The sequence below is a fragment of the Anabrus simplex genome, chromosome 2 (assembly GCF_040414725.1).
Source record: "Anabrus simplex isolate iqAnaSimp1 chromosome 2, ASM4041472v1, whole genome shotgun sequence".
NCBI lineage: Eukaryota > Metazoa > Arthropoda > Insecta > Orthoptera > Tettigoniidae > Anabrus > Anabrus simplex.
Genome location: NC_090266.1, coordinates 373,959,888 through 374,020,835, shown reverse-complemented (window position 1 = coordinate 374,020,835; position 60,948 = coordinate 373,959,888). Strand labels below are relative to the sequence as shown.

Here is a 60,948-nt window from a genome sequence, read left to right as displayed (position 1 = left end):
AAAACAAACATGAAGCAATTCAGATCATTTTTACCATTGATGCTTTCATGGCCCGTAACTGTAGACATGCGCGAGGAAACAAAAAATCGCACTGCCCCACCAGCAGGCAAACTTCGCAGACAACAAGTCTTACTACTATCTGCGCACTTTTTAGCGATAGATTTGTGTAAAGGTTTGAGGAGTAAGGAGGGAGCACTTCCGGTTCCGTTAGTACTGCCAACTGAATGGAAATGAAATGTGGAATGAATCGATAATATGATCGATTGATATGAATTTTCTAAATCTTTGTTATTTTAAGCCAACAACTGTGTCACACACACATTATATAAAAAATTTTCGATGCGAATCTTATTCCTAGAGTTAATTCTATAGTTTGGCTTTGCTGTGTGAATAACAACAGTACTAGTACGTAAAGTGTACGCCAGACGTCGCACAGCGATGCATAAGCGATTCATAGTTTGTGTTTCAAAGATTGCCAGTACGAATCTCGAAGATTACCGAGGTCGACCGCTTCAGCACTAGGGTGTAAATCTATCGCTAAAAAGTGCGCAGATAGTATGCAATATTTCGTTCTCATGTTGGCGCATACACTGTCAGTACGTCCTTGTCGGTTGAGCTCACTCGAGGGTTTGACATATATCTGGCAACCTTGCTGGATAGGGTAGGAACAGGTGGCTACGGAACTGTAGCATCGTGAAGCACCATTACTAATTCCAGCACACTGTTCGTAAATTACGTTAACGCTGTTAAACTGAACGATGATGTGACGAGCTTTTCTCCAGCACCTACCCCCACCCCCCATTCAGGGTAATTTTTCCCCTTTCTGGTCATCCGTGCTCTAGGCTTTGGCCTAAATTTATTCGGTGTAATAATAATAATAATAATAAATCCGAACAAGTGAAGTGCAAAAATCAAATTGGAAAGGGCGATAAATCATTCAATCTTCTTGTACTACTACTACTACTACTACTACTACTACTACTACACTTCACTTCATTGCAATTCCCAGTTCCAAGTTTTCTCCCACTTTTTAATGGGGTTTCTAACAGTCTCTCTGCCCCATGGTGTATAACTTCTTAATACAGTCATGTTCATTAAAACCAGAACGCCTTGAAATACTAGAGATAGGAAGTTCATATTCGCAGGACACGTGCATTAGTATGTTCTAAAGAAATTACTAGCATCTGAATCATGTCGGCCCTCAGGTTCAAGGTCCACATCGATATCTCGTCTCACCACCACCGACTGGTAAAATGTGCCTGCGGCTTTCGTTGTCGCTATAAACCTTGACTTGAGCAGACGTGCAGCATGCCTCGCAGACTTGTGCGAGAACAGTACCGTCAAATGAGGGCGCATTATTGGCATGAGATAACGTGATGCATCCATCCGGAAAATACTGCTCGTGTGGGACGAGGTGTGTCGGCAGTGCAACGGGTATGTACAAGATGGTTCACAGAAGGTCGTACAACACGACGAGATGAGTCTGGTCGCACCAACCAGACCACCCCCGGAGAAGATCGACACCTCCTCCGAAAGGCATTGCAGGAGAGATCTGCGTTCTCTTCGGCTCTGGCGCAACAGTGGAACAGCGTAACACATCGTACATTATCAAGAGTGACAGTACGTCACCGTTTATTACGGCCGGGGTTACCGGCGCGTCGTCCACTTCTCCGCCTACCTTTGACTAATAAGCATGAACATGCTAGACTGCAATGGTGTATGGAACGACGTCACTGGGGACAGGAATGACAGCAGATAGTGTTTTCGGACGAATCCAGGTTCTGTTTGTTTGAAAATGATGGCCACATTATGGTTCGCCGCAGACAGGGGGGGGGGGGGGTGGGAGGCATCACATTGACTGCATTTGCACAAGACATACAGCGCCAACTCAAGGTCTTATGGTGTGGGGTGCTATTGGGTACAACCACAAATTACAGCTGGTGCGTGTCCAGGGCACTCTGACCAGTTTGACCTACGTGAATGACATCCTGCGATCCGTAGCAATACCCTTTCTGTACGACACCATATTTCAGCAGGACAATGCGCGACCACATGTTGCTGCACGAACACGTGCCTTCTTGTTGTCATAGGATGTCAGACTGTTGCCCTGGCCCGCCCGATCACCGGACTTGTCGCCAATCGAAAATGTGTGCGATATGGTGAAACGACGGCTGCGGCGCTGTGACCCAGTGCCAACTACCAAAGATGAAGTGTGGAACCAGGTGCATGCAGCATGGATGGCTATACTCCAGGACGCCATTCGCACCTTATACGCGTCGATGCCATCATGCATGGAACAAGTTATCAGTGCCCATGGAGGACCCAGTGCCTACTAGGCAACAGGACACATGCTGAACCTAGGTGACTGAAATGCTAATCATTTCTGCAGGAGATACTAATGAACATATCCTCTGAACATGAACTTCCTATATCTAGCCTTTCATGATGTTCTGTTTTTTATGAATATGAGTGTATTTACTTCAGTAAAAGCTCCTTCCACGTCTGCACTCATTTACCCTCTCCTCCGTACTCTTAATGTTCAGTCCTGTTCTTACATCTTCATTTCGTATTCTGTCCACTCTAGTGTAGAGCACCCATTCTGTTCCGATACACTCAGTCCTATGCAAGCAAAACAGCCGTCGGTCAGTAGGCGTATGGTTTAATTAAGTGTAGTATTGAAGGATCGTTGTACAACAGGCTTAACTATACAACAGTGGTTTGGGCTTGTAGTTAATCTATAACACCGGTAATGGTAATGTTATTGTTTTTCCGTTCCGCTAACTACTGTTGACGGTTCCCGGAAACGTCGAGGTGCCGGAATGTAGTTTCACAGGATTTCTTATACCTGCCAAAAAATCTTCCGACAGAGCAAGTCGAATATAAGAAGAATAAGAGCAAGTCAAGAGGAGAAAGAACATCGTGGCGAAGAAGGAGAATGCTGTCAGAGATAAAAACGATGTAAGTCTGAGCAAAGCATTCAGTTCACACTTTAAGTTTAATGAGAGAAATTTTAAAATTTACGCAGGTTTCTTCCTTACGTATATTTCGTAGTTTAACTTCTTATCTTTACCTGTGAATGGGCTTATCATTGAGAAAGGCAAGTCGACGCTTTTTCCTGAGTCAATGATAGCATCCATATCTTCATCGTCGCGATGAGTTGTAGCGGTGAAAGTGACGGTTTTATTATTATCTGGTGACTTGAACAACAGCTGGTACTGAAATTCCTTTGCCTTCTCCACGGGACCCACATACTGTATAACCCACGATAATTTCGAATTCACTGGGTCCCTTTTCAAAAGACGCCAAAATAGTTCACCATGTGCCTCAATAAAGCGGTAGGAAGCGTATGCTTCTCCTTCTGTTGGTTTACCAAACTGCCGTGATCCTTGTTTGAATAGGAGGTTGCTGTGTTCCTTCTTCATATGCTCAGGTAATAGATGTACGTGTGATTTCCATGCACACCCAGCAGCAAGACAAGAATACATCCGAAAAGCACAGGAGCGTTGATGAGACCGAATAGCATCATTACCAAGCATCACTTGGCAACCTGCATCACGATTCTCACAGGGGAACTTCAGGATGTGTGCAATATCTTCCATAGCACGGTTTCTTATATTTGGCTCATCAAAAGCCTGATTACACGAAGGGCATACCTGCAGATTCTTCCGGCATTCCGCGCAGATGTTGTGCCCATTCCTACACATAATGATTGGAGGTGTCAGAAAGTGTGTGCATACTAGACATTCTAGCAACCTCAACACTTGTTCATTGAAGATAGCTTCAGCGGCAGCCATCGCTGGATCTGAAACACATTAATATTGAAGAGAAATTAACAAGAATGGATTTCCCGACAGATTTTTACATTCCCCTAACCAGTCTTACGTTATACGTTTCTCCTTTTTTATAGCCATCGGAGGAATGCGTACTTCGCGAGCGGTTTGACGCTGGGCGGTAATATGTAGACTGTGTGAATTAGAGGAACTCTGCCTACTTTCATTGTAAATACGTGCGCCTCTAGTGCAGTGCAGGTAATTATTATGTACCTACAGCTAAAAAACATCTCTTGCGCGGTTAGCTTGAATTCGGGAGATTGTTGGGTTCGAACCCCGCTGTCGGTAGGCCTGAAGATGGTTTTCCATGGTTTCCCATTTTCACACCAGCCTGTACCTTAATGAAGGCCATGGTCGCTTCCTTCCCACTCCTAGCTCTTTCTTATCCCATCGTCGTCATAAGACCTATCTGTGACGGTGCGACGTAAAACAAATTAAAAACATCTCTTCCTGTCAGGAGATAAAATACAAAAACTTTGAAAGTGCATTGTAAGTACTGTATTTAATTTGCAGTAGGATGTGAATTTATTTTTATAAATTCTGTGCAATTAGAAATGAAAGTATTGAATTTGAGGCAAGTCGTCGTTGTGCCTGCGAAAATCGCTATATCACGTTACTGTCGAGGAAATACTGACTCACAGCACATTGCCGAACCTTTCCAGGCCAATGTTCCAAGCCGAAATATATCAGGTAGCGGTTTTCGCGGGCGCAACGACGAAGTGGCATTCCTAAATGGCTTACCGGTACTTCTTTTCTAAAATGTCGACAAAATATGTTCCTGTTATTCACGAATCGGTTGGATTCTGCGCTCAGCCTATTTTGAGGATGATTATGATTAGAGCCCGGAAATTAGGCAAAATGCTTTTTTTTTATCTGACTGGATATATTCAAGAGTCAGATAGAGATAAATATGTTTTCGTGCATTTAGGAAGTGTAGAGACAATTTTCATTTTGCCTTTTTTGCCTATTTTGCCTATTTTGGCTTCCATTGCCTATTTTAAGATTTAAAGCCTTTTTTGCCTCTTTTCATCGTTATGCATTTTTTTCTGCGATTTACAGATTTTGAAAAGCACATAATGAATTTCCGTACATCGAAGATAAAAAAGGTTGCACAAATTAAATTACATATTGCCGTCACAAATATCTATTTAGAATATTGTTCCCTGTAAATCGTTTATTTGTTTTTCAGGCATTTCACCTCTGTAAATAGCAGAACTTTCATTAGTGAAAGGAATGCACAAGCATAATGAATACCAGGAAAGAGAGAGGATGAGGGAAGTACGTCTCTTCTCCTTCTTCACACTCCTTTTGCTGTGACAGTGCGTAACTACCTGGTATTCCCGATTTCAAAATGATAAGATAATGCAGAGGAAGGGAGGAAATCACTTCTAACAGGTCGAACATAAAAGAAGCTGTTAGTCTACTGTTGAACTTGTTAAAGGCAACTCGGGTGTCCGCGCTGACTTATTTATCATGCCGAAATTTTCATCGTTGCATGGTAAATTACATGGCTATGTTCGCGAATTCGGTTCGGATATACTTTCTACTGATGGAGCTATACTATTTTGCAAAATCTGTGAAAAATCTATTAATCACGAAAAAAAGTACTTCATAACTCAACATTTCGCAACAACGAAACATATGTCTAGGTTAAATATTCTTGGCCCTAAGATCAACAGCAGTTACAACAACCAGCAGACATTCTCAGTTTTCCCTGGATCTATGTTGAGCTTTCTATGGACTCCGGAATTCCGTTCTGGAAACTGGAAAATCAATCCTTCAGGACGTTTCTGCAGAAGTACACTAAAGAAGAAGTTCCGTCAGAATCCACATTAAGAAAAACGTATTTGAATATCTCCTTTGAAGAGACCCTGCAGAGGATTCGAAGCAGAGTTGCAGAAAAGATGTGGATCTCCATTGATGAAACGACGGATGCAATGGGACGTTACATGGCCAACGTCATAATTGGAACTATGGAAGAAAAGCAAACTGACCTATCATCAGTATTTCTTTTGACGACAGAAGAGATGGAGAGAGCAAATGGTTCCACAGTGGCACATTTGTTCACAAATTCATTAATGTTACTCTGGCCGGATGTAATACGGCATGATGATGTCCTACTTTTTGTCACAGATGCGGCACCTTACATGAAAAAAGCAGCTACAGCCTTCAAAGTTCTCTTTCCTAAAATGCTCCACCTCACATGACTAGCATGACTGCACAGAATTATTGAAGAGATAAGAAGTTTGTATCCTCACGTGAATAAGTTAGTTTCGAGTACCAAGAAAATCTTCCTATAATCACCCTCCCGAATCCGGGTTTTCAAGGACGTGGCACCAGGGCTCCCTTTACCTCCACAGCCAGTTCTCACCAGATGGGGAACCTGGATCTCAGCAGTCATATATTACAGCAACAATTTGGACAAGGTACGTGAGGTGCTTCATGCCGTCAGTAGACAAAGTTGCTTCAGTTCGCGAGGTGAAAAAGTTTGTTGGACCATGAAGAGCTCAGCAATGATCTGGCATTTATAACAGCACATTATCGTGATACCGGAAGCAATCTTGAAGTTGGTGAAAAGAGATGATTCGCTGGTATCTTCTATGGTGATCTTCGAAGATGCAATAAATCAACTGCTACAATCACCAGGAGAAAAAAGGAACCAGTGTTAGTGAAAAAGACGTGTTCTGAGCGGTAATGTGGACATTGAAAAAATGAAGAACATTCATGATGTTCTGAAAGGAGAAAATTCTGTTTTAACTGGCATGTGTCCTTCCGAGCTTGTTTAAAATTTGCGCTAAGCACTTCAGTGGAAGCCAACGGCCGTAGCCGTTTTGAAACACCGGATCCCGTGAGATCTCCGAAGTTAAGCAACATTGGGCGTGGTCAGGAGATGGATGGGTTGCCACGCGCTGTTGGTGAGGGGTAAGGGAATGGAGGAGCGGAAAGGAACTGGCCACCCTACCGCACGTAAACTCCGGCTCAGGAACACGTCTGCGGAGGTTCGGACCTACCTTCGGGCAGAATAACCCTTACCTTACTTCAGTGGAAGTAGAACGTTCCTTTTCCATGATGAAAAACATTCTTTCTGACAAGCGTCTGTCTATGACAGTTGATACTTTGAAAAAGCACATTGTTGTTGCTTGTAACCAAGGAAAGTAAGAGTAAGTACGCTAATTATGTGATCTGTTGATAATAAAGAAATGAATGAGTATTTAAAATACATATTTTTATTAATAATGAGTGAGATTCCTCTTTGCTTTCACTCCTAATAAATGCCTATTTTAATTACAGTACTGCCTATTTTCAGTATTTCAAGTGCCTTTTGCCTGCCTATTTTAGCCAAAAATAAATGCCTAACTTCCGGGCTCTAATTACGATAAATGCACGCTATTCATAAAATGATATTATGAAACACACACATCACTAAATGCTCTCAGTATTGTTAACACACACTTTACATGCTTAAAAACAAAATACTCACAAGCTCAAGTTTTGTTGAGTGTCGACAACTTTCTCCGCTTATTTTCTTTTTATCTTCGCTGCTGGCATATAGTTTAACATGAAGTTAGTATTATAAAATTTGTGAAATTAGAAATTTAAGAAAATGAAATGGCTTTTAGTGCCGGGAGTGTCCGAGGGCAAGTTCGGCTCGCCAGGTGCAGGTCTTTCGATTTGACGCCCGTAGGCGACCTGCATGTCGTGCTGATGGTGAAATGATGATGAAGACGACACATACACCCAGTCCCCGTGCCAGCGAAATTAACCAATTATGGTTAAAATTCCCGACCCTGCCGGGAATCGAACCCGGGACCCCTGTGACCAAAGGCCAGCACGCTAACCATTTAGCCATGGAGCCGGACAAATTAGAAACGAAAGAGTGTTGTAGAGACACTTGGTTCCTAGAATTCATAAAATGCATACTCGTACATTCTGTAATGATGTTCTACCTTATCTGATCAATAGGAAACTCTGTGATTTTCTGTCAAGAGTCTGAAGGAGCGGCAGTCCATTCTTATTGAACAACCGTAGTCAGAGCAATTCGTGATGCGCGTCGCTAGTGTCTGGAGCGTACTCAGTATTTTTTTCACTCCAGATGTGTTCTATAGGATTCAGATCAGGGCTCTGGGCTGACCATTTCACTTCCTGTACCATGCCGTCCACAATCCATCCCCGCACTGACTTCATTTTGTGCCAGTGAAGTGTCATGCTGATTCAGTGATCGTCACACTGCTGTTCTGGTTCTTTTAATGTAAATAGTGTACGGCTCCATGGCTAAATTGTTAGCGTGCTGGCCTTTGATCACATGGGTCCCGGGTTCGATTCCCGGCAGGGTCGGAGTTTTAACCTTAATTGGTTAATTTTGCTGACACAGGGGCTGGGTATTTGTGTTGTCTTCATCATCATTTCATCCTAGGGAGCGGTGATAAGGGAACAGGGAACTGGAAATCAAGTAGGGATGACATAAAATTGTTAGTGTTGAACTGTAGAAGTATTGTAAGGAAAGGAATAGAATTAAGTAATTTAATAGATATATATTTACCAGATATTGTAATAGGAGTTGAATCATGGCTGAGAAATGATATAATGGATGCAGAAATTTTCTCCCGGCATTGGAGTGTGTATCGTAGAGATAGGATAGGAAGGGTGGAAGGGGGAGTGTTCTTTCTGGTGAAAGAAGAATTTTTAAGCTACGAAAAAGTTAAAGATGAGACACATGAAATTCTAGGTGTAAGGCTCATTTCTAAAGATAATAGGCAACTTGATATATTTGGAGTGTACAGATCGGGAAAGGGTAGCACTGACGCGGATTCGGAATTATTTGATAGGATAGTCAGCTATGTGGGAAACGACATGGGAAGAAATGTGATTGTAGCGGGAGATCTGAATTTGCCAGATGTCAATTGGGAAGGAAATGCGAACGACAGGAAGCATGACCAACAAATGGCAAATAAGTTAATATGGAAAGGACAGCTAATTCAGAAAGTGATGGAACCAACCAGAGGGAAAAATATCCTGGATGTCGTGCTGATAAAACCAGATGATCTCTATAGGGAAACTGAAGTAATAGATGGTATTAGTGATCATGAAGCTGTTTTTGTGGTAGTTAAAAATAAATGCAATAGAAAGGAAGGTCTTAAAAGTAGGACTGTTAGGCAGTACCATATGGCTGATAAAGCGGGCATGAGGCAGTTTCTAAAAAGTAACTATGATCGGTGGAAAACGGTAAATAAAAATGTAAACAGACTCTGGGATGGGTTTAAAGAAATTGTTGAGGAATGCGAAAACAGGTTTGTACCATTAAGGGTGGTAAGGAATGGTTAAGACCCACCTTATTATAATAGAGAAATAAAGAGACTAAGAAGGAGCTGCAGACTGGAAAGAAATAGAGTTAGAAACGGCTGTGGAAGTAAGGAGAAATTGAAGGAACTTCCTAGAAAATTGAATCTAGCAAAGAAGGCAGCTAAGGATAACATGATGGCAAGCATAATTGGCAGTCATACGAATTTTAGTGAAAAATGGAAGGGTATGTATAGGTATTTTAAGGCAGAAACAGGTTCCAAGAAGGACATTCCAGGAATAATTAATGAACAAGGGGAGTGTGTATGTGAGGATCTTCAAAAGGCAGAAGTATTCAGTCAGCAGTATGTAAAGATTGTTGGTTACAAGGAAAATGTCGAGATAGAGGAGGAGACTAAGGCCAAAGAAGTATTAAAATTTACATATGATAACAATGACATTTACAATAAGATACAAAAGTTGAAAACTAGAAAAGCGGCTGGAATTGATAAGGTTTCGGGGGATATACTAAAGACAATGGGTTGGGATATAGTACCATATCTGAAGTACTTATTTGATTATTGTTTGGTCGGAGAAGCTATACCAGATGAATGGAGAGTTGCTATAGTAGCCCCTGTGTATAAAGGAAAGGGTGATAGACATAAAAGCTGAAAATTATAGGCCAGTAAGTTCGACATGCATTGTATGTAAGCTTTGGGAAGGCACTCTTTCCGATTATATTAGACATGTTTGTGAAATTAATAACTGGTTCGATAGAAGGCAATTCGGTTTTAGGAAAGGTTATTCCACTGAAGCTCAACTTGTAGGATTCCAGCAAGATATAGCAGATATCTTGGATTCTGGAGGTCAAATGGACTGTATCGCGATTGACCTGTCTAAAGCATTTGATAGGGTGGATCTGGGAGACTACTGGCAAAAATGAGTGCAATTGGAATAGACAAAAGAGTGACTGAATAGGTTGCTATATTTCTAGAAAATAGATCTCAGAGAATTAGAGTAGGTGAAGCTTTATCTGACCCTGTAATAATTAGGAGGGGAATTCCTCAAGGCAGTATTATCGGACCTTTATGTTTTCTTATATATATAAATGATATGAGTAAAGGAGTGGAATCGGAGGTAAGGCTTTTTGCGGATGATGTTATTCTCTATAGAGTGATAAATAAGTTACAAGATTGTGAGCAACTGCAACATGACCTCGAAAATGTTGTGAGATGGACAGCAGGCAATGGTATGTTGATAAACGGGGTTAAAAGTCAGGTTGTGAGTTTCACAAATAGGAAAAGTCCTCTCAGTTTTAATTACTGTGTTGATGGGGTGAAAGTTCCCTTTGGGGATCATTGTAAGTATCTAGGTGTTAATATAAGGAAAGATCTTCATTGGGGTAATCACATAAATGGGATTGTAAATAAAGGGTACAGATCTCTGCACATGGTTATGAGGGTGTTTAGGGGTTGTAGTAAGGATGTAATCACTTTGGGAGTGGGGACCCCATCGTAAAAATAGCCCATATATATAATTCATTCATTACACCCCTGACCCATTCAATGACTGGAAAACAGGTTGTAGGTTTTCATTTTCAGTAAGGATGTAAAGGAGATTGCATATAAGTCTCTGGTAAGACCCCAACTAGAGTATGGTTCCAGTGTATGGGACCCTCACCAGGATTACCTGATTCAAGAACTGGAAAAAATCCAAAGAAAAGCAGCTCGATTTGTTCTGGGTGATTTCCGACAAAAGAGTAGCGTTACAAAAATGTTGCAAAGTTTGGGTTGGGAAGAATTGAGAGAAAGAAGAAGAGCTGCTCGACTAAGTGGTATGTTCCGAGCTGTCAGCGGAGAGATGGCGTGGAATGACATTAGTAGACGAATAAGTTTGAATGGCGTTTATAAAAGTAGGAAAGATCACAATATGAAGATAAAGTTGGAATTCAAGAGGACAAACTGGGGCAAATATTCATTTATAGGCAGGGGAGTTAGGGATTGGAATAACTTACCGAGGGAGATGTTCAATAAATTTCCAATTTCTTTGAAATCATTTAGGAAAAGGCTAGGAAAACAACAGATAGGGAATCTGCCACCTGGGCGACTGCCCTAAATGCAGATCAGTATTGATTGATTGATTGATTGATTGATTGATTGATTGATTGATTGATTGATTGATTGATTGATTGAAACTCATCACGACGCGCGGGTCGTCTACATGCGTCAAATCAAAAGACCTGCATCTGGTGAGCCGAACATGTCCTCGGACACTCCCGGCACTAAAAGCCATACGCCATTTCATTTTTGTCATTTTTACTGTAAATAGTTCACAACACATCAAAATGTCCGTGTACTTAATCACATTTCGATCCGTGGAGAGGAAGAAATCCATTGCCTGAGAAGCACCCTCACACTGCCTCTTGTCCTCACACCAGATCTCTGGCTGGCTGGTATTTACCTGGAACGGACTTAATCTTTCACTTGGCTTCGTACGCACCAGTCACTTCACTCAACTGCTCCATGCCGACAGGTTCGAACACACGTCTGTTAACTATCACAACGCACGACTGCTGTGCACTTGGCTCGACTTCAGATAAGGCCGATAACTCGCACAATCAGCTGACGTGACTACTCCACACACTGACTTACTCAACACGTATCACTCGAGAGACAACACCACAACACTAAAACCAACACTCGACCAAATCTAATGTCTGCTGTCTCGTATATACGTGGTGATCAGTGGCGTAGTGCTGGTTCCTACGCTCCCCACCCTCGCGAAAAAACATACGGGAACCCCCTAGACTCCGATGTAGCTTATGCAAAATAGAACTGCTACCAGCCAGAAACACATCAATTCACGAAATCATTAATAACAGAAGGCATGCACTCCAAATACATGAAAGTAAATGATAATGATTTTAATAGCATTACTACCTTCATTCATAACAACAACAATAATAATAATAATAATAATAATAATAATAATAATGAAATGAAATGAAAACCTACAACCTGTTTTCCAGTCAATGACGGGGTCGAGTATGGAATGAATGAAGCCCCAAACTTGCGGCGAGGATAGGAATTGTGCCGGCTGGGGAAGCCTGTACCACTCCTCTGGGCAATGATTAATGTCTGACAGGTGAAATGAAATAGTAAAAATGAAATGTCGTATGGCTTTTAGTGCCGGGATATCCCAGAACGGGTTCGGCTCGCCAGGTGCAGGTCTGTCTATTTGACTCCCGTAGGCGACCTGCGCGTCGTGATGAGGATGAAATGATGATGAAGACAACACATACACCCAGCCCCGTGCCATTGGAATTGACCAATTAAGGTTAAAATCCCCGACCCGGCTGGGAATCGAACCCGGGACCCTCTGAACCGAAGGCCAGTACGCTGACCGTTCAGCCAACGAGTCGGACAATGAAATGGTAGTGGAGAGTGTTGCTGGAATGAAAGATGACAGGGAAAACCGGAGTACCCGGAGAAAAACCTGCCCCACCTCCGCTTTGTCCAGCACAAATCACACATGGAGTGACCGGCATTTGAACCGCGGACGCAGTGCCGTCTGAGCCACGGAGGCTTAAATAATAATAATAATAATAATAATAATAATAATAATAATAATAATAATAATAATAATAATAATAATAATAATAATAATAATTGTTACGAGGTATTTGTGGATTTGCAGAGGTGAAAAGAAGGTGCGGGCTTGAATGGGTCTAACTACGAAATTAAAGTTACTTAAAAACTTTCATTAAGGTTATATTTTTGAACTTAACAATTAATAACCAACAGAGTAACAACAACTGAGTAACAGGTACCAAGTAGCAGGAAAACAAGTTAAGAGATTACATTTGCTGGGCTTCAAGCCCTGGGTGAATAATTCATGAGCTCCAAGCTCCACTTTACCAATCTGACCTGTTATAATGAAGAGGGGAATTCTTCAAGGCAGTATTATCGGACCTTTATGTTTTCTTATATATATAAATGATATGAGTAAAGGAGTATAATCGGAGGTAAGGCTTTTTGCGGATGATGTTATTCTCTATAGAGTGATAAATAAGTTACAAGATTGTGAGCAACTGCAACGTGACCTCGAATATTTTGTGAGATGGACAGCAGGCAATGGTATGTTGATAAACGGGGTTAAAAGTCAGGTTGTGAGTTTCACAAGTAGGAAAAGTCCTCTCAGTTTTAATTACTGCGTTGATGGGGTGAAAGTTCCTTTTGGGGATCATTGTAGGTATCTAGGTGTTAATATAAGGAAAGATCTTCACTGGGGTAATCACATAAATGGGATTGTAAATAAAGGGTACAGATCTCTGCACATGGTTATGAGGGTGTTTAGGGGTTGTAGTAAGGATGTAAAGGAGAGGGCATATAAGTCTCAGGTAATACCCCAACTAGAGTATGGTTCCAGTGTATGGGACCCTCACCAGGATTACCTGATTCAAGAACTGGAAAAAATCCAAAGAAAAGCAGCTCGATTTGTTCTGGGCGATTTCCGACAAAAGAGTAGCGTTACAAAAATGTTGCAATGTTTGGGTTGGGAAGAATTGAGAGAAAGAAGAAGAGCTGCTCGACTAAGTGGTATGTTCCGGGCTGTCAGCGGAGAGATGGCGTGGAATGAGATTAGTAGACGAATAAGTTTGAATGGCGTTTATAAAAGTAGGAAAGATCACAATATGAAGATAAAGTTGAAATTCAAGAGGACAAACTGGGGCAAATATTCATTTATAGGAAGGGGAGTTAGGGATTGGAATAACTTACCAAGAGAGATGTTCAATAAATTTCCAATTTCTTTGAAATAATTTAGGAAAAGGCTAGGAAAACAACAAATAGGGAATCTGCCACCTGGGCGACTGCCCTAAATGCAGATCAGTATTGATTGATAATAAATATGCAACCAGACTACCTGGGGCAGAATTCCCCTGAAATCAAAGAGCACTTGCTCTCACCTAACACATTCCGGCCTTCTAGAGGCACTCAAAACCCAATTCGAAACGAACGAACCGGCTGTCAGTTACTCACACCTATTTAAGGCATCCTCGACTTTTACAATCACTTGCCTGCAGGCACAACTTACAAATTTACGCAGGGGTATCATGTACCCAACCTACCGGGCCTACTCAGAAAAGGAACAAGTTAATTACATGGCCCAAAATACCAAATTGACTGGAGGCGTAGCTTGCACTCCTAATACACTTTTAAAACCTACTCGGCACTAGGCCGCTTACACACGGGCTAATCCCATACTAGGCAGGTGACTCGTATAAGAAAACTTTATTACATTAAGAAAAGAAGAAAATCGGTTATGAAAACGTAGTCACCTCAAAACAATATGAGTGGGAGCTCGAGAGGGTTAGGCACTCTCTATACCAATTTGTAGTTAAAGAGACGGAATTTTTACCAAATGTCTTTACACTTTAAATGTAGGTTACATGAGAAAGGTTTCGAACTTGCCCCGTGGGTTAAACTGCTGAGCTAGCAAGAAATAAAGTTATTAAACGGCCATTACATTGTTGATGGACTGCTGCCCGAAGAAAGAGGCGCTTCCCGCCCCCTGCTACATATTCACACACTAAGCAAGATGTCGATGGAGTGGCACCGAGCCATGAACCTCAACAGTTTTATACCCACAAGGAAGCTTCGAGACTTTTCATAAAATCGCCACACCCCCTCCACTTTATTGGCTAACACCAAAAGTTACACACAACATGAACAAGAAACCTGGGATTGGATGAAAATTAATTTAGAAAATTCGGGATTGGCTGGATTTGAAACTGGCGGAAACAGAGATCAATATTACCAACCCAAAAAATGAAAGAAAGAAATTTAACAAAGAACAAACTTATGGATACAAATTTTCTTCAAAAACAGTCCCTTCACTTCGCACCAGAGTGCACAATCGTAGTCTTTTCTCTGTAGAGACATCTAGAAGAGAATGTCAACACTTCTTGATACAGAGCAAAACAAACACAAATCGAAATAGACACAGTTCAGAACACTTCAAAATTACAAAATTTACAGTGGTGACTTCTTCTGGGCAACTGTAGAGTTGCTTCAGTTATTAAAGTTCAGGGTTTCTCCGGTAGGGGATTACTAGTAGGCGCACAATTTAAATTTGCGGGGTCGGGGTGTACGAACCGGTACAATAATAATAATAATAATAATAATAATAATAATAATAATAATAATAATAATAATAATAATAATAATAATAATAATAATAATTGTACCGCAAGGGTACACCCGCCCCGTTCATTCAAATGAAGCACCTTGAAGAACGCCATCTTCAATATAAACTTGCAACAACTTGTGCCAAAAGTTTGGACTTTTCCCTACAGATGTCTCTACAAAAAACTGATGTTATGCCCTCTAGTGTGAAGAGGAAGAACGATTAAGACTACAAAGTAATTTGTTATTTTAAGGTTTCCTAAACTGAGTAGATTTGTCTTTGTTTTTTGTGTATCACAGTTTTCAACACTTCGATCTCTTTCCGCCAACTTCAAAATTAACCATTAGGAAATTTTGTATGTGTATTTTTCAACCAATCATCGTTTTCTTGTACATATTTAGTTATCCAATAAAAATTGGGGGTGTGTCGGGCCTTAGCCCATATCTTTCTAGAACCTTCCTCCCGGGTATAAAAGCTGGCAATTTTTCGAGCTACCTTGTCTTCTTGATCGTCCTGTTTCTAAGTGTGTGCTAGTAGTTAAGGCGGGGACGTCTCGCCCTTCATCGAGCAGTTCACCGAATTAAGGTAATGGCAGCCATTTAATAACTAGGTAATAGCCTCTGAAAACTGAAAGCTAGCTCGAGGGGAAGGTTTTCTATCTTTAATAATGTAACATTAAACTTCCAATCTTCTAAAATGTAAATTTCTACTGTAAATTTCAAACAGGCCTAAAAGCACTTAGCTTAAATTCGGGAATAGAGAGTATGACACACTCTCGAGTTCCCTATCAACATGACTTCGAGGTGATTATGATTTTGTAACCGTTTTCAGCCTGTAACTTAAATTTTCTCCTTCTAGTCACCTCAGTAGTATAGGATTAGCCTCTGTAATGTCGGATTTAAATTTCGAATTGTAAGTTTCAAAGAGTGCAAAAGTCCGCCTCCGCATCATTTTGATTTTTGGGCCAGTAAATTTAACCTGCTTTTCCTTCCCACCAGGGCCCGGTAGAATGAGTAAAATTCTTTATGTTAAGTAGTTAGACTGATGAGTGTTGAAGACAGTCAATCCTGTTTGAATTGTAAAATGTAGGTTGTGCCTCGAGAGGCCTGGAAAGTGTAAATTTTGTAAGCAAAGATGCTCTGGTTGTTGAAGGTTGCCTTGAGAAGGCAGTAAGGGTATAAATTTCGGAGCGTAGTCTCCTAGATTAATTCATAGAGCATTTTTTTTTTTTTTTTGCTACGGGCTTTACGTCGCACCGACACAGATAGATCTTATGGCGACGATGGGATAGGAAAGGCCTAGGAGTTGGAAGGAAGCGGCCGTGGCCTTAATTAAGGTACAGCCCCATCATTTGCCTGGTGTGAAAATGGGAAACCACGGAAAACCATTTTCAGGGCTGCCGATAGTGGGATTCGAACCTACTATCTCCCGGATGCAAGCTCACAGCCGCGCGCCTCTACGCGCACGGCCAACTCGCCCGGTATCATAGAGCATTGACGCTCTTTCTATTTTGTAGAGGTATTAGTAGACTATACTCTGTAAAGGAAATCGGAAGACCTGTCTCCTTGACTACTGAGTGTATGGAGCCATAGTGCTCAAGTAACGTTTATAAGAATGGGAGCGTTAAGCTCGTATTGTTAATTGGCAATTTGTCGATGTTTCTGATATTGTACCTGAAATCTTGTTCCGTCGTTGAGCGACTTGTTTTGCTAATATTTTGCCTTTGAAGAAAAAGAGAGGAGAAAAGAAATATAACTTTAATTTTAAAGCTTTTCATTAATCTTTTGATTGTAGTAGATAGACCCATTCATGCCCGCACCTTCTTTCACCTCTGTGATCCACAAAAACACGGAGCGTGTTTGAATGGGTCGAGATAAAGCCCCTTTTGACGGTTAAACATAGAAATCTACATCGAACTCAAAAAAGTTTCTCGGTTGCTGGAAAGTTTCAAAATTGTTAAATTTTTCTGTCAACATGTCTGATCCTCGTGAGGTCCTTGCCCCGGGTACTTGCGCAAGGAGGAATTGATTTATGAGCTTCTAATTAGGAACGTGCAATCTGGAGGCACGGTTGTGGCAGATATTGCCAAACTTAAGGGGACCCGGAAGGGTCTATATCTATAATGTTAAATTTACTGTTTTTAGGTAAATTTATCTCAGAAACTGTTCATACTAAAAGCTTCATTTTTTCTCATACTTTCTTTATACCTTCTTGCGTGTTTTAACAGAGGGGTTTATTCATTAGAGATATTCGTCCATTTTCTAAATTTTTCTATTCAGTGCAACATTTTTTTGGAAAAAATCGCTCACGTTTTAGCCCCTTGTTTCTGTACTAAACACTTCTCTCCAAAATCGTTGTGTTAAAGTGTTTATATTATGACATTATGTAATATATGAAAGTTTCAAGATTGTATACTAAATAGTTTTTGAGAAAATGTTCCTTTTGTTCAGAAAAAAGTGAACTTGCAGAAACAAGCCTTCAGAGTTTTTCAAAGTAATCCTGCCCCTTATGATGGATTATCTGGGTTGTCTTGCATGTCATCCTCTAGTCTTTTTCTCACAGCTCTCTTAGTTTGTCTTGACAGTTTTTTACAGTCCTTTTCTGCACCTTCAGCCTTCCTTTTTCGTTCACAATCGATTTTCTTCATACTTGTTATCATGTGATACCCTGGAGAGATTCCCAATTTTTCTAAGGTTTTACACTTTATGATGTTACCTTCATTATATGTAGCCACAGCATCGTAGACTCCAAAATGCAAGGTATTGACCTCTACAAAAACTCTCTTGGGAATTCGGGTCCAAATCAAATTATTAACACTCTCGTTGGGGTTCTGGGCTCGTCCATGAAGCTACTTTTCAAGAAGTTGTGGCTTTGCTAGATCTCTAAACACTGGTCTTATTGCTTCCATTACACTTATCTCTGAATAGGGTAGCAAATGTCACAAATACCCATTATGTTATATCTACATACACATATACCACCACTGGGCGGGAATATGAGGAGGGAGCCAAGGAAACGTGTATTGTTGTTGTCAACAACGAGATCTCCCGATAGATAAAGTTACCGCACCCATGCAGTGTTGTCTTGGAAACGCAATACAAAGCACTTTTATTTAAGATATGACCATGAATGATAGCTCTAATGAAAGAAGAAAGTCTCTAGATTTTTATGGAATGAAAATGTAAAAATTACATTATTTTTTGTCGAATTTCACCCTACCGGGTCCTCTTAAGGAATCTTTAGAACTTCCTATTTGTATCCCGGTATTTGGGGAGAAAGAAATTGATGAGGCTCTGTCCATAATCATGGATAATACCACCGAGCTTGCTTCTGTAGTTAGTTTTTTTGAAGTAAGTGACCCTTCGGCTAACCAACTTAAGAGAGTTCAGGCTAGGCTATTTCATTTTTATAATAGGGCTAGGGGCGTATTGTCTCTAAAATTGAAGGATGATCATTCTAAGGAAGCAAGTAATCTATTAGAACATCTCTCTGACATGTCGAATAGTGTTAGTCAATTGTTGTGCGGGGCCGCTACTCCTAAAAGCGACCAGGTTCCTATGGTAAACTTGTCTACGCAGGAAGAATCTAGTAGAGTGATTGAGAATAGGAAATCTTTCGCTACTCAACAAACATCTGCCCCATCGGAAACAGTCTGGTCATCCAAGATAATTTCCACCGTTCTTTATGACTAATGCAGTGTTTGAACCTTCTCATCCTCCTATGCCGTCACCTATTATGTCACCTGGTTTCAGTAGTTTGCCTCACCCATTAGCCATGTTACTTAAAGGCATTTCCAAGTTCTCAGTTAATTCCACTAACGAGGTGATTTCATTCCTTAGATTTTTAGTCGAATTCCAAGACCATGCTTTAGTGTTTGCTCTCTCTTACTCCCAAATACACCAAATAATTCATCCATATTCTGTAGGCGTCCTCTCGGACAAAATAGCAAAAGCAATATCTGATAGATCTTCAATAGAAGACTTCCATGCCCATCTTTTGGCTAACTTCATTCCGGCTAGAGCTATGCCATCTTTAATCCAGAAGTACTATTTCAGAGTACAGAGGTTGGACGAGAACTTTGCTGACTTTATTCAAGATATAAAATTTTATACGAGGTCATTCGCTCTTCATTTCCCCGAAGATCAAATTGTCCAAACTATAGTGGAAGGAATCTCTCCGCTCTATATGTCATACCTATGTTTTGCACCTCGGCCTCAAACTTTCTCGGAACTCGAGGCAATGGCAGTGTCAGTCGAAGGCGTGAGGTATGCTGACACCTTACGAGTTGCCAGGAAGCCCCCTCCGTCATTTAACAGTTCTCGGTCACCACCTCGCCGAACATTTCCCACACGCAAGTGTTACGCATGTGGATCAACTGAACACCTTAGGAATAAGTGCCCCTTGGTCAAATCGAGCTAGACTAGGAACGGAGCTGGTCAGCCTCAAGGTTGCTTCAATTGCGGGTCGTTTCCCATCAGGCTAATAATTGCACTTCAAGTAACAGCACACCATCTTGTTCAACTTCTGGTACTGCCTCCTCGAATACAAGTGATAGGAAGTAACTAGCGTCATCGGCTGAGTCACAATGTTCGCCTTCCCTAAGCTCAGCCCCCGTTAGATCAGGGAACGAATCCTTCATGGATAAAACTTCATCTAATTTATCATTTGAATGCCCTAGGGAATGCCTCAGGATTGCGGCAGAGACCCCGGAATTCGTGCCATTTCTGAAAATTGAAGTAAATAACGAACCCGTCACGGCTCTATTAGATTCAGGAAGCGTGAGTTCCATTATTTCTGAAGAGTGGTATTCTAAATTAAAAATTTCTTGTAAATTTCCGGACTATTGTTTCTCTTCTCTTAAATATGTTTCGGCAAACTCGTCACCAATAGAAATTTTAGGCTTCCTTTTTGCTAAAGTTCGCATTTCAAATTTTTCCTGGAAGGTTAAGTTATTTGTAGCTAAACAATTGTCTTGCCCTGTAATATTGGGAGCCGATTTTATGTCCCATTCAGGTCTTGTGCTCTACATTCAGAGCAAGTCGTGCACCTTCAAGTTTCCTAGTATCATTAATATTCCTTTATTGAAACGTAGTTCTGTGTCATTTTCATCTATTTCGCCCACCCAGAGTGAGATATCGTTAGATTAGTTTCTGATAATGCAAATACTTTCACATCTAACTTATTCCGAAAATTCTGTTTCGACCTGACCATATCGCATGTAACAACTTCAGCTTATTGCCCTCAACCATCTCTGGCTGAACGGGTCAATCGTAATCTTCGATCTGCGTTGATCGCTTTTCATCATGAAGATCATTCCAGGTGGGATACTTCTCTGCAATGGTTATCGTTTGCTCTTAATTCAGCCGTTCATGAAGCACACAAGTTCACCCCTGCCTCTCTCATGTTCAAATTTGTTCCCAACACGCCGCTGTCTAATCTTTGGTCACTCAATGACATATTGCCTGAGAAAATAGATCCTGATAATATCAGAGACCTGTGGAAGAAGGCTGGAAGTAATCTTAAGGCTTCTCATGAAAAGGTTAGAGAGAGATATGATTATGGACGGAGGCCCATCAATTTAAAGATTGGAGATCAAGTTGTGATTAGGAATTTCGTACCTGCAGGCAAGCTTGCCCCCAGATCCAGCCATGTATTATTTTGGACTTTTTAACTCCTGTCACTCTTCTGGTCAGCAACCCAGCCACTGAGAGGATATTATGAGTGCGCATATCACAGATCAAACCGGTATAATCTTTTGTTTTGCAGTATGGGCCACTAAGCGAAGGCAGCAAAGAATGAGTTATATTTCTCTCGGTTGCAGTTCAGTAAACAAATTGTTTTTAATCAGGTTGTAGGGTATATGGGGAGGCCTTCCGCCCCGCCCAATCGCCAAGTAAATTACCAATTCAGTGCCTTCTCTGACATCGGCAGCCGAGTCGTAACATCTGGCGAGCGATGCTGGCGTGGGGTAAGGGCCCACTCTGCTCTGGCCCAGTCTCCTTCATAACGGCGTGCTGGAGCACCATCCTCTCCGGCGAGGGCTGAGGTGCGGTAACTCAACCGCCAACCCATCTTGGTGCAGTACCTATATATCTGCTGCGGCAACCATCACCATGGCTACCCCTCTCATAGTAGCGGGAGAGGTGTATCTAAGGGTACTTGGGGGGGGGGGGGGGTCCGAAGGACGCCGCCCTGGTATCGGCGGCGGCGGCCGATCTGGCCGTCAAATTTGAACTTTATATCTCCAACTTCTACGACTTCAGGAAGACTTCAAGATTGGTTCTGACTTAAATTTTTCTTCTAAAGGAACCTTTTCAAGGAAATGTCTTTAAAATATTTTTTCCTAACAAACAATTTCAATTTTTCTCCGTAAGGGGAGACTTTAAGGGGGAGGGAGGTGGTCTGTACCGCGAGGGTACACCCACCCCGTTCATTCAAATGAAGCGCCTTGAAAAACGCCATCTTCAATATAAACTTGCAGCAACTTGTGCAAAAGGTTTGGACTTTTCCCTACAGATGTCTCTGTAAAAACCTGATGTTATGCCCTCTCGTGTGAAGAGAAACGATTAAGACTACAAAGTAATTTGTTATTTTAAGGTTTCCTAAACTGAGTTGATTTGTCTTTGTTTTTTGGTGTATCACAGTTGTTGACACTTGGATCTCTTTCCGCCAACTTCAAAATTAACCAATAGGAAATTTTGTATGTGTATTTATCAACCTATCATCGTTTTCTTGTACATATTTAGTTATCCAAGGGGCTGCCTGGCCGAGGCGGTAAAGGCGTGCTCGGTTCCCCCGGAAGGCCGTGGGTTCGAATCCCCGTCAGGAAGTCGTAAAATTTAAGAAACGAGATTTCCACTTTCGGAGGTGCATATGGCCCTGAGGTTCACTCAGCCTACACCAAAAATGAGTACCAGGTTAATTCCTGGGGGCAAAGGCGTCCGGGCGTAGAGCTAACCACTCTACTCCATTACGTGCCGCGGTTAACAATGGTGGAAGCCTTTACCTTCCACTCCTCCAAGGGCCTTCATGGCCTGTGCGGAGGTGACTTTGTCTTTGTCTTTTTATATTTAGTTATTCAATAAAAAATGGGGGTGTGTCGGGCCTATCTTTAAACTTCCAACCTTCTAAAATGTAAATTTCTGCTGTAAATTTCAAACAAGCCTAAAAGCACTTGGCTTAAATTCGGGAATAGAGAGTATGACACACTCTCGAGTTCCCTATCAACTTGACTTCGAGGTGACTATGATTTTGTAACCGATTTCAGCCTGTAACTTAAATGTCAATTTGTTTTACGTCACACCGACAAGATACATCTTATGGTGACGATGGGATGGGAAAGGCCTAGTAGTAGGTAGGAAGCAGCCCTGGCCTTAATTGAGGTACAGCTCCAGCATTTGCCTGGTGTGAAAATGGGAAACCACGGAAAACCATCTTCAGGGCTTCCGACAGTGGGATTCGAACCCACTATCTCCCGAATATTGGATACTGGCCGCACTTAAGCGACTGCAGCTATCTAGCTCGGTATATGCTTTCTCTTTAGGAATGATTGATAAGAACTAATTGTGCATGAAAGGACACTATTTAACTATTTACGAAGTCGGGAAAAGTGAGCCCTGTCGTAAATGAAATTCCAGAAATCAGTAGCCCACTTGCCTAATTGGGTTGCAGGTAGACAAAGCCATGGCGGGGTGTAGAGCTGGTGTTGCTAATTTTAAACGCATTACCCACCTGTCAAATAGGCTACTTGGCAATTACTAGCACGGGTGGGGGCCCTTTAGGCTCCCAATAAGTAGATTTGCCGTTTGGCTCTTGATTGGAACTGGTCGTTTTGGCTTCCTTTTTTTATATATTATTTTTTTGCTAGTTGTTTTACGTCGCACCGATACAGATAGGTCTTACGGCGACGATGGGGCAGGAAAGAGCTAGGAGTGGAAAGGAAGCGGCCGTGGCCTTAATTAAGGTACAGCCCCAGCATTTGCCTGGTGTTAAAATGGGAAACCACGGAGGACCATTTTCAGGGCTGCCGACAATGGGGTTCGAACCTACTATCTCCCGAATACTGGATACTTGCCGCACTTAAGCGACTGCAGCTATCGAGCTCGGTGTTTTGGCTTCCCCATCAACACTGAAGTTAGGTCGCTTCGGCTCCTGCTGGGTTAACAACATTCCCTTCCCATTTAACAGGCTTAGGGCTGTCAATCCTAAAAGATTGGCATACTTAAAAAAATACCGCCTCTGTGGTGTAGTGGTTAGCGTGATTAGCTGCCACCCCCGGAGGTCCGGGTTCGATTCCCGGCTCTGCCACGAAATTTGAAAAGTGGTACGAGGGCTGGAACGGGGTCCACTCAGCCTCGGGAGGTCAACTGAGTAGAGGTGGGTTCGATTCCCACCTCAGCCATCCTGGAAGTGGTTTTCCGTGGTTTCCCACTTCTCCTCCAGGCGAATGCCGGGATGGTACCTAACTTAAGGCCACGGCCGCTTCCTTCCCTCTTCCTTGCCTATCCCTTCCAATCTTCCGATCCCTCCACAAGGCCCCTGTTCAGCATAGCAGGTGAGGCCGCCTGGGCGAGGTACTGGTCATACTCCCCAGTTGTATCCCCCGACCAAGAGTCTGAAGCTCCAGGACACTGCCCTTGAGGCGGTAGAGGTGGGATCCCTCGCTAAGTCCGAGGGAAAAACCGAACCTGGAGGGTAAACAGATGATGATGATGATGATGATGATACTTAAAAAAATGTTGTTAACGTAACTACGTCTCGTCTACGTTATAAATATTTACTGGGAAATTAAAATAAATGATTGGCATGTTTAAAAAGTACGTTGTTAACGTAATTATGTTTCATCCATGTTATAAACATGTCATCATCATCATCATCTGTTTACCCTCCAGGTTCGGCTTTTCCCTCGGACTTAGCGAGGGATACCACCTCTACCGCCTCAAGGGCAGTGTCCTGGAGCTTCAGACTCTTGGTCGGGGGATACAACTGGGGAGTATGACCAGTACCTCGCCCAGGCGGCCTCACCTGTTATGCTGAACAGGGGCCTTGTGGAGGGATGGGAAGAGTGGAAGGGATAGGCAAGGAAGAGGGAAGGAAGCGGCCGTGGCCTTAAGTTAGGTACCATCCCGGCATTCGCCTGGAGGAGAAGTGGGAAACCACGGAAAACCACTTCCAGGATGGCTGAGGTGGGAATCGAACCCACCCCTACTCAGTTGACCTCCCGAGGCTGAGTGGACCCCGTTCCAGCCCTCGTACCACTATTCAAATTTCGTGGCAGAGCCGGGAATCGAACCCGGGCCTCCGGGGGTGGCAGCTAATCACGCTAACCACTACACCACAGATGCGGACGTTATAAACATGTACTGGAAAATTTGTAGCCGACCTCTTTCATTTACTGCAGACTAGTGAACTTCCCGTGCTGGTAGTCATTCATGGCTGCCTGAATCATTGTATAAACTGTGTTCCGTTTCTTTTATTTTCTTCTCTCGTTATTGCTTTGAAGCTTTAAGTGTGTGTCAGTTTGAATTCCCTTCAGCACCTCCATAAAATTTTATATATTAGGATGGGCAGCATTAAATACCTGGTTGAAGATTTTGCATGGAACGATTCGCAGCAGTTTGTAGTCCGGTCCCCTGTATTACCAAAATTAGCCCACATTTCATATACCGCCTCTGTGGTGTAGTGGTTAGCGTGATTAGCTGCCACCCCCGGAGGCCCGGGTTCGATTCCCGGCTCTGCCACGAAATTTGAAAAGTGGTACGAGGGCTGTAACGGGGTCCACTCAGCCTCGGGAGGTCAACTGAGTAGAGGTGGGTTCGATTCCCACCTCAGCCGTCCTGGAAGTGGTTTTCCGTGGTTTCCCACTTCTCCTCCGGGATGGTCCCTAACTTAAGGCCACGGCCGCTTCCTTCCCTCTTCCTTGTCTATCCCTTCCAATCTTCCCATCCCTCCACAAGGCCCCTGTTCAGCATAGCAGGTGAGGCCGCCTGGGCGAGGTACTGGTCATACTCCCCAGTTGTATCCCCCGACCAAGAGTCTGAAGCTCCAGGACACTGCCCTTGATGCGCTAGAGGTGGGATCCCTCGCTAAGTTCGAGGGAAAAACCGAACCTGGAGGGTAAACAGATGATGATGATGATGATTTCATATAATTATCACAAAAATTCATTCAGCTTCTTGTGTATTGGCTTCATACTTATCAAGTCGTTATTGAAGCAGTCTTCCTCTTGTGACGGAGGCAGTAGGGGTAGAGCAAAGAAAAGTTTCAGAAGTTTTCCGATCTCAGTATTCTTAAATCGTTACACAAGCTGACGTTTTGAATTTTTTCTCCACCATGCTTGAGCCAAGTGGAATCTGCATCCTCTAACTTCTGTCATGGGCCAAGAAGAACGGACAGCTATATGCATTACCTTCTCAAAATCTGCATAGACTACCCTTATAGACGATGTATTTTGAGAAAGCTGTTCCAGTGCAGTCTTGTAGCTGTGAAATTTTTTGTTTAGAAGAAGGCCCAATCAATCAATCAATCAATCAATCAATCAATCAATCAATCAATCAATCAATCAATCAATCAATCAATCAATCAATCAATCAATCAATCAATCAATCAATCAGTCACTACTGATCTGCATTTAGGGCAGTCGCCCAGGTGGCAGATTCTCCATCTGTTGTTTTCCTAGCCTTTTCTTAAATGATTGCAAAGAAATTGGAAATTTATTGAACATCTCCCTTGGTAAGTTATGCCAATCCCTAACTCCCCTTCCTTAAAATGGATATTTGCCCCGATTTGTCCTCTTGACTTCCAGCTTCATATTGTGATCTTTCCTACTTTTAAAGACACCGGGCGAGCTGGCCGTGCGGTTAGGGGCGTGAGGCTGTGAGCTTGCATCTGGGAGATAGTGGGTTCGAATCTCACTGTCGGCAGCCCTGAAGATGGTTTTACGCGGTTTCCCATTTACACACCAGGCAAATGCTGGGGCTATACCTTAATTAAGGCCATGGCCGGTTCCTTCCAACTCCTGTTCCTTTCCTATCCAATCGTCGCCATAAGACCTGTATGTGTCGGTGCGACGTCAAGCCACTTGCAAAAAAACTTTTAAAGACACCACTCAAACTTATTCTTCTACTGATGTCATTCCACGCCATCTCTCCACTGACAGCTCGGAACCTATCACTTAGTCGAGCAGCTCGCCTCCTTTCTCCCAAGTCTTCCCATCCCAAACTTTGCAACATTTTTGAAACGCTGCTCTTTTGCAGTAGCGGCTCGCTCTAAAGGACAGACGGGCACGTGCCCCTCCAGCTAAGTAACTGTTAATACATGGTTTTATAAATACCGGCAATTTGAATGGTGATACGTTCAGTTTTGATATTCGGCGCCCCATGCAGCTAGTGCGTCAATGTTTTCATCATACACGTACTTTGCTTCCTGCGGCGGGATCTTCGCTGGCATATGCACGCAACAATGGAGACTTTTCAACCGACGGAAGTATTTTTGTGTGTGAATATTGTAGCATAGCCGTAACGGCAACTACAATGTATCAAGTTCAACAATAACTTTAAAAAAATTAAAAGTAGTAAACTTGAAATAAAAACACTGCCTCTTATAACCACAGCTTTAGTAGCATAGTTTAAACCTGGACCAACATGAAGAAAATTCAATGAAGTCTTGTCTAAAGCGCTTGTCTCGGGGAACATTATGAACTGGGAACTGTTGCTGAGAAGTGTGGAAGTAGGAGGAAAGGAAAGGATAGGAAAGGAAATGTAGAGTAGAGGATCGGAAAGATCAGGTAGAACAGGGACATGGCAGGGAGAAAAGGGATGGGGATGTAACTTCTGCAGCAGTCAGGAAAGATAGGGCTGACCAGGAGGGGACGGGATCAAATGAGGTGGGTAGGTTTGAGGCTCTGGTCATGGGGAATTCCATAGTTAGACATGTGGGGAAGGTGTGTGGAGGAAAGGGAACAAGGGTAGAGTTGTTATCCAGGAATTAGATTAAGGCAGATGTTGAGGAAAGTAGAACAGAAGGAGGAGGGAAAGGAGAAGGTGGTAGTGTTTCACGTTGGTACTAACAACGTAAGGTATGCAGGGATAAGTACTAACTTAGCCTAGTTGGGGATGTGTGGGATCTGGTGAATGCAGCACGGGTCAAGATTAACGAAGCGCAGATTGTTATCAGTGAAGTACTATGTAGGAGGGATACTGACTGGAAGGGATTGAGAATTTAAATGACTCTATGGAGTGGGTATGTGGGAAACTGGGGATGCGATTTCTAAATCCTAATGGGTGGGTAGGAGATAGGGATCGGCGCTGAGATGGCCTTTACGTAAACCTCAGTGGTACGTATAAGTTAGGAAATTTGTTTAGAAGGATTATAGAGAGGTACATTCAGGGAAACGGGGTGGCATAGGGAGCGGTGATGAGAGACAGGCATCTGGAAGTCAACTAGGGGTGACATAAAAATGTTAGTGTTGAACTGTAGAAGTATTTTAAAGAAAGTAACAGAATTAAGTAATTCAATAGATATATACAACATGTGACAATAAAGTTCGGTGAATGAAGTCAGAAAGGTCGATCCGGCAACACTGCCGACACACAACGCTGTACCTGCGTAGCAGCAGGTTTTGACCACCGACTCCCAATGTTGTTTAGTTGAGCATCGTGTGTGTGCCGTGTAAGACCTGCTTGACACAGTGCGTGTTTAGTGCGTTGGTTCTGAACTACGAACAGGAACATGAACGACCAAAAGATCAATGTACAGTTATGTTTTAAGCTTGGCAAGACACCGAAAGAAACGCATGCGATGCTGGTACGTGGGGCACTGTCTCCAGGAACTGCGGCAGCACATCTCGCAGGAACACCAGGTAACGTGGACCAGTCAAACGGTGAGGCAGCAAATAAGGTTCTATTAGGTGATCTTGGACAATGCCCGCCCATACGTTGACAGAGAGCCGTTGCTGTTGGCCACCGACGTGTGTGACGTGGGGATTTTCCTCACTCCAGACATGGCGGTTGCGGCTTTTGGAAACACTATCACGGGTGAATGAGGCCTCATCCGTGAAAAATACAAACTGTAGAGGTTCGTCACTATGGCACGGCGGTGGATAATCCATTCACTGAAGTGAGCGTGGGGCTCAAAATCCGTTGGTCCCAGTGTTTGCACACGTTCTTTATGATAGGGGTGTAGTACCTGTCCCGCCAGTACTCTCCACACTGCATCCTTCAAAGTGTGCGTTTCTCGGGCAACTTGACAGGTGGTTATTGCTGGGTGGTCGGCCACACGATCCAACACCACCTCCTCAAAGTCTGGTTTTCGGACATGTTTTTAGCGGGAACCTTGGCCGGATCTCCATGGTGTGGACGACCCCGTTTCTCGTAAGTTGGTAACCACGGAGATAAACTTCTTCCATTTAGGATGACGCCTGTTGGGAAAGCGTTCTCTGTACATTCCTGGTGCTTTACGGGCACTACATCCTGCCACAGCGTGCATTAAGTGCATGTCTGCCACCTCTCGTGCCGAGTAACGTTCCATCTTTGACTACGCGTCATGCACTGTAGGCAGTAACACACCTCACCATGGACACACCACAAGCTATCTGATGCAGTGAACAACTGACATTAGAGATAGTGCTGTGCGTGAAGCACAGGTTAATGCGCCGGTGTGATGCATGCGGTCGTCACATGACACACATGCTATGAGCTAAGTTGTGTACAGTACGTCTGTTTGGTGGTCAGGGGTGTACACCGTTTATCACCCGCTGCCTATTCCATTGTACAACAGACATCCGGGATCTTTGAGATAATGCGGCAGAACTGCAGTACATGCATTGAGACTGGCCATGGCGGTCGTCACTTTGAACAGTTACTATGAGCTACGTTGTTGTTACGCGGAGTACGCACCATAACACAATAAATATGCATTTTCGACCATTGGTTATCGGTTGTGGACCCACTATCACCTGTTTCAATTTGATCCAAAGTCCGACTCGTTGGCTGAATGGTCAGCATACTGACCTTCGGTTCAGAGGGTCCCGGGTTCGATTCACGGCCGGGTCGGGGACTTTAACCTTCATTGGTTAATTCCAATGGCCCGAGAGCTGAGTGTTTGTGCTGTCCCCAACATCCCTGCCACTCACACACCACACATAACACTATCTTCCACCACAATAATACGCAGTTACCTGCACGTAGCAGATGCCACCCACCCTTATCGGAGGGTCTGCCTTACAAGGGATGAACTCGGCTAGAAATAGCCACAAAAATATTATATTTGACCCAAAAGGTTTGCGGCAACCTGTATAGAGTTCCTGTGTCAAAATGGACTATCGATACGCAAGTAGACAGCTACATGAGCAGCTCTTTCAGTGAGCGGAGTTCCTCCAGGAATAAGAAAGGAGAGGATCCACTTTCCACAACATCAAAATGTATGTGATCTAGCATGGCTGTGAGTCTAATTTTAAACCATTTACTTTTTTCTTGCTAGTGGTTTAACACATTGAAGGATTTCGGTAACGCAAGGATGACAAAGCGCTAGGATTGGGAAGGAGGCTGCCTGGTGTGAAAATTGAAAACCGCGGAAAATCATCTTCAGGGCTGCCGACGATGGGATTCGAACTCACCATCTCCCGAATGCAAGCTCAAAGCTATGCGACCCCAACCACACGGACAACTCGCTCCGTAAACCATTTCCTGTTTCAATACGTTCGCATTTTTTCTTCCCCGGTTGCGCTTTGCTATTTTACATTTAGTTTGTACAATTTGTTTTACAGAAAACGGCTAGGAGTGACCTTGGTCCCGGCATTTGCTTGGTGTGAAAATGGGAAACCACGGAAAATGGTGTTCAGGGCTGCCGACAGTCCACTTCGAACCCACTATCTCCCGAATGCGAACTATCAGCTACGTGACCCTAGCCGCTCGTTCGATTTTAATTTATTTCTTCTTTCTGTCTTTGCAGGTTGCCACAAGGTAGAACATGCCCATCCATGCGTCACCGTAAACATTTGATGTGTTATAGCAGTGTTAACAACTATGGTCGTAATACTGAAAGATGAATACTGACAGTATTACGGGTATAGCAAAAAATCAATCTAACCACTCTATCCCACTTAGTGCCAAGGTTACTTTCCAGTCCTCCAAGAGCCTTCATGGCCTACACGGAGTCGGCTTTGCTTTTTACTTGTGCATGAAGTAGGCTAGATGAACATTAAAATAGCAACTAGATAACGGTAAATCTAAGAACTTCACATCTGTGCGTGTGTAAAATCTGTCCTCCTGGTCTGGGTTGTATTCAATCAATCAATCAATCAATCAATCAATCAATCAATCAATCAATCGAGCGTTCCCTCAGACAGTCAATTTAACTTTATTATTATGCACTAGACATTCTGTTGCAAAACCTGTCAAAGGCTACCCCTTTGCTATCTTTTAAATTACTGGCCTGATTGTCTTGAACGTACGAGTCATCTCCTGGAAAACTGAGGTTTGGAAAACTGGAGGCACAATAAAGCGCTCAATCACAGTTACACAATTTTCTCGTTTTTTCAACATCTAGCAGGTTTTGAACTAGAATCCTAATTCACTGTGTCGTACAATACTCACCTTGTTTAGTCGAAGATTAATGATGTTTTTTTTTTTTTTTTTAATCGCCAATGGTGTCGAATTCCTTTTATTAAGATTTGCACCGCTTTTCGCACTCCTAGTTCTTGGCACAGATACGAAAAATACAAAAACGAAGACTCAAAAAAGAATGCGTGCTGATTATTTCGATGAGTTTGTAGTGGTGACTAGGAGTCACGGGGGAATCTGTTATCAGCTACTGCACGAGTGGAGGAAGTGTACGTGACGTCATCTCTGATATCGTCCTTCCCTGAAGGGCCTGGAGGAAACTGCACTTACAGCTACACAATACGAAGTAGGATGTGAGCATGTTCAGTACTGGACTGCCAAATAGGCAGGGTATGGCACCCGCACCGGCCTATCGACCCCATGCCTTTGAGGGGCTCAGCGACAGCGGAACACAATACAAAATGACTTCATCTTGAAAGATAATTTACTTAACTTTTTTCCAAAAAATAGGAAAAAGTTAATTAACTCAAAGAAACGAAAATTTTACATCGACGAATCTATGGAAAAACTACTGTCTTAATGTAGTGTACATTAACAATAGACACATTAAACTTTGTCTCTTATTTAGAAACTCAACTACCAGAGCGAGTTGGCTGTGCGGTTAGGGGCGCGCAGCTGTGACCTTGCATTCGGAAGATAGTGGGTTCGAACCCCTTGAAGATGGTTTTCCGTTGTTTCTCATTTTTACACCAGGCAAATGCTGGGGCTGTACCTTATTTAAGGACACGGCCGCTTCCTTTCATTCCTAGTCCTTTCCTGTTCCATCGTAGCCATAAGACCTATCCTTGTCGGTGCAACGTAAAGCCAATTATTGTAAATAAAAAATAAACTCATTATTTGTCAGGTGTTTGTAAAACATTTGAAAATATAGTGATATCAACGTTCCCAATTGTTGCCAACGTATTAAGAATTCATAGGTGTCACATGATCATGAACGCTATTGGTGAACGAATATTTTCGAAAAATTGCATGAAATTCGATGACACAAGAACGACTGAACTAACTGTTACTATCGCCACTGAATACATCATGCAAAAGTAGCTTCTGAAAGATTTCACGACAAAAAGTTCACATTTTATTGGTTTATTTAAAACGCATTTTTTTAATTTGTGTTCCAAAATATTCAATAATATTATTTGGTCCGTAGGGAAGAGACTTAAGAGAAATGAATGTCAGGTTGGGAATACAGAACTGGAACAGGTAGGTCATTTCAAGTTTCTAAGAAGTGTATTTTCCCAGGATGCTTAAGTACTTACGTGAAATAAAATCGAAGTGCAGCAAGGCTAATGCAGCGAACTCTATTGCGATTAATTGTAGCCTATACTGTAAGAAAGACGTGAGCACTCGAACGAAATTATATTTGCATAGGTTTATTTTCAGACTTTTCTGTACAGAAGTGAAAGCTGGGTGGACCCAGAATATCTTATTCATTGATGTTGCTGTTGTTGTTGTTGTTGTTATTGTTTGAGTTCATCAGTTCGTAGACTGGTTTGATACAGCTCTCCATGCCACCCTATCCTGTGCTAACCTTTTCACTTCTACGTAACTGCTGCACACTACATCTGCTCTAATCTGCTTGTCATATTCATACCTTGATCTACCCGTACCGTTCTTACCCCCTACACTTCCCTCAAAAACCACCTGAACAAGTCCTGGGCCACGGCCGCTTCCTAATCCACTCCTAGGCCTTTCCTATCCCTTCGTCGCCATAAAACCTATCTGTGTCGGTACGACGTAGGCTAAAGCCTATTGTAAACAACAAGAATTACTTGCGGCTAAGTGGGGTAAAGTAGACCTCATTTTCTGAGGATTCGAACAGCATGTGGATCTGTAGAAATATTTTGGTGAAGTGCGGGTCTCGCCGTAATGTTTTAAAGCATCCAGCAAATTATTCATGCATGATTCCACGATCGTAAACTGAGAAGTTTAAAGTGGGGATTTTTCTGAAATAATAATAATAATAATAATAATAATAATAATAATAATAATAATAATAATAATAATAATAATAATAATAATAATAGTAAAATTTTGTGTCATCATTTCAAAGATATCATCGGGTGCGACGTCTTGTTATTTAAACTTTGTGTAGATTTTTCTGAGTGTAAAATGCCATTGTTTACCATCCTTTCCCGCAAAGCTCGAATATTTTAATGCATTTGCAATTGAGGCTAGAGTTTTCAGCACAGTGTTCATTTGGCAGATGTGATTAGTGTTTGTCATACGTGGTAGAACCATTTGAATTCAGTCTCGGCAGTACTTTTGTTCCGGTGTGTGGAACGCATCCAGGGCGTGGCTTAACCCCTATGGATCTTATACGTGTGCACTCGATGTTGGGACAGGGTGTAATTACAGTAACCTCCGTTTGTCAGTGTTGAGATTGTGTGTACGAGTTTTGGTCCATGTTTAGCCTGAGGGCGCACGTGAAAATGATGAGAGTCTGAAGCGGGTTTGTGATTTGTGTGGTTTGGTTCGGATTCCACGTAAAACAGTAGGTTCTGCGGTATTTTGCTCATTTTGATGTCGAAGTGACGTGTTGTTGAAGTGGATTGTTTTGTAGCCTCAGCAAATGGAATTTACGGGTTGATGGGAAGATTAGGTTACGGCTCTTGTATTTCACGTTCAGTAGTTCATTATTTTCGAAGTTAGCCATTAGTTTGATAGCAACGAATTGTATTAATTCTGTAAAGGTTAGGATATGTTTTTGTGCTGGTACGTAGGTGGATAAAAAGGTTAGTTGCACTAACGCGCCGCAGCAGCGCGCTGTGTGTCGCAAACGTGGGCACAGCGGAAAAAGGGACAGACACTGCCCACACGTCTGTTAGGCAGGTCGCTGTGGTGTCTCGTCTAGTATTGTGTGAATAGCGGCCAAATCCAATGGCGCGTCAACTGGACGTTCACTCCAAATATGTGGTGCGTGCGACAATCCGATTCCTATGGGCCAAAAGGAAGAATTGCACGGACATTCATCGTGACATTAGTGCTGTGTGTGGAGAGCGGCCATTTCCCGACAAGTTATCGTAAAGTGGTGTCAGCAGTTCGAAGCCGGACGCACGGATATCACGGACAACCATCGCGAAGGCAGGCCCGCAACGTCCAGGACCCGTGCAAAGGTCAACAGTGTGAATGCGATCATTAGACAGAACCGGCGCGTTAAAATGAGAGAAATCGCGACGCAGCTGAACATGTCGTATGGCAGTGTGTTCGCCATTGTTCACGAGGACCTTGGGTATCGTAAGCTGTGTCAAAGATGGGTCCCACGTCTTCTCACCGATGAGCACTAGCGACAACGTTTCCAATCCTCCCTGGCATTTTTACAACGCTATGCCGCAGACGGCAACGGGTTTTTGCGGCGAATCGTCACAGGCGACCAAACGTGGGTCCACCACTTCACCCCTAAACGAAGCGAACATCAATGGAATGGGTGCACACCTCATCACCACATCGAAGGAAATCCAAGGTTCAACCTTCAGCCGGTAAGGTTATGGCGACAGTGTTCTTTGACATGGAGGGTTTGCTGCACGTGGAATTCATGCCGATCAACGCGGCGTCGTATTGTCAAACATTGCACCGGTTGCGTAAAGCGATTAAAGAGAAGAGCCGGGGGAAATTGAACGGCAGTGTGATTTTGTTGCACGATAACGCAACACCTCACAAGGCCCGCCAAACGAGAGAACTGCTGCAGCGTTTCAAGTGGGAGGTCTGGCAACATCCACCCTACAGACCCGACCTAGCGCCAAGTGACTTTCATCTGTTAGGTAAGCTCAAAACGGAGCTCGTTGGTCAACGTTTCCAGACCGATGAGGAGGTGAAGGCCGCTGTCTCCGAGTGGTTGCAGAACGCTGGAGGAAATTTCTATGCATCCGGCATCGACAAGTTGGTTGTGCGTTCGCAGAAATATTTGGAGTCTCTTGGAAACTATTGAAACCGTACAGTGTCCTGTACAGCTCATGGAAATCATAGGTGCCTGTCTACCTTATTAAAATCACTTCTAAAGGTCGCGTTATTGGTAGGATTATGGGCGATGAGGATCGAGCAGCGTCCGGCCAGAACGAAACCCGCGAAGGAGCGCCTCTAAAACAAAGGGAAGGCTGAACAGGAGCCAATCCCCCGCGGAAAGGCCCTCTCAACTCGCAGACAGACTTGGAGATATGACGCGACGCCAGAGTAGTCAAACACGCCCCGAGGTGTGGCCTATTTTTCCAGAGATCCAAACTAACAGAAAGAACTTCCGGTTTTTATGCACGTTTCACGGGTGCCAACGTCGAATTTTGGCGCGTAAAAATTATAAAATATTTTGATCCAGACATTTGAAGATTATGAGAGGCACACCAATGAATAGAGCTGAATTTTCTGCGTATCCCAGACTAAAAATATGAAATACTTTATTCAGGGGACGAAAGGAGGTCACCAGATGTCCAGCCGTGACATATCGCAAACACATGTGAACGAGAAAGCGTCCCCCAAGCTAAGAGTCGCGCTCAAAATTGACTCAACCCCCCATATGACGCTAATGGAATAATTAAAAGCGGGAAGCAAATTACGTGAAAACTGCCGATCGTCGGTAGAGCACGCCTGGATCAAATAAGAGAGGAATGAGAGGGTTACAATACGCACCATTTAAATGTTTTGAATTCCTGGGATGAAAGGAGCTGCTGTCCTTAATGAACCGTGAATCGTTTACGCCCATTGTCTTCCGGTGTGTAGATCATAAAAGCTGAGCTGGCCCTCGCTGGACAGAGTTCTTAGCGGGTCGTTGAGAGAGGACAGTGTGTCCCGTTGTGCTCCAGTTTTATAGTCCGAAACCTAGTGAAATGAAATGTCGTATGGCTTTTAGTGCCGGGATGTCCCAGGACGGGTTCGGCTCGCCAGGTACAGGTCTTTCTATTTGACACCCGTAGGTGACCTGCGCGTCGTGGTGAGGATGAAATGATGATGAAGACAACACAGACACCCAGCCCCCGTGCCATTGGAATTAACCAATTAAGGTTAAAATCCCCGACCCGGCCGGGAATCGAACCCGGGACCCTCTGAACCGAAGGCAAGTACGCTGACCGTTCAGCCAACGAGTCGGACCGAAACCTAGTGACCGCATACTAAGACAGTGTTATTGTGTCCGTCGCGGCCGTGAAGTAGAAGGCCTTTGTGAATTGTAGACGGGAAGCCAAGCGAGCCTAGGCGAATGTCTCTGTGCCGCATGTCAAACTAATTAAGCTGCGAGCATAATTTATAAACGAGTAGCGGAAGTCGGCTATGGACAATGCCGGCCTAAATGAGTCCGTAGGTATTAATAAATTGGTATCACCCGAATTGCTACTCTAAGTCAGGGTTCTCAAGTGTCGTGAGCCACCCGATTCCTACTGTGAACGCGCCCGCTGTGATTATAATGACCTGCTTATTCATGGTGTAGACTCTGTGTGTGTGTCGCGGTAAGCAGAGGACCGTGTGACGAGTGGTGGAGTGTTACCCATTTGGATTACTCTAAGATTTCGGCTGTGAACGAGATATCCAGGATGTCGGACTTGTGTGGACCAGGGTTCAAGGACAGCACGCCCGTTTACAGCGCCGAGGCCATGCAGCAATAAGCACCGCCATGGGTCTCCCGTGGAAGGAAAAAACCACGGCCACCAAACAGATGAGTGATGTCAATATAATCTCTTAGCACGTTAATGTAGAACTGGTAGTAGGATGAGCTTTCCTTTGTAATACCTAAATGTTGTAAAATAATGCATGTCCTAATATGGAAATGTTTTTGTTCTTGATCATGTTAACGTTAAATTCAAGGGAGCTAACTCCCCGGATGACCCTTTTGTTTTTTTAATGATTAGTTTATCGTGAGGGGTTATTCTTAGTAATATGTAGAATATCCTAGCAAGTATGGGAACAAGGATATCAGGATATTTGAGTTCCCCTAGGGGTGGCTGAACAATAGTGGATGAGCAGGGAAATCCATGTCCAAAGGTTGTTAGTTAATGTCCAAGGTGGCTAGCGTATATGCTGAGGAAACTCATGGGTCAATCAGACGATGCATGCGTAACTTACACATATAATAATTGCATGCTTCAAGAGAGAAGAGATCCTGTCCGAGAGAGGTACATAAATATGTCATTTAGGTAAAATAGTGAGGGACAGTTCGCGAGTTTCCCGTGATTATTGATTATTTAACCAGAAATGTATGGAGTTTTTTGTCTGCAATCGGCTGAGATCCAGGGAAGCCAGAGTCGTATGTATGGTAGAAATATAAATATATACATAACTTTGGGCGGTGAGCAAAGAAGATGAGGAGCGCGGAATTGAGGAATCATGAGAGTCCTATGCCCAAGGAAAGAAGATACGCGATATGAGACGTAATGAGAGGGCCGAATGCCCAGATAGTTTTATGATGAGATAATTCGGAAGTGATGGTGCCCATAGTCGGCGCTCTACGAGGAGAATGAGAATGTATGGAATAAATGAGTATTTCTTGGGAACGTTCAACGATGTTTTGTCTTGGTGGCAGATAAGGGAAGTCCGGGGGTTTTAGCTAAATGGTATGTGTGTTTGTGTATTATGCAAATATCTCTTTTAATATGGTAATAATGTAGTGCAGGAACCGGTTAATTACGTGCTAAGAACAAGATGTACTGTAATATGTAGAGAGACATCAGCTCATCTCACGGTGTGATCGACAGAATACAAAAATGTCATAAACGGTTTGAACTGATGAGGGAAAGATGGACGATAGTAATCGCAAAACCTCAATTACACCGTTGTACAGACGACGCCCTTAGGCGAGTCATATTTTAAGTGTTAATTATTTTCTTTTCCTCCCGTGTGCGGAGAATTCATTGTATAGGGTTGTATCTTTTTTATCATGTCATATTTTGAATAAATTAGTCTTCGTAACCCCCATTATATGATTCTTGTCATTTGTAGCAGTGCTAAGCAGTATCCAGTAGACAGTTGAACCCAGAGAATCCTACTTTCAGATTACATAAGGCTCCATTTTCAATATTTTTTCTTTTCTTTCGAACGTACCCCCCCCCCCCCCAAGTGCTCGAGCTGCCGAGGCCAGCACAGAAAGTAGGAAGGGGAGCGGTTCGAAGCTCGTTAGGCATTTCGAGCCGCTCTTCACTCTAGTCACATCCGCGTGTGTTTACCCTGTTATGTGGAGTCATTATTATGCGCGGGTCATCCATTCGAGGCCCAGAAGGGCGTACTATGTGGAAAAGTCGTGTTGCTGTTGTATAGGTGGTGTAATAAAAGGCCATAACTGGGAAGTGGAACTTATTTTCTGATATGCCCTCGTAGTACAGTGATGTCACGTCATGTCTTTACAATTTTTCATTAGTAACGGTAGATTAGGAAGGTAGGTTTTTCATAAGTAACCACCGACTTTGTTGTTGAGTATGATCCTCAACAATAACCACCAGCTTGGCAGGTCGAATTACTCCGAAATCATGACCTTTCATAGCGAAGGGGGATTTGGATATTTGAGAGGAGATCTTCAGTAATAGCGCGACTTCATTTCAAACGGAATCTCAGCTACAGGTTGCTGGATGCTGTACTCGATAAAGCTGGAGCGAGTTGGTGACGGTGGTGATTACTATAATTTTATTATTTTTTGGTTGACATTTTATTTTTGCTTTTAAATGTCAACTTAAATTAAAGTTATTGTGTTTTGTTGGCATTGTCGATAGAAGGCAGGTTTCATCTTGGACGACATTTTCATGCGACAGAAAAACCATTGGTTGTGTTGTAACGTAGTCAGTTGAGTATGCATGTGGAGCTCGCATCGCATGGCCCAGTTCGATATGTTCAGTTCCCACACCATGGAATCCCATGGAAGATGATTGAGTCTAACCACTGGTATACGGTTTCCAGATTTTAATTTGATTTTTGGTACGTTTTCTCTTCGCATGCAGTAACAATTGTAATAATATAAATTACTGCATGGCGAATGCGATATTCAGGGTGTACGGTAGATACAGTATTTTGTGGAGTCGTCATGTACGTGTTTATTGTTGTCGCTGTTGTTGTGTTGTTTTTTTGTGCGGTTGGACTCAGTTCGTTAATTAGATCTGTGCGTTAGTTGTCCATATGTGATAATTGATTAATTTCATGTGTAATTTATTTTCTTTACGCAAAAGAACATTCATTATAACTTAAAGGATTTATGTAAATATGTATTTTCAGGTCATCAACAAGTCACGATCATCCGTGATCACACCATGGAACATGTATTCGCACCAACCGTAGTTTTTCTCATTTCGATCAAAACAAATGCTTGGATTGAACATACGCTACAGTTAAAGTTTCAATTTGTTTGCTAGTAGCTTTACGTCGCACCGACATAGATAGGTCTCATGGCGACGATGGGATAGGAAAAAGGCTAGGAGTTGGAAGGAAGCGGCCTTGGCCTTAATTAAGGTACAGCCCCAGAATTTTCCTGGTGTAAAAATGGGGAAACCACGGAAAACCATCTTCAGGACTGCCGACAGTGTGATTCGAACCCACTAGCTCCCGAATGCCAGCTCACAGCTGGGGCCCCTAACCGCACGGCCAACTCGCCCGGTAAAGTTTCAATTAATTATTATGGACCTGAAGATTAATTTCCTAATTTATTCATTAACTAATGTAATATTTGGGAATAATTTTAACTTTCTCAGGTCATGGTATACGTTGGGACATAGTTTTTCGGTGATGCTGATTTGCGATACCGTTTTTGCATGTTCTTAGTTACGATGGTCACCAGTGTTAGCTTTGTTGCGAGTGATACAAATAAATTTTGCTGTGAAGGAATCTTACTTTTATGTACGCAATCTTGGTCGTCAATTACAGTTTTCTTAATAATCTGCTTTACGTCGCACCGACACAGATAGGTGTTATGGTGACGATGGGAGAGGAAAGGGCTACAATTGGGAAGGAAGCGACCGTGGCCTTACTTTAGGTACAGCCCCAGCATTTGCCTGGTGTGAAAATGGGGAATAACGAAAAACTATCTTCGAAATTGCCGACAGTTGGGTTCGAACCCACTATCTCCTGAATGCAAGCTGATAGCTCCGTGACCAAAACCACACAGCCACTTGCTTGGTCTATTACTAGTGAATAGATTTAAGAGCATTTAGGCTCCAATGAGAATCCAATGAGATTAAATATTAAAAATGATTCAAGTTAGTTTGGAGATTAGGTCGTAACAGTACGGGTTCATTCGATGATTATCTAGTACCGCGTTGGCAATTTTAATCATTGGACATCCTTACTAAAGATGAAGTTTGGCAATCGAATGTTCGAGAAACCGAACCTTCACACGCAGACAGTTGAAAGCTTACTTAGTTTTCAGGCTCGCGTTTTCTTGCTTTTTAACAATGTAATATGATTAAACGTCAGTATTATGAAGTCAATAATTAAATCAATCCAATGTATTGGTCATATGCGACCCCATGGAATTTTATCTTATATCATTATTTATTTGGTGGACATGATATGACATTCTCTAATTTGTGTTTATATGTTTAAACTTTTCAAATTCTGATTTTGTGTTTTGGAAATAAATGTCCCTTTCGTACATCTTTCTTTCGTTTCACGTGGCTGATATATTTCTCTATACCTTGTCAATCAGAAGTCGATGTGACTACACCGGACTGCAACCAGCCCCTGAAATAAGGTGACTTCATTAGTGCAGACCCACGGCACTAAAGTCCCGGTATCGTCTTGGTAAGGGTACAATACATATATATTCATTATAGATTGTTATGTCTTTCAGCGTACAGTCTGTAAGCCTCTGTGAATTTACAAACTGTCGCCACAATCCTCTAATTATAACTAGCTTTGTGATCTCGTTTAGTTCTATACCTCACATCTTTAAATCATTAGAAACTGAGTGTAACCATCGTTATCTTAGTCTCCCTCTAACCGAGCTCGATAGCTGCAGTCGCTTAAGAGCGGCCAGTGTCCAGTATTCGGGAGATAGTAGGTTCGAACCCCACTGTCGGCAGCCCTGAAAATGGTTTTCCGTGGTTTCCCATTTTCACACCAGGCAAATGCTGAGACTGTACCTTAATTAAGGCCACGGCCGCTTCCTTCCCATTCCTATCCCATCGTCGCCGTAAGACCTATCTGTGTCGGTGCGACGTAAAGCAACTAGCAACTAGTCTCCCTCTACTTCTCTTACCTTCCATGACCGAGACCATTATCCTCCTAGGTAACCTATCCTCCTCTCTTCGGCTCACATGACCCCACCACCGAAGCCATCTTATGCGTACTGCTTCACCAGTCGAGTTCATTCCTAACTTAGCCTTTATATCCTCATTCCGAGTACCCTACTGCCATGGTCCCCACTGTTTGTACCAGCGATCATTCTCGTTACCTCAATGTTTGTTACGTCTAACTTATGAATAATATATACTGAGTCCAACTGAGCGGATTGGCCGCGCGGGTTAACGCGCTACTAATATAGAGACAAGCTCTGCATTCGGGAGACGAGTGGGTTCGAAACCCACCGTTGACTGTCCTGAGAATGGTTTTCTGTGTTTTCCCATTTTCACTTCCAGGTTAATGCCGGGAGAGTTTCTATTCATAGGCCACAACCGATTCCTTCCACCTCCTTACCGAATTCCATTCACCATCATTCATTTCACCATCTCCTCACCTGAGGTTGGTGTCAAGAAGTGCATCCGGCCGTAAAGGGACATGCCATAAAATTTCATCTCACCTCATACTCGACCCCGTATCAGGGAATGGGGCTAAGGGGTAGAGGTATACTGAGTTCACCCAGCTTTCACTCCCGTAAGGCAAACTTGGTCTGAAAATAGAGGAAGCTTCGTCCGGGAGTTGAATTCTTTTTTACAGAATGTTGTAGATCGGAACTGCGAGTTCACTGCTTTAGCTTTTCTATACTACCATCCCGGGAGAATATACATCCCAAATAACTGAAATGATCTACGGCTTCCAGCTTTATATTCCCAACCTGGCATTCAATTCCCTTAGGTTTCCCCATGCTGACATCAATTTAGTCTTGGAAAGGCTAATTTTTATATCATATTCATTGCACCAATTTTCGAGTTCCAGGATATTAGACTCAAGGCTTTCGGCACAATCTGCCATAAAGACCAAGTCGTCGGCATAGGCCAAACTGATTACCACACTTCCACCTAAATTAATCCCTCCCTGCCACTTAGTACATTTCAGTAGAAGACCAATATAAAATATGAACAACAAATGTGGAAGATTACAGCCTTATCTAACTCCTGTAAGTATCGTGAACTAAGAACTCATTCTGCGATCAATTGTCAACATAAATGACTTTGATTGATTTAAATTATCTATCCTTAATCCCACAGTCACCCAGTACGGCGAACATCTTTTTCCTCGGTACTCTTTATCATTTTCCTTGTCTAGATCTACGAAACATAACCATAACTGTCTATTTTTTTTCGTAGCATTTTTAAATTACCTGGCACATACTGAAAATCTGATCCTGACTCTGTGGTCTGAAACCACACTGGTTTTTATCCAACTTATTCTCAACCACTCATGACACCCTCCCTTTCAAGATGCCAGTGAACACTTTGCCTCGTATACTGATCAATGAAAAACCTCGATAGTTGTGCAATCCTTCCTGTTCCCTTGCTTATAGATACGTGCAATTACTGCTTTCGTCCCATCAGACAGTACCTTACTAACACTCCATGCTAACCTTATTACTCTACTAGCAAGATACCCGTGATTCCCTACGGTATTATACTGAAATTTATAATTGAATGCTTATTGTTTTATATTAAATTCGCCGAAATTCGCGAAGTGACTCGTTTTCTGAGAGAATCCGCCAAAATTCGCGATCTGACTCATTTTCTAATAGATTACGGCAAGTTTCCTCCCATTTTTCAATCTTTCTTTCCAGCAATCGATTTCGTACTTCCCGGGCTAGGTCCAGGTATTCCACCCGGTCAGTTGGGTCCCTAAATCTTTGTCATCTTTTCCTATAAGCATTTTTAATATGGATCAAATTCTTCAGGAGATCCGGCGTGGTGTCGTCTTGGGTACCTTGGCGATACTGAACCCACGGCCGGACTGAATTCTTAGTCATTACCCGTCCAGGACCCGTTTCCAGCGCGGTCCGCACATTTGACGACGGTCCAGAACATTATTATTATTATTATTATTATTATTATTATTATTATTATTATTATTATTATTATTATTATTATTATTATTATTAGATGTTCTGGACCCCACAGCAAGATCCAAGACCGCTACTTGGCGGTAAATTACATCTGCTGCCATTGTCATTGTTTCCAGTCATTCGACAGGGACAGGAATGGATGAATAAAGCGCCATCTAGCGGCGACAATAGGAATTATGCCGGCTGCCGAAGTACTCCTCTGGGGCAATGATCGATGAATGACAAATGAAATGAAATGAAATATTGGACAGTGTTGCTGGAATGAATGATGACAGGGAAAACCGGAGTATCCGGAAAATAACCTGTCCCGCCTCCGTTTTGTCCAGCACGAATGTCACATGGAATGACCGGGATTTGAACCACGGAACCCAGCTGTGAGAGGCCGGCGCGCTGCCGCCTGAGCAACGGAGGCTCCTTATAAGTACATTATGAACAGTAAAATCAATTGGTCTCACCTCCTTTTACACCCTACCGCCGTTAAGTTTATTTACCCTCCCAAAAAAAAATAATTAAAAGAAGGCGTGTTTCTTTAAGTTTACAGGAGATTCCAAACACCAATGTTCACGTCTATTACCTTAAATTTTGAGATATAAGTATCGCCATAAAAATAATTCACTTTTTTCACTTCCTTTTACACTCCTCCCCCCCCACCCCCTAAGTAAATTTTCCGGCAAAAAATACTTGTTTCTTTTATGGTAAAGGATCTTCTAAATACCAATTAACACGACTGTAACTTCTTCAGTTTTTGATTTATGTGTCCTCATGAAAGGAATTCAACTCTTTTTCAGTCCCGCCCGCCAGATGGTTCCGCCCCAAAACGCGTTTTTCTTTGTTTTTAAAGGAGATCCAAATACAAATTTTCACGTCTGTAACAACTTTAATTTTTATTAGATGTATGTATTCTCATGCAATTAAGTCAATTAATTTTTCATTTCTTTCACCCCCCCCCCCTTTTAATTGGATTTTCCGAGAATACGTCTTTCTTTACTTTTAAAGCAGATTGCAAATATCAAATTTCACGTCTGTAACATCTTCATTTTTGAGATATCAGTAGCCTAATTACAAGAATTCAACACCATTTTCAGTCACTTTTACCGCCCCCCTTCCACCCAAGTAGTATTTCCGAAAACTAAAAAGTACACGTCTCTTTATATTAATAGAGATAGAAAATACCATTTTTCACTTCTGTAACTTGTAAAGTTTTTTTTTTTTGAGATATACTGTAGTAATTGCCATTTTGAAATATCACCCATTTTTAGTTCCCCTTAAGTGGAGTTTTCAAAAACAAATCACCTGTGTTTCTTTACATTTACAGGAGATTCCAAATAACCACTTTTTATGTCTGTAACATTTTACGTTTCTCAGATATTCTGTAGAAATAGAAATAGAAATAGAAATCACTTATGTTTTTTACATTTACAGGAGATTCCAAATAACCACTTTTTATGTCTGCAACATTTTACGTTTCTCAGATATTCTGTAGAAATAGAAATAGAAATCACTTATGTTTTTTACAGTTACAGGAGATTCCAAATAACCACTTTTTATGTCTGTAACATTTTACGTTTCTCAGATATTCTGTAGAAATAGTCCTTCAGAAAATTCACCCCAATTTGTCACTCCTGTTTAACCGCCATTAATTCGATTTTCCAAAAACAAAAAAAAATCTGTTTCTTTATTTTTAAAGGAGATCCCATACACAAATTTTCAATTCTGTAATATCTCCAATTTCTGAGATATATGTATCCTCATTAAAGGCATTCAACCGATTATTCACCCTTTTACACTCCTCCTATTGGGATTTACAGAAAACAAAAAAAAATACGTGTTCCTTTATTTTTAAAGGAGATTCTAAATACCAATTTTTACATCTGTAAACTTTTAAAGTTTTATGATGTAGACACACTCAATTTAAAAATTCACCACCCTTTTCACCCCCATTATTTGGATTTTCCAAAAACGAAAAAATACCTATTTCTTTATTTTTAAAGTGGATGCTAAATACCAATTTTCAGGTCGGTAAAATCTTCAGGTTCTGAAATATAAGTAGCTTCATTAAAGGCATTCAACCCGTTTTTCACCCTTTTCCACCCTTCCTATTGGGATTTTTCGAAAACAAAAAATACGTGTTTCTTTATTTTTAAAGGACATTCTAAATACAAATTTTTACATCTATAAACTTTAAAAGTTTTGAGATATAGATACACTCATTTTAAAAATTCACGCCACTTTTCATCCCCCATTAATTGGATTTTCAAAAAACAAAAAGTACATGTTTCTTTATTTTTAAAGTAGATCCCAAATACAAATTTTCAGGTCTGTAATATCTTCAGTTTCTGAGTTATAAGTATCCTCATTAAACACATTCAACTATTTTTTCACCCCTTTTCACCCCTCCTATTGGGATTTTCCGAAAACAAAAAATAATACCAGTTTCTTGTTTAATGAAGATTCTAAATACCAATTTTTACATCTGTAAACTTTAAAAGTTTTGAGATATAGATGCACTCATTTTAAAAATTCACCCCCTTTTCACCCTCCCATTAATTGGATTTTCCAAAAACAAAAAAATACGTGTTTCTTTATTTTTAAAAGAGATCAAAAGTACCAATTTTCAGGTCTGTAATATCTTAAGTTTCTGAGATATAAGTACCGGTATCCTGATTAAAGGCATTCAACCCCCTTTTCACCCCTCCTATTGGAATTTTCTGAAAACAAAAAAATACGTGTTTCCTTATTTTTAAAGAAGATTCTAAATACCAATTTTTACATCTGTAAACTTTTAAAGTTTTGAGATATAAATACACTCATTTTAAAATTTCAACCCCCTTTTCACTCCCTTAGCGAAGGAATCTCCAAAAATCCTCTCTTAGCGAGCACCTACATCTTAATATGAATATATCCCCAAAATTTCATTTCTTTATGTCCAGTATTTTTGGCTCGGCGATGATGAATCAGTCAGTCAGTCAGTCAGTCAGTCAGGACAAGTTATTTTATATATATATACTAGCAAGATACCCGTGCTTCGCTACGGTAATATACTGAAATTTATAATTGTTTTTGCTAATTGCTTTACGTCGCGCCGACACAGATAGGTCTTATGGCGACGATGGGACAGGGAAGGGCTGGGAGTGGGAAGGAAGCGGCCGTGGCCTTAATTAAGGTACAGCCCCAGCATTTGCCTGGTGTGAAAATGGGAAACCACGGAAAACCATTTTCAGGGCTGCCGACAGTGGGGTTCGAACCCACTATCTCCCGAATACTGGATACTGGCCGCTCTTAAGCGACTGCAGCTATCGAGCTCGGTAATTTATAATTGAATGCTTATCGTTTTATATACAACCCGCCGATATTCGTGATCTGACTCGTTTACTGAGAGATTACGGCAACGTTCCTCCCATTTTTCAATCTTTCTTTCCAGCAATCGATTTCGTATTTCCCGGGCTAGGTCCAGGTATTCCACCCGGTCAGTTGGGTTCCTAAATCTTAGCCATGCTTTCCTATAAGCATTTTTAATGTGGATCAAATCCTTGAGGAGATCCGGCGGGGTGTCCTCTTAGGTGCCTTGGCGGTACTAAACCGGCGGCCGGACTGCAATCGTAGTCATTACTCGTCCAGGACCCGTTTCCAGCACGGTCCGCACATGTTGACGACGGTCCAGGACATTATTATTATTATTATTATTATTATTATTATTATTATTATTATTATTATTATTATTATTATTATTATTATTATTATTATTATTATATATGTTCTGGACCCCACAGCAATATGCAAGACCGCTACTTGGCGGTAAAATACATCTGCTGCCATTGTCATTGCTAACAATGTGTCCAGCACCATTGTTGCGCGTAGGCAAGTGTGCGGAATTTCTGGCGATACGAATGACATACCTCCGTGTATTATTGACCTTATTATAGAGCTGAACAATTTGACGGCCAATCTCATTCCTATCGTTTATTTCAAATGTGTTTAAATTTTTATTTATATGCCAGGAGAATCTACTCTAATCTAAGAACGTTCTCCGAAGGAAAATATGGCTGTTGAAAAAGAACCCAGGAAAGATTAAAGATGATCGGTTTATGATCAGAATAAGTACATCGCAAGTCTACAGCCTGTTTCCTATCATTCGACAGGATCAGTGATGGAATGAATAAAGCCCCATCTAGCGGCGACAATAGGAATTGTGCCGGCTGCCGAAGCTCCCCTCTGGGGCAATGATCGATGAGTGACAAATGAAATGAAATATTGGACAGTGTTGCTGGAATGAATGATGACAGGGAAAGCCGGAGTATCCGGAGAAAAACTTGTCCCGAGTCCATTTTGTCCAGCACGAATGTCACATGGAGTGACCGGGATTTGAAACATGGAACCCAGCTGTGAGAGGCCGGCGCGCTGCCGACTGAGAAACGGAGGCTCCTTATACGTACATTACGAACAGTAAAATCAATTGGTCTCACCTCCTTTTACACCCCACCGCCGTTAAGTTTATTTACCCCCACCCTCCAAAAAATTAAAAGAAGGCGTGTTTCTTTATGTTTAAAGGAGATTCCAAATACCAATGTTCACGTTTATTACCTTCAGTTTTGAGATATAACTATCCCCTTAAAAATAATTAACGTTTTTAACTTCCTTCCACACCCCCCCCCCCCTCACTCGCAAAGTGATATTAAAGCAAAAAATACTTGTTCCTTTAATAGTAAAGGATCTTCTAAATACCAATTATCACCACTCTAACCTCTTCAGTTTTTGATTTATGTGTCCTCATGAAAGGAATTCATCTCCTTTTCACTCCCGCCCCCCCCCCAAGATTGTTTCCCCCCCAAAACGCGCTTTTCTTTGTTTTTAAAGGAGATCAAAATACCAATTTTCTCGTCTGTAACAACTTTAGTTTTTATTAGATGTATGTATTCTCAAACAATTAAGTCAATTAATTTTTTCTATCCTTTAACACTCCAAATCCCCTTCATTGGATTTTTCGAGAATACGTGTTTGTTTACTTTTAAAGCAGATTCCAAAAATAAAATTTCACGTGTGTAACATCTTCATTTTTGAAATATCAGTAGCCTAATTAAAAGAATTCAACACCATTTTCAGTAACTTTTACCCCCCCCCCCAACCCCCACTACCCAAGTTGTATTTCCGAATACTAAAAATACACTATTCTTTATTTTTAATACGATAAAAAAATGACCATTTTTCACTTCTGTACATGTTAAGTTTTTTGAGATATACTGTAGAAATTCTCATTTTAAAACTTCACCCCATTTTAGTTCCCCTTAAGTGGAGTTTCCAAAGACAAATCACCTATGTTTCTTTACACTTACAGGAGATTCCAAATACCCACTATTTACGTCTGTAACATTTTACGCTTCTCAGATATTCTGTAGATATAGTCTTTCAAAATATTCACCCCAATTTGCCACTCCTGTTTAACCGCCATTAATTGAATTTTCCAAAAGCGAAAATATACGTGTTTCTATATTTTTAAAGGAAATCCCATTTACAAATTTTCAGTTCTGTAATATCTTCAGTTTCTGGGATATATGTATCCTCATTAAAGGCATTCAACCCATTATTCACCCTTTTACACCCCTCCTATTGGGATTTAGAGAAAACAAAGAAATACGTGTTCCTTTATTTTTAAGGGAGATTCTAAACACCAATTTTTACATCTGTAAACGTTTAAAGTTTTAAGATGTAGACACACTCATTTTAAAAATTCACCCCCTTTTCACCCCCCATTATTTGGATTTTCCAAAAACGAAAAAATTCCTGTTTCTTTATTTTTAAAGTAGATCCCAAATACCAATGTTCAGGTCTGTAATATCTTCAGGTTCTGAAATATAAGTAGCCTCATTAAAGGCATTCAACCTATTTTTCACCCTTTTTCACCCTTCCAATTAGGATTTTCCGAAAACACAAAAGTACGTGTTTCTTTATTTTTAAAGGAGATTTCTAAATACCAAATTTTACATCTATGAACTTTAAAAGTTTTGAGATATAGATACACTCATTTTCAAAATTTCATCCCCCTTTTCACCCCCCATTATTTGGATTTTCCCAAAACGAAAAAATACCTGTTTCTTTATTTTTAAAGTAGATCCCAAATACCAATTTTCAGGTCTGTAATATATTCAGTTTCTAAGTATTCTCTATAAAGGCATTCAACCCATTTTTCACCCCTTTTCACCCCTCCTATTGGGATTTTCCGAAAACAAAAAAATACGTGTTCCTTTATTTTTAATGAAGATTCTAAATGCCAATTTTTACATATCTAAACTTTAAAACTTTTGAGATATAGATGCACTCATTTTAAAAAATCACCCCCCTTTTCACCCTCGCATTAATTGGATTTTCCAAAAACAAAAAAATATGTGTTTCTTTATTTTTGAAAGCGATCAAAAGTACCAATTTTTAGGTCTGTAACATTTTACGTTTCTGAGATGTACTGTAGATAGAGTGTTTCTAAAAATTCACTCCAATTTGTCACTCCTGTTTAACCCCCATTAATTAGATTTTCCAAAAAACAAAATAATACATGTTTCTGCATTTTGAAAGAAGATTCCATATACTAACCGTCTGGTCTGTAATGTCTTCAGTTTCTGAGATATAAGCATCCTCATTAAAGACATTCAACAACTTATTCACACTTTTAACCCCTCCTATTGGGATATTCCGAAAATTAAAAAATGCGCGTTTCTTTATTTTGGAAGTAGATTCTATGTACCAATTTTTACATCTGTAAAGTTTGAAAGTTTTGAGATATAGATACATTCATTTTAAAAATTCACCCCCTTTTCACACCCCCATTAATTCGATTTTCCAAAAACAAAAAAATACGCGCTCCTTACTTTTTAAAGGAGATCCCAAACACCAATTTTCAAGTCAGTAATATCTTCAGTTTCTGAGATATAAGTATCCTCATTAAAGGCATCCACCAATTTTTCACCCCTTTTCACCCCTCCTATTGGGATTTTCCGAAAACAAAAATATACGTGTTTCCTTATTTTGAAAGTAGATTCTATGCACCAATTTTTAGATCTGTAAACTTTCAATGTTTTGCGATATAGATACAGCCACTTTAAAAATTCACCCCCTTCCCACCCTCCCAGTAATTGGATTTTCCAAAAACAAAAAAACACGTGTTTCTTTATTTTTAAAAGAGATCAAAAGTACCAATTTTCAGGTCTGTAATATCTTCAGTTTCTGAGATATAAGTACCGGTATCCTGATTAAAGGCATTCAACCCCTTTTTCATCCTTTTCCCCCCCTCCTATTGGGATTTTCTGAATACAAAAAATACGTATTTCCTCATTTTTAGAGAAGAATTTAAATACCAATTTTTACGTCTGTAAACTTTGCAAGTTTGGAGATATAGATACACACATTTTAAAATTTCACCCCCCTTTTCACCCCCTTAGCGACGGAATTTCCAAAAATCCTCTCTTAGCGAGCACCTACATCTTAATATGAATGTATCCCCAAACTTTCATTTCTTTATGTTCAGTAGTTTTGGCTCGGCGATGATGAATCAGTCAGTCACTCAGGACAAGTTATTTTATATATATAGATAGACTAGCAAGATACCCGTGCTTCGCTACGGTATTATACTGAAATTTAGAATTGAATGCTTAATTTTTATATATAATCCGCCGAAATTCGCCATCTGACTCGTTTTCTGAGAGAACCCCCTAAAATTCGTGATCTGACTCGTTTTCTAATAGATTACGGCAAGTTTCCTCCCACTTTTCAAACTTTCTTTCCAGCAATCGATTTCATACTTCCCGGGCTAGGTCCAGGTATTCCACCCGGTCCGTTGGGTCCCTAAATCTTTGCCATCTTTTCCTATAAGCATTTTTAATGTGGATCAAATCCTTCAGGAGATCCAGCGTGGTGTCGTATTGGGTGCCTTGGCGATACTGAACCCGCGGCCGGACTGCAATCTTAGTCATTACCCCTCCCGGACCCGTTTCCAGCGCGGCCCGCACATTTGACGACGATCCAGAGCATTATTATTATTATTATTATTATTATTATTATTATTATTATTATTATTATTATTATTATTATTATTATTATTATTGTTGTTGTTGTTGTTGTTGTTGTTGTTGTTATTATAGATGTTCTGGACCCCACAGCAAGATGCAAGACCGCTACTTGGCGGTAAATTACATCTGCTGCCATTGTCATTGTTGAGAATGTGACCAGCACCATTGTCGCGCGTAGGCAATTGTGCGGGATTTCTGGCCATACGAATGACATACTTCCGTGCATTATTGAACTTATTATAGAGGTGAAAAATTAAACGTTCAATCTCATTCCTATAGTTTATTTTAAATGTGTTTAAATTGTTATTTATATGCCAGGGGAATCTACCGTAATCTAAGAACGTTCTCCGAATTAAAGATGGCTCTTGAAAACGAACCCAGGAAAGATTAAAAATGATCGGTTTATGATCAGAATAAGTACATCGAGAATCTACAGCCTGTTTCCAGTCATTCGGCAGGGTCAGGAATGGAATGAATAAAGCCCCATCTAGCGGCGACAATAGGAATCGTGCCGGCAGCCGAAACATGTCGCACTCCTCTGGGGCAATGATTAATGGACGGCAAATGAAATGAAATTATTTTGGACAGTGTTGCTGGAATGAATGATGACAGGGAAAACCGGAGTATCTGGAGAAAAACCTGTCCCGCCTCCGTTTTGTCCAGCACGAATGTCACATGGAAAGACCTGGATTTGAACCACGGAACCCAGCTGTGAGAGGCCGGCGCGCTGCCGCCTGAGCAACGGAGGCTCCTTATAAATACATAATGAACAGTAAAATCAATTGGTCTCACCTCCTTTTACACCCCACCGCCGTTAAGTTTATTCCCCCCCCCCCCCCGAAAAAACTAAAAGAAGGCGTGTTTCTTTATGTTTATAGAAGATTCCAAACACCGATATTCACGTCTATTACCTTGAGTTTTGAGATAAAAATAATTCACTTTTTTCACTTTCACACTCCTCCGCCCTCCGCTAAGTGAATTTTCCGGCAAAAAATACTTGTTTATTTAATAGTAAAGGATCTTCTAAATACCAATTATCACGACTGTAACTTCTTCAGTTTTTGATTTATGTGTCCTCATGAAAGGAATTCAACTCTTTTTCACTCCCGCCACCCAAGATGATCCCCCCCCCAAAACGGGCTTTTCTTTGTTTTTAAAGGAGATACAAATACCAATTATCACGTCTGTAGGCCCTAACAACTTTAGTTTTTATTGGATGTAAGTATTCTCATATATTAAGTCAATTAATTTTTCGATTCTTTTACCTCCCCCCCCCCTCATTCATTTGATTTTCCGTGAATAAGTGCTTTACTTTTAAAGCAGATTCCAAATATCAAATTTCACGTCTGCAACGTCTTTATTTTTGAGATAACAGTAGCCTAATTAAAAGAATTCAACACCATTTTCAGTCACTTTTTACCCCCCTCCACCCAAGTGGTATTTTCGAAAACTAAAAGTACCTACACGTTTTAAAAATACCATTTTTCACTTCTGTAACATGTTAAGTTTTTTGAGATATACTGTATAAATTCTCATTTTAAAATTTCACCCCCTTTTTAGTTCCCCTTAAGAGCAGTTTCCAAAAACAAATCACCTATGTTTCTTTACATTTACAGGAGTTTCCAAATACCACTTTTTCGTCTGTAACATTCTACGTTTCTCAGATATTCTGTAGATATAGTCTTTCAAGAAATTCGCCCCAATATGTCACTCCTATTTAACAGCCATTACTTGGATTTTCCAAAAACAAAAACAAAAAGAACGTTTCTTTACTATTAAAGGAGATCCCATATACAAATTTTCAGTTCTGTAATATCTTCAGTTTCCGAGCTATATTTATCCTCAGAAAGGCATTCAAGCCATTATTCACCCTTTTACACCCCTCCTACTCGGATTTACAGAAAACATAAAATACGTGTTCCTTTATTTTTAAAGGAGATTCTAAATATAAATTCTTACACGTGCAAACGTTTAAAGTTTTGAGGTATAGATACACTCATTTTAAAACCCCTTTTTTACGCCCCCCCCCCCACTATTTGTACTTTCCAAAACAAAAAGAAATGTTTCTTTATTTTTAAAGGAGATCCCAAATACCAATTTTCACGTCTGTAATATCTTCTGAGATTTAAGTATCCTCATTAAAGGCATTCAACCCCCTTTTCACCCCTTCCATTGGGATTTTCCGAAAATGAAAAATACATGTTACTTTGTTTTTAAAGAAAATTCTAAATACCAATTTTTATATCTATAATCTGTAAAAGTTTTGTGATATAGATACACTCATTTTAAAAATTCACCCCTTTTCACCCCCATTAAATGGAGTTTCCAAAAACAAAAAAATACGTGTTTCTTTATGTTTAAAGGAGATCCCAAACACCAATTTTCTGGGGTGTAATATCTTCAGTTTCTGAGATATAAGTATCTTCATTAATGCATTCAACCCCTTTTACACCCCTTTCCACAACTCCTATTGGGATTTTCCGGAAACAAAAAATTCGTGTTTCTTTATTTTTAATGAAGATTCTAAACACCGATTTTTACATCCGTAAACTTTCAAAGTTTTGAGATATAGATACACCCATTTTAAAAATTCACCCTCCTTTCCGCCCTCCCACTAATTGGATTTTCCAGAAAACAAAAAAATACGTGTTTCTTTATTTTTAAAAGAGATCAAAAGTACCAATTTTCAGGTCTGTAGTATCTTCAATTTCTGATATATAAGAACCGGTATCCTGATTAAAGGCATTCAACCCCTTTTTCGCCCCTTTTCTCCTGTCCTATTGGGGTTTTCTGAAAACAAAAAAATACGTGTTTCCTTATTTTTAAAGAAGATTCTAAATACCAATTTTCACATTTGTAAACTTTTAAAGTTTTGAGATATAGTTACACTCATTTTAAAATTTCACCCCCCCCCCTTTGCACCCCATTAGCGACGGAATATCCAAAAATCCTCTCTTAGCGAGCACCTACATCTTAATATGAATGTATCCCCAAAATTTCATTTCATTATGTCCAGTAGTTTTGGCTCGGCGATGATGAATCTGTCAGTCAGTCGGTCAGTCAGTCAGTCAGTCAGTCAGTCAGTAAGTCAGTCAGTAAGTCAGGACAAGCTATTTTATATATAGACTAGCAAGATACCCGTGCTTCGCTACGGTATTATACTGAAATTTGTAATTGAATGCTTATTGTTTTAGATATATAATCCACCGAAATTCGCGATCTGATTCCTTTTCTGCGAGAATCCGCCAAAATTCGCAATCTGTATCGTTTTCTAATAGGTTACGGCAAGTTTCCTCCCATTTTTCAATCTTTCTTTCCAGCAATCGATTTCGTACTTCCCGGGCTAGGTCCAGGTATTCCACCCAGTTAGTTGGGTCCCTAAATCTTTGCCATCTTTTCCTATAAGCATTTTTAATATGGATCAAATCCTTCAGGGGATCTGTCGTGGCGTCGTCTTGAGTGACTTGGCGGTAGCCTACTGAACCCGCGGCCGGACTGCATTCTTAGTCATTAGCCGTCCAGGACCCGTTTCCAGCGTGGGCGGCACATGTGACGATGGTCCAGATTATTATGATTATTATTATTATTATTATTATTATTATTATTATTATTATTATTATTATTATTATTATTATTATTATTATATGTTCTGGACCCCACAGCAATATGCAAGACCGCTACTTGGCGGTAAATTACATCTGCTGCCATTGTCATTGTTGACAATGTGACCAGCACCATTGTCACGCGTAGGCAAGTGTGCGGGATTTCTGGCGATACGAATGACATACATCCGTGTATTATTGACCTTATTATAGAGGTGAACAATTTAACGGCCAATCTCATTCCTACGGTTTATTTCAAATGTGTTTAAATTTTTATTGATATACCAGGGGAATCTACTGTAATCTAAGAACGTTCTCCGAAGGAAAAGATGGCTGTTGAAAAAGAACCCAGGAAAGATTAAAAATGATCGGTTTATGATCGAAAGTCTACAGCCTGTTTCCTATCATTCGACAGGATCAGAGATGGAATGAATAAAGCCCAATCTAGCGGTGACAATAGGAATTGTGCCGGCTGCCGAAGCTCCCCTCATAGCAATGATCGATGAGTGACAAATGAAATGAAATATTGTACAGTGTTGCTGGAATTAATGATGACAGGGAAATCCGGAGTATCCGGAGAAAAACCTGTCCCGCCTCCATTTTGTCCAGCACGAATGTCACGTGGAGTGACCGGGATTTGAAACACGGAACCCAGCTGTGAGAGGCTGGCGCGCTGCCGCCTGAGCAACGGAGGCTCCTTATAAGTACATTATGAACAGAAAAATCAATTGGTCTCACCTTCTTTTACACCCCACCGCCGTTAAGTTTATTTACCCCCTCCCCCCAAAAGAAAAGACAACTAAAAGAAGGCGTGTTTCTTTACGTTTAATGGAGATTCCAAATACCAATGTTCATGTTTATTACCTTCAGTTTAGAGATATAAGTATCCCCTTAAAAATAATTCACTTTTTTTAACTTCCTTTCACACTACCCCCCCCCCCCCCTCACAAAGTGATATTAAGGCAAAAAATACTTGTTCCTTTAATAGGATAGGATCTTCTAAATAACAGTTATCACCACTCTAACCTCTTCAGTTTTTGATTTATGTGTCCTCATGAAGGGAATTCAACTCCCCCCCAAAACGCGCTTTTCTTTGTTTTTAAAGGAGATCAAAATACCAATTTTCACGCTTGTAACAACTTTCGTTTTTATTAGATGTATGTATTCTCATACAATTAAGTCAATTAATTTTTTCAATCCTTTAACCACCCAAACCCCCTTCATTGGATTTTCCGAGAATACGTGTTTGTTTACTTTTAAAGCAGATTCCAGAAATAAAATTTCACGTGTGTAACATCTTCATTTTTGAGATATCAGTAGCCTAATTAAAATAATTCGACACCATTTTCAGTCACTTTTACCCCCCCCCTACCCAAGTGGTATTTCCGAAAACTAAAAATACACGTTTCTTTATTTTAATAGAATAAAAAAATTACCATTTTTCACTTGTGTAACATGTTAAGTTTTTTGAGATATACTGTAGAAATTCTCATTTCTAAATTTCACCCCTTTTTAGTTCCCCTTAAGTGGAGTTTCCAAAGACAAATCACCTATGTTTCTTTGTACTTACAGGAGACTCCAAATACCCACTTTTTAGGTCTGTAACATTTTATGCTTCTCAGATATTCTGTAGATATAGTCTTTCAAGAAATTCACCCGAATTTGCCACTCCTGTTTAACCGCCATTAATTGAATTTTCCAAAAGGAAAAATATACGTGTTTCTTTATTTTTAAAGGAGATCCCATTTACAAATTTTCAGTTCTGTAATATCTTCAGTTTCTGAGATATATGTATCCTCATTAAAGGCATTCAACCCATTATTTACCCTTTTACACCCCTCCTATTGGGATTTAGAGAAAACAAAGAAATACGTGTTCCTTTATTTTTAAGGGAGATTCTAAACACCAATTTTTACATCTGTAAACGTTTAAAGTTTTAAGATGTAGACACACTCATTTTAAAAATTCACCCCCCCTTTTCACCCCCCTTTTCACCCCCCATTATTTGGATTCTCCAAAAACGAAAAAATATCTGTTTCTTTATTTTTAAAGTAGATCCCAAATACCAATTTTCAGGTCTGTAATATCTTCAGGTTCTGAAATATAAGTAGCCTCATTAAAGGCATTCAACCACTTTTTCACCCTTTTCCACCCTTCCTATTAGGATTTTCCGAAAACAAAAAATACGTGTTTCTTTATTTTTAAAGGAGATTCTAAATACCAAATTTTACATCTATAAACTTTAAACGTTTTGAGATGTAGGTACACTCATTTTAAAAATTTCATCCCCCCTTTAACCCCCATTATTTGGATTTTCCCAAAACGAAAAATACCTGTTTCTTTATGTTTAAAGTAGATCCCAAATACCAATTTTCAGGTCTGTAATATATACAGTTTCTGAGATATAAGTATTCTCTTTGAAGGCATTCAACCCATTTTTCACCCCTTTTCATCCCTCCTATTGGGATTTTCCGAAAACAAAAAAATACGTGTTCCTTTATTTTTAATGAAGATTCTAAATACCAATTTTTACATCTCTAAACTTTAAAACTTTTGAGATATAGATGCACTCATTTTAAAAATTCAGCCCCCCTTTCACCCTCGCATTATTGAATTTTCCAAAAACAAAAAATATGTGTTTCTTTATTTTTGACAGCGATCAAAAGTACCAATTTTGAGGTCTGTAATATCTTCAGTTTCTGAGATATAAGTAGCGGTATCCTGATTAAAGGCATTCAACCCCTTATTCACCCTTTTTCACCACTCCTATTGGGATTGTCTGAAAACAAAAAAAATACGTGTTTCCTTATTTTTAAAGAAGATTCTAAATACCAATTTTCACATCTGTAAACTTTTAAAGTTTTGAGATATAGACACACTCATTTTAAAATTTCACCCCCCTTTTCACCCCCTTAGCGACGGAATATCCAAAAATCCTCTCTTAGCGAGCACCTACATCTTAATATGAATATATCCCCAAACATTCATTTCTTTATGTCCAGTAGTTTTGGCTCGGCGATGATGAATCAGTCAGTCAGTCAGGACAAGCTACTTTATATATATATAGATGAAGCCATTTCGTCCATACCTTCCCACTATATTTCACCAATTCAGGTGTAATTACATCTATTCCTGCAGCTTTATGAAAATGGAGTTTTTAAACCATCAATTCCACTTCCTCAAACGTAATTTCATCAACAACATTGTCCTCCCCCTTAAGCTCGATTGTTCGCGATGTCCACAGAAATATTTCCTTCCACCTGTCCGTTGATTCCCTGGGATATATTATGAGTTCATCTGATTTACCCAAAACACTATTCGCTTAATTTCTCCCTCCATTCGTCAGGTTCTTTGTTACTGTCCAGAAATGTTTCCGTGCTGCTTGACCTAGTTTTTCCAGGTTATTACCAAAATCTTCCTGCGACTTCTTCTTGTATTTAACTGCTGTTTGTTTCTCTCATCTACGTACAATTCCCTGTCTGCATCAGTCCTTGTTTGGAGCCATTTCCGATACGCCTCCCTTTTACGATTACAAGCTGATTTCACATCATCATTCCACCAAGATGTTCTTTTTTTACACACAGTTGTTCCTAGGAATTCCCTTGTTGTTCTGCTACAGCATCCCTGTATGACACTCGTTCTCTTTCTATAACCTGAATCTGCTTACTGTTTGGGAAAACTTTGACTATCTGCTTTCAAAGGATAGGACTGGGTGTGACAACTGTAAAGACTTACCAAGTGATGGATTGATAGTTTGGTTGGTGGGTTAAACATGGCAGTAAATGTAAATGGAAGAAACTCAATAGTTTTAAAATATTATATTACAAAAACATTTACTACAATAAATAATCTGAGATTTAAGAATTAGGAAAAAAAACTTGATTGACCTACCTATTCAGTACTATATAATTCAGTCTGTGAGATTCAAATTACATCAACGCTGTAGACATGTTTCAACCCTTTAGGGCCAACCTCAATACATTATATCAAGACAATAAAATAATAAACAACTTTACTAGATAAAAAAATTCTTAGGAGAATTACAGTGTTCAATGTCTATAATTGAAATATTAGGACATGGAATTACGAGGGTCGAGTTATAAGTCATGGTAACTTTTTTTTTCTCGCGAACAGGATACATAGGAAATATAGGGATGTATGTATGCATAGTGCCTGAAGACAAATTCTGACTTCAGGAGATTCTCGTAGGAAAGTGACAGAACCCAGGCCATTGGTAAACATTGGTTTATTATGGTATAGACAGCAAATACACAAGACTACGTACAAAGGACAGGTCTCCACTGGTTACAGACCTCCGAAATAATCACCCAAGTTTTTCACTGTATGTTGCCAGCGGTGGGGCAGGCGATGATTGCCATTCGCTGCATGTGTACCGTTAACCGTTCTTCTCCCTACCTCATGGTGGTATAGACGCGAGTGAGAGCCTCTCCAGTATTTATCATTGCGAAGGTGTCATAAGACGGTGTTAAGTGTATTTCAAGTGTGCATTCAGTGGTGTTTTAACCTGTGCATGTGCAGTGGTACTTTAATTGGAAGAAGGTATCGTGATTCGTAAGTAATTTGCAAAAGTTTATCGAATTACAATGGGTAACTCACGTAAACTGCTCAGCCCGCGAGCAGGAGTGCCACCTCACTCTCTAACGGCAAGGAAATAAACAGTGACAGCCCACGCTCTCATGTGGCAACTGCTGAAACTACGCGGAAGAACACCAACCGTTCTGTAAATTCACAGAACAGCGCTGCCAACATCTTGGCCTGTGATGATCAGTGCACTCCATCGGACACTTTGCGAACCAGTGTAAACAAGGAGGTTATAGATACTACGGTGTCGCTAACGTTGGATAACCTCATTAAGAACAGTTCACTCCTCGACGAACTTGTAGACAGAGTAGCCGATAAGGTCATACAGAAACTTAAGGAAAGTATTGATTTTAATACTGATGTAATAAGAGAATTAAAATGTGAACTCAGCAGACGAGACGAGGCAATAACTGAACTTCAACGGCAGTTAGACGATAGGACGGATGAGTTAGAAAGTTATCAACGTCGGAACAGTTTACGTATATTTGGAGTACCTGAAACTGCAGGGGAAGACACGGACGAGCGCATTCAGGAGATTGCCACTCGGATCAATGTCCCACTTGACCCAGCGATGATCGACCGTTCACACAGAGTTGCTACCAGAAGTCACAACAAAACCAGGCCCACCATTGTGAAATTTGTTTCATACGCCTACCGAAATGCAGTCATCAAATCAAAGAGGCTGTTAAAGAACAGCGGTATAACTAGACGGGAGGACCTAACTAAGACCCGTACTGATATTCTCAAACGTGCTGTGAGCCATTTCGGACTAAATTCAGTGTGGACTATGGATGGTGTTATAATGGTGCGCGCTGGTGATGTGAAACATCGAGTGAAGACGGAACGTGACCTGGAGGAACTGAAGAAATGCTACCCAGCTCCACTGAAATGATGCGGTGAGATAATTCGTATTCCTGTGTATCACTCTATTACTGGAAATACTTAGGACGAGAAGTAGAGATAATTCTGGCAAGGCTAACAGTACAAAAGTCTCTCTTTCTCAACCATTCTATTTAGCGTAGTATATTCGTTGTAATTTTTTTAATACTTAGAAATATCTGCTAACCCGATTCATTTTATACCAATTTTCTACTCATTTATTTTTCTCACTTCATCACATAATTTCTAAATCCTTAAATTGTTTTACATTTGTATAGGCTACTAAAATCATCGTAAGAAGTACGATCTGCTATTGAACTATTGAACCCTTTGTACCATATTGTACTCATGACAAGTAGTGAGTGTGTATTATCTGATTTACTATACGATGTTGGTGTGAGAAACACAAGAAATCTTAAGGTCATTCATATCAATTCTCAGTCTCTTGTCGACTCCTCCCATATATCTGAGTTCCGGCACATTTTTGGCAAGAGTTCGTTTGATATTATCGCAGTCAGTGAAACATTTCTTAAACCTTCAGTACCAGATTCTGCCATCTGTCTCGATGGGTATAATATTTTCCGTAACAACAGATTAAACAGAGCCGCTGGTGGTGTTGCAGTTTATTTGAAGAATAGCATAAAATGTAGTGCACTTAGTAAATCTCCTGGAGAGTACAGTAAGAAACCTGAGTACATAATCCTTGATATAGCCCTTTCAGATACTAAAATTCTT

The 60,948-nt window shown here is 41.0% G+C and overlaps 1 protein-coding gene across 1 annotated transcript; it reads right to left on the bottom strand.

Annotated features, from left to right (window-relative positions):
• Positions 1 to 1,807: 1,807 nt before the first annotated feature.
• Positions 1,808 to 31,023, bottom strand: LOC137498351 (E3 ubiquitin-protein ligase SIAH1A-like). Its single transcript, XM_068225793.1, has 2 exons — positions 30,887 to 31,023; positions 1,808 to 3,802 (listed from the first exon to the last, which is right to left on the bottom strand). The coding sequence occupies exon 2, from the start codon at positions 3,792 to 3,794 to the stop codon at positions 3,018 to 3,020; it is 777 nt and encodes a 258-aa protein (XP_068081894.1). The 5' UTR covers positions 3,795 to 3,802; positions 30,887 to 31,023; the 3' UTR covers positions 1,808 to 3,017.
• Between the last annotated feature and the right edge of the window lie 29,925 nt (positions 31,024 to 60,948).

Bases quoted from the DNA above. Each gene is read 5' to 3' on its own strand.
- LOC137498351 (XM_068225793.1), bottom strand. From the start codon at position 3,794: ATGGCTGCCGCTGAAGCTATCTTCAATGAACAAGTGTTGAGGTTGCTA.